The sequence below is a fragment of the Oncorhynchus mykiss genome, chromosome 29, assembly GCF_057628025.1.
Source record: "Oncorhynchus mykiss isolate SJ-2025 chromosome 29, ASM5762802v1, whole genome shotgun sequence".
NCBI lineage: Eukaryota > Metazoa > Chordata > Actinopteri > Salmoniformes > Salmonidae > Oncorhynchus > Oncorhynchus mykiss.
The window spans coordinates 10,864,105-10,936,193 of NC_143050.1; the positions used below are offsets into that span (position 1 = coordinate 10,864,105).

Here is a 72,089-nt window from a genome sequence, read left to right on the forward strand (position 1 = left end):
AATCCACCTGTGTGTAATCAAGTCTCCGTATGAATGCACCTGCACTGTGATAGTCTCAGAGGTCCGTTAAAAGCGCAGAGAGCATCATGAAGAACAAGGAACACACCAGGCAGGTCCGAGATACTGTTGTGAAGAAGTTTAAAGCCGGATTTGGATACAAAAAGATTTCCCAAGCTTTAAACATCCCAAGGAGCACTGTGCAAGCGATAATATTGAAATGGAAGGAGTATCAGACCACTGCAAATCTACCAAGACCTGGCCGTCCCTCTAAACTTTCAGCTCATACAAGGAGAAGACTGATCAGAGATGCAGCCAAGAGGCCCATGATCACTCTGGATGAACTGCAGAGATCTACAGCTGAGGTGGGAGACTCTGTCCATAGGACAACAATATATGCACAAATCTGGCCTTTATGGAAAAGTGGCAAGAAGAAAGCCATTTCTTAAAGATATCCATAAAAAGTGTTGTTTAAAGTTTGCCACAAACCACCTGGGAGACACACCAAACATGTGGAAGAAGGTTCTCTGGTCAGATGAAACCAAAATTGAACTTTTTGGCAACAATGCAAAACGTTATGTTTGGCGTAAAAGCAACACAGCTCATCACCTTGAACACATCATCCCCACTGTCAAACATGGTGGTGGCAGCATCATGGTTTGGGCCTGCTTTTCTTCAGCAGGGACAGGGAAGATGGTTAAAATTGATGGGAAGATGGATGGAGCCAAATACAGGACCATTCTGGAAGAAAACCTGATGGAGTCTGCAAAAGACCTGAGACTGGGACGGAGATTTGTCTTCCAACAAGACAATGATCCAAAACATAAAGCAAAATCTACAATGGAATGGTTCAAAAATAAACATATCCAGGTGTTAGAATGGCCAAGTCAAAGTCTAGACCTGAATCCAATCGAGAATCTGTGGAAAGAACTGAAAACTGCTGTTCACAAATGCTCTCCATCCAACCTCACTGAGCTCGAGCTGTTTTGCAAGGAGGAATGGGAAAAAATGTCAGTCTCTCGATGTGCAAAACTGATAGAGACATACCCCAAGCGACTTACAGCTGTAATCGCAGCAAAAGGTGGCACTACAAAGTATTAACTTAAGGGGGCTGAATAATTTTGCACGCCCAATTTTTCAGTTTTTGATTTGTTAAAAAAGTTTGAAATATCCAATAAATGTCGTTCCACTTCATGATTGTGTCCCACTTGTTGTTGATTCTTCACAAAAAAATACAGTTTTATATCTTTATGTTTGAAGCCTGAAATGTGGCAAAAGGTCGCAAAGTTCAAGGGGGCCGAATACTTTCGCAAGGCACTGTATGTACAGTATATCACAAATTGAGTACACCTCTTACATTTTGTAAATATTTGAGTGTATCTTTTCATGTGACAACACTGAAGAAATGACACTTTGCTACAATGTAAAGTAGTGAGTGTGCAGCTTGTATAACAGTGTAAATTTGCTGTCCCGTCAAAATAACTCAACACACAGCCATTAATGTCTAAACCGCTGGCAACAAAAATGAGTACACCCCTAAGTGAAAATGTCCAAATTGGGCCCAAAGTGTCAATATTTTGTGTGGCCAACATTTTCCAGCACAGCCTTAACCCTCCTGGGCATGGAGTTCACCAGAGCTTCACAGGTTGCCACTGGAGTCCTCTTTCACTCCTCCATGACAACATCACGGAGCTGGTGGATGTTAGAGAACTCCTCCACCTTCGTTTGAGGATGCCCCACAGATGCTCAATAGGGTTTAGGTCTGGAGACATGCTTGGCCAGTCCATCACCTTTATTCTCAGCTTCTTTAGCAAGGCAGTGGTCGTCTTGGAGGTGTGTTTGGGGTCGTTATCATGTTGGAATACTGCCCTGGGGCCCAGTCTCCGAAGGGAGGGGATCATGCTCTGCTTCAGTATGTCACAGTACATGTTGGCATTCATGGTTCCCTCAAGGAACTGTAGCTCCCCAGTACCGGCAGCACTCATGCAGTCCCAGACCATGACACTCCCACCACCATGCTTGACTGTAGGCAAGACACACTTGTCTTTGTACTCCTCACCTGGTTGCCGCCACACACGCTTGACACCATCTGAACCAAATAAGTTTATCTTGGTCTCATCAGACCACAGGACATGGTTCCAGTAATCCATGTCCTTAGTCTGCTTGTCTTCAGCAAACTGTTTGCGGGCTTTCTTGCGCATCATCTTTAGAAGAGGCTTCCTTCTGGGACAACAGCCATGCAGACCAATTTGATGCAGTGTACGGCGTATGGTCTTAGCACTGACAGGCTGACCCTCCACCCCTTCAACCTCTGCTGCAATGCTGGCATCACTCATACGTCTATTTCCCAAAGACAACCTCTGGATATGACGCTGAGCATGTGCACTCAACTTCAAAGTCCTCTCTCTACACAATTTTACTGACTCCATCACGTTTGTATTTTATTTAACATGATTCCATCACATTTTTGTATTTTATTTAACATGATTCCATCACATTTGTATTTTATTTAACATGATTCCATCACATTTGTATTTTATTTAACATGATTCCATCACATTTTTGTATTTTATTTAACATGATTCCATCACATTTTTGTATTTTATTTAACATGATTCCATCACGTTTGTATTTTATTTAACATGATTCCATCACGTTTGTATTTTATTTAACATGATTCCATCACGTTTGTATTTTATTTAACATGATTCCATCACATTTGTATTTTATTTAACATGATTCCATCACATTTTTGTATTTTATTTAACATGATTCCATCACGTTTGTATTTTATTTAACATGATTCCATCACGTTTGTATTTTATTTAACATGATTCCATCACATTTTTGTATTTTATTTAACATGATTCCATCACGTTTGTATTTTATTTAACATGATTCCATCACATTTTTGTATTTTATTTAACATGATTCCATCACATTTTTGTATTTTATTTAACATGATTCCATCACGTTTGTATTTTATTTAACATGATTCCATCACGTTTGTATTTTATTTAACATGATTCCATCACGTTTGTATTTTATTTAACATGATTCCATCACATTTTTGTATTTTATTTAACATGATTCCATCACGTTTGTATTTTATTTAACATGATTCCATCACATTTTTGTATTTTATTTAACATGATTCCATCACATTTTTGTATTTTATTTAACATGATTCCATCACATTTTTGTATTTTATTTAACATGATTCCATCACATTTTTGTATTTTATTTAACATGATTCCATCACGTTTGTATTTTATTTAACATGATTCCATCACGTTTGTATTTTATTTAACATGATTCCATCACGTTTGTATTTTATTTAACATGATTCCATCACATTTTTGTATTTTATTTAACATGATTCCATCACGTTTGTATTTTATTTAACATGATTCCATCACATTTTTGTATTTTATTTAACATGATTCCATCACATTTTTGTATTTTATTTAACATGATTCCATCACGTTTGTATTTTATTTAACATGATTCCATCACGTTTGTATTTTATTTAACATGATTCCATCACATTTTTGTATTTTATTTAACATGATTCCATCACGTTTGTATTTTATTTAACATGATTCCATCACATTTTTGTATTTTATTTAACATGATTCCATCACATTTTTGTATTTTATTTAACATGATTCCATCACGTTTGTATTTTATTTAACATGATTCCATCACGTTTGTATTTTATTTAACATGATTCCATCACGTTTGTATTTTATTTAACATGATTCCATCACATTTTTGTATTTTATTTAACATGATTCCATCACGTTTGTATTTTATTTAACATGATTCCATCACATTTTTGTATTTTATTTAACATGATTCCATCACATTTTTGTATTTTATTTAACATGATTCCATCACATTTTTGTATTTGATTTAACATGATTCCATCACGTTTGTATTTGATTTAACATGATTCCATCACGTTTTTGTATTTTATTTAACATGATTCCATCACGTTTGTATTTTATTTAACATGATTCCATCACGTTTGTATTTTATTTAACATGATTCCATCACGTTTGTATTTTATTTAACATGATTCCATCACATTTGTATTTGATTTAACATGATTCCATCACGTTTGTATTTTATTTAACATGATTCCATCACGTTTGTATTTTATTTAACATGATTCCATCACATTTGTATTTTATTTAACATGATTCCATCACATTTGTATTTTATTTAACATGATTCCATCACATTTTTGTATTTTATTTAACATGATTCCATCACGTTTGTATTTTATTTAACATGATTCCATCACGTTTGTATTTTATTTAACATGATTCCATCACATTTTTGTATTTTATTTAACATGATTCCATCACATTTTTGTATTTTATTTAACATGATTCCATCACGTTTGTATTTTATTTAACATGATTCCATCACGTTTGTATTTTATTTAACATGATTCCATCACATTTTTGTATTTTATTTAACATGATTCCATCACATTTTTGTATTTTATTTAACATGATTCCATCACATTTGTATTTTATTTAACATGATTCCATCACGTTTGTATTTTATTTAACATGATTCCATCACATTTTTGTATTTTATTTAACATGATTCCATCACGTTTGTATTTTATTTAACATGATTCCATCACATTTGTATTTTATTTAACATGATTCCATCACGTTTGTATTTTATTTAACATGATTCCATCACATTTGTATTTTATTTAACATGATTCCATCATGTGAAAAGGAGGTCACACTGAGCACCAACTCCTCCTTCACAGTGGTCTGTTCTGGTTGGAGCAAGGTGACCTGGAAGTCTGCTCACGAGCCCAGCCTGGAGGGACTGTCTGTGGAGGACAGAGGAACCACCAGTGTGCTGGTCCTCCACCAGTGAAGCCCTCGACAGAGGAGACCAAGGACATGGCAGTCTTTGTACTGAGTAAGCGGTCTGGTTGGCTGTTAAGAGTGTTAATCCGACTGGATAACAAACAAACTAATTCTAAAACCAAAGTTGTGCCCCTGATCATATGTGACACATATTACCAAGCATAATCAACTCCTTTTTTTGGACAATTATGCTGTTGTTAAAAGCTGTTGTTACTTCTGTTATATTGTGTTTCCATCTGAAGATGATTGAGGCAGTGACAGACTTTCTACCAGGGAACCGGGAGCTCAGAATCCGCTCCTTCTTGAACATCTCCAGAGCTACTTTGGAGGACTCGGGCCAGTACACCTGCTGGGGGCAGGACACTTTGTCAGGACAGTCAGCCATGGTTAATCTCACTGTCACTGTTCTGGGTGAGCAAACACCCTCAAAGCTTTTCCAAACTCACATTGGCCTAGTAACACTTTTTAATTCATCAACTGAAAAAGTGGAAATACTAAGCACATTGCAATGGGGGCTAAATGGGCTTTGTGTGCTTCCGCTTTGGAAAGTCACTAACTGATTGAGGTTCTTGCCTTTCACCTATAAGGCAGTATTCTTCTATTCCAATGCCATGTTACAGAACAATGCTTAGTGAATTTGGAACCTTCCGTCAGCACCAATGTTTCAGCGACGAAGGAACGAGAGCATTGAGCTCACAGTGCAGATCGAAGCGTATCCCAAACCTCAGGTGTTATGGACCAGAGACAACACCACCCTTGCTGGGGACACGGTACCCTTGACACCAAACACCAGGTACCCATCATACATGTCATTGACATCCCAACATAATCAAATATGTGATTATGATGACAATCAATGCATAAGCCCCATGACAAATACCTAGAAGCAGACACATTTCTGTTGTTCTATAACATGGACAATAAAGTTGTATTGATATTGATTGTGTTATTTTCCTTTTGACCTTTGACTTCCAATTACCTCGGTACTCCTATCTTGGTAAGGGTCAGGATGGACAGATGGGTCTCTACACCGTCCAGGTGGCCAATGGAGATGACGTCAAAGAGATCACCTTTGACCTGCAGGTCAAGGGTAAGATAGATAAATACACAGCTGAGATATAATTATCCGCTCTGGAGCATTAGACGTGTCTACATTACAGACAGGGTCACTATTCAGTCATACATTTTCCTTGATTAAGTTATCACATTGGAATATAAAGGATGGTGAATAGTTTCTTTCTAGTGATAAAACAATGGCCTACCTATGTTTCCATACTTACTTTTCACATTCTCATGGGATATTTCCTCTCCCTGCAGGTCCCCCGAAGATAGTAGATCTGTCTAACCAGCACATGGACCAGGGCCACGGTGTGCTCTGTGTCACAGATGGGGCCCCCACACCCACTGTTCACTGGTACAGCTGTGAAACCTTGGGAAAGTAAGAGGGAAAAACCCTGGAAATAAATACTGACCAACACAATGAAGCATATTCAGCCTCTTCAGTTGTGTTGCGACTTTCTCCTCTCAAACTGTAGAGGGTAGTGCAGCGCTAGGGCCACATTCGTAAATATTAGTCATAATTGTTAGACCTGTTGCTTATTTTAGACACTCAATAGTATATAGTTGTTTTTTCAGTCACCCAATATTTCACTGAGATAGAAAGTCTCATAAACTGAACAATAATATTTTCCAGGGTTGGGGTCAATTACATTTCAGTTCCAGTTGATTCAAGAAGTAGAATTCCAATTCTCTTCAATGATTTTCAATGAAGAAAACTTGGAAGGGGAATTGGTATTTGGTCTGCTTTCTGAATTGACTGGAATTTAAATGGAATTGACCCCAACTCTGATATTTTTATATCATCACCAAGAGAATCCACAATTATGACCTCATCACCCAGATGCAGTCGTAAGACCACAGCATGGAATCACTCTTCTGGCTGATCCAGACAACGGCAGCATCCAGATGAGCGTGAGATACATTGAGACCTCAGGAGTCTACCAGGTCCGCAGCCTGTTGACCTTTCAGGCCATGAACAGTGTTATGTCACTACGCAACGACAGAAGTCACAGGGCCTGGGACATCAAACTCGTCTCCAACTGTAAGCACTGACTCAGCATGGATTGAAGTCAAGGACTATGACACAATGAAAATAAGTATTTACAGTAACTATCAACAACTGATGTCAAATCATTTTTGATTAACTGATGAAAATACTCTGTGACTAACAGAGTACATAACATGCCATTTAGCAGATGCTTTTATCCAAATACATATTTTACAAATCAAAATCCACTACCCTGGTATTGCAAGAGCCATGTTCTACCAACTGAGCCACAGAGGACCACCTGTTGTATGAGCTCCTATCTCTGTGTGTGTGTCTGCAGCTCTGTTCTCCCAGGTGGCTGTGCTGGCTGCAGTGTTAGTCCTCGTAGTCATCACTGTCATCTTCCTCATTGCCCTCTGGAGAAAGGTGACACGCACACAGAAACCTATCTCCATCTCCTAATACTAACATATGGGCCCTACCGTATATAGTGCTTTTCAAGGACCCATCACATTTGTGTTGATAGTGATGCTACTGTTGAAGATGAGACTGTAACATTAGGGATGATGACGATAACGGACTGGAGCCTAGCTAGCAGGTCTAAAGAGCCTTCATGTGGAACTGAACTGCCACCTAAGTCACAGCCTTGATGTCATAACAAACATTTGTGTGGGTGTAGGATGGCCATGTTATTCTAGGTACGTTGAATCAATCTGATTCTATGTATTTACGTGGAAACAACAGCACTCTTTAATTGTCCAAGACATATCTCCCGTCGGGGACAGTTAAGTATATCATATATATATATAATGATTTATAAAACTCTGACAGGCTTTTGTTCTCTGTCTTCAGAAGCCCAGCTATGAGATTTGATGGAAGGTGATGGAGTCAGCAAGCTCAGACAGCCATGAGTGCACCTACATCGACCCTATGCACCTGCCCTATGACTGTGAGTGGGAGGTGCCCCGAGACAGCATGGTCCTGAGTGAGGGAATATTACAACTCAGTAAGTCAGTGAATATGTTTTAGCATAATTATGTGAATAGCGTAGCCTATATACTGTATAAATCATACTTTATTGATAGATTTGGCGTTGGCTAAGCTAACAGTGCACCTCATTTTCTGTCACACTAGGTCACACGTTCAGGAGGGTCGTGGAGGCAACAGCATACGGATTTGGTCACACCCAGTCCACCACCAAAGTGGCTGTGAAGATGCTCAAGTGTAAGTGCTTTATGCGTCACCAACAACTTCAAAACAAAACAAAATCCTAAAATGTACACGCAAACCACAGACCTATGTCCTCTTTCTCTACCACGGAATAATATTGCAATGCTGTGTGTTCTCCTATTGCATTTGACGGACAACCACAGCAAGAAGAAGTGAGACTCAGCCTCTGATATCTGAGCTGAAAATAATGAGTCCCCTCGGGTCCCATGTAAACATTGTCAACCTACTCGGGACCTGTACCAAATGAGGTGGGAACTGGGAAGCATACCACTACTTTAACGACTTCGGGTTAGATTCAATCCAATCGTCTGTGCACCTTTTACAGGCAATGTTTTTGTGTTGGTGGAGACCGTATTCATGATAAACGCTGCATGTGTCAGCTCAAATGGAAATGTTATTTAAATGTCAATCAATCGCACCGTAATGCAGATCTTCCACAGTTCAGGTTTGAATCTAGGCCTTAACATATTTACCACGTCAGTCAAAGTGTGTGTATTAACAACTGTCCTATATACCTAATAACTGAGTACTGTTGCTACGGCGACTTGGTTGACTACCTCCACCGCAAAAGGCACACCTTCTTGCAGTACTACACAGATTTAAAAAATGCAGGGATGCTGATATGTGCAGCACTTCACAATCAAAGACATACTGGCACTTACTGTTGTGCCCCTTCGTGTTTGTCAGAGAGAGCAATGGGGGTTACATGGACATGACTAAGGAGGATTCTTTAAATTATGTCCCCGTGCAAGAGCTGAGCGATAACGTCAAGTATGCAGGCATTGAGCTGTCGGCCTATGAGACAACCTACCATCAGGACAGCAAACAAGGACAAGGTAGAGATAGTGGAAACAATGCTAACCCTCAGCATGATATAGTGGAAACCATGCTAACCCTCAGCCTGATACATTGGGAAACATACTAACCCTCAGCCTGTTATAGTGTGGGCGATACTAACCCTCAGCCTGATATAGTGGAAACCATGCTAACCCTCAGCCTGATATGGTGGAAACCATGCTAACCCTCAGCCTGATACATTGGGAAACATACTAACCCTCAGCCTGTTATAGTGGAAACCATGCTAACCCTCAGCCTGATATAGTGGAAACCATGCTAACCCTCAGCCTGATATGGTGGAAACCATGCTAACCCTCAGCCTGATACATTGGGAAACATACTAACCCTCAGCCTGTTATAGTGTGGGCGATACTAACCCTCAGCCTGATATAGTGGAAACCATGCAAACGCTCAGCCTGATACATTGGGAAACATACTAACCCTCAGCTTGTTATAGTGGAAACAACACTAATCCTCAGCCTGATATGGAGTGAACCATACTAACCCTCAGCCTGTTATAGTGGAAACAACACTAATCCTCAGCCTGATATGGAGTGAACCATACTAACCCTCAGCCTGATATAGTGGAAACAATACTTACTGTCACAACTTCTGCCGAAGTTGGTCCCTCTCCTTCTTCGGGCAGTGTTCGGTGGTCGACTTTCTAGACACCACCAATCTATGTTTCATTTTCGTTTTGTTTTGTCTTGATCATACACACCTGGTTTCTATTCCATTAATTATGTTCCTTATTTAACCCTCTGATTTCCCTCTCTGTTTTGTGCGTTATTGTTTGTCATGTGGGTTCTCGTTGTTCGTGCTTGGGATTATTGTATTACACACCTCACCCAGAGCTCCCGTTGCACATATGTGCAAGTTTTCCCAGCATTCCCAGCATATGACGACAGTAGATTCAGGCGCAGCTGGGAACTTTATTGACCGTACCTTTGCACTTAGTTTAGTGATTCCTATTGTTCCTGTTGATGTCCCCTTCCCTGTACATGCCTTAGATAGTTGTCCGTTGGGGTCAGGGCTAATCAGGGAGGTCAAAGCTCCACTCCGTATAATAACACAGGAGAATCATGAGGAGAGAATTAGTCTCTTTCTGATCGACTCTCGTGCGTTTCCTGTTGTGTTGGGCCTTCCCTGGTTGGCCTCTCATGATCCTATTATTTTGTGGCAACAGAGGGCTCTCAAGGGATGGTCTCGTCAGTGCCAAGGGAGGTGTGTAGGTGTTTCCTTAGGTGCCACTACGATGGAGAGTCCAATCCAGGTATCCACCATGCACATTCGCCCCGAATATGCCGATTTGGCACTCGCCTTCTGTAAAAAGAAAAAAAACTCAATTACCACCACATCGACCGGGGGATTGTGCGATAAATCTTCTGGTAGATGCTGCGCTTCCCAGGAGTCACGTGTATCCTCTGTCACGGGAGGAGACGGTGGCAATGGAAACATATGTCACCGAATCTCTGGGACAGGGATACATTCGGCCTTCCATTTCACCGGTCTCCTCGAATTTCTTTTTTGTGAAGGATGGAGGTTTGCGCCCGTGTATTGACTATCGAGGTTTGAATCAGATCACGATAAAATACAGTTACCCACTACCTCTCATAGCCAGTATGACAGAGTCATTGCACGGGGCGCACTTTTTCCCAAAATTGGACCTCAGGAGTGCTTACAACCTGGTGCGTATCAAGGGAGGGGATGAGTGGAAGACTACATCTGGGCAGTATGAATATCTAGTCATGCCTTACAGGTTGATGAATGCTCCATCAGTTTTCCAATCCTTTGTAGACGAGATTTTCAGGGACCTGCACGGGCAGGGTGTAGTGGTGTATATAGATTACATTCTAATATACTCTGCTACACGCGCCGAGCATGTGTCTTTGGTGTGCAAGGTGCTTGGTCGACTGTTGGAGCATGACCTGTACGTCAAGGGTGAGAAATGTCTGTTCTTCCAACAGTCCATCTCCTTCCCAGGGTACCGCTTTTCCGAGTCAGGGGTGGAGATGGAGAATGACCACATTTCAGCCGTGCCTAATTGGCCGACTCCAACCACGGTAAAGGAGGTGCAGCGGTTCTTAGGGTTTGCCAACTACTACCTGAGATTTATCCGGGGTTTCGGTCAGGTAGCGGCTCCCATTACCTCCTTGCTGAGGGGAGGACGGGTGCAACTGCAGTGGTCAGCGGAGGCGGACAGGGATTTTTGTCAACTGAAGGCTCTGTTTACCTCGGCTCCCGTGCTGGCTCATCCTGATCACTCCTTAGCGTTCATAGTTGAGGTGGATGCATCCGAGGCTGGGATAGGGGCTGTAATGTCTCAGTGCTCGGGTACACCACTAAAGCTCCGCCCCTACGCTTTCTTCTCGAAGAGGCTCAGCCCAGCGGAGCGAAACTATGATGTGGGGGACCGGGAGCTGTTGGCTGTTGTCAGGGCTCTGAAAGCGTGGAGACATTGGCTTGAGGGGGCTAAACACCCTTTCCTCATTTGGACTGACCACTGCAATCTGGAGTACATTCGGGCAGCTAGGAGATTGAACCCTCGCCAGGCGAGGTGGGCCATGTTTTTTTCACCCGCTTTGTTTTCACTCTATCCTACAGACCAGGTTCCCAGAATGTTAAGGCAGACACACTGTCCAGGATGTATGACACGGAGGAGCGGTCCGCAGAGCCCACTCCCATAATTCCAGCTTCTTGCCTGGTGGTTCAGTGGTATGGGAGGTGGACGCGGACATCGAGCGGGCGTCACGTGCAGAGCCCACTCCCCCACAGTGTCCAGTTGGGTGTCTGTACGTTCCATTTGATGTCCGCGATCTATTGGGCTCACACGTCACCCTCCTCGGGTCATCCTGGCATCGGTCGGACAGTGCGCTGTCTTGCTGGGAAGTACTGGTCCCCAATTCACGTCTAAAGTCTGGAGGGCGTTTATGGAACGCCTGGGGGTCTCGGTTAGCCTCACCTCAGGTTTTCACCCCGAGAGTAACGGGCAGGTAGAGAGAGTAAACCAGGATGTGGGTAGTTTTCTGCGGTCCTATTGCCAGGACCGGCCAGGTGAGTGGTCGTTTTTCATGGCCCAAAACTCCCTTCGCCAATCTTCCACTAACCTATCCCCTTTCCAGTGTGTGCTAGGTTATCACCCGGTCCTGGAACCTTGGCATCAGAGCCAGATCGAGGCTCCTGCAGTGGATGAATGGTTTCGGCACTCGCGCGTCAAGAGGGGGGTACTGTCACGACTTCGACCGAAGTTGGTCCCTCTCCTTCTTCGGGCTGTGTTCGGCGGTAGACGTTGGTCTACCGGCTTTCTAGACACCACCAATCTATGTTTCATTTTCATTTTTGTCTTGATCATGCACACCTGGTTTCTATGTTCCTTATTTAACCCTCTGATTTCCCTCTGTTTTGTGCATTATTGTTTGTCATGCGGGTTCTCGTTGTTCGTGCTTGGGATTATTGTATTTGTCCTTGTTGGAATCTCACTTATTTTGGAGAAAATTTTGGATGATTACTCAGAACTGTGTCCTGCACCTGACTCTGCATTTTTACATGTTACCAACGTCCTCACACTTACCCTTAGCCTGATATAGAGTGGACCAAACTAACCCTCAGCCTTTTATAGTGGAAACCACACTAACCCTCAACCTGTTATAATGGAAACAGACTAACCCTCAACCTGTTTTAATGAAAACAGACTAACCCTCAGCCTGATATAGTGTGAACCATACTAACCCTCAGTCTGATATAGTGTGAACCATACTAACCCTCAGCCTGTTATAATGGAAACAGACTAACCCTCAACCTGTTTTAATGGAAACAGACTAATCCTCAGCCTGATATAGTGTGAACCATACTAACCCCCAGCCTGTTATAATGGAAACAGACTAACCCTCACCCTGTTATAATGAAAACAGACTAACCCCCAGCCTGATATAGTGGAAACAGACTAACCCTCAGCCTGATATAGTGGAAACAGACTAACCCTCAGCCTGATATAGTGGAAACAGACTAACCCTCAGCCTGATATCGTGTTGGAAACATTTAAACTTCCCTGTCAGACAGATGGTGGGTAGACATTGTCTCTGATGTTGAAATGCTGCTGAAGAGACCAAAATAGGGAAGCCTCTCACTCCACCTTGATGTTTGACATGCAAGCGGCTTCCATAAAATGATTGTTAATGTTTCAACCTCTTGTGTAACCAGACATTGCCTTTAAATAGTACTTTGATCAAAACCATCAGGTTGTCTCAGAGTTTGTGACTATTGTTTGTTCTCTGTTAGTTTGCTCAGGCCAAGAGAGAGCAGACATGGCGTTATCAGTGACTCCCCTATTCTGAGATACACTGTGGCTAAGGGCATGGACTTCCTGTCATCCAAGAACATATGACTCATTACAGCTGGCTTATATCCGCTTTAACAGATTGATTCACAGTCCGATCTTATTAATACCGGATCATGTAATAACATTTCATGCCATGTCACATCAAACATTCATTCATTACTGATGCCGCGAGGAAATAATCTTAGTGAACCCACAAGACACTTCAATAACAGCTTGTTTGAACTGTTGTCCCTGTCCTCACGCTCTCGTCTGTGAGGAAAAGCTGGTTAAGATCTGTGACTTTGGCTTGGCCCATGACGTCATGAACAACTCCAACTACATAGCCAAACGCAGAATGAGTTCTTTAATATATATATATATATATAAGGTATTTTACTTTATTGAACAGAGATAGAGAGGATGAGAGTGAGGAAAGAGGTTGTGTCGAAGGGCAGTAGTGTCACGGCTGGCTGAAGGACTGGACCAAGGTGCAGCATGGTAAGCGTACATTTGAACTTTATTTAAAAATGACGTCGACAAAACGAAGAACAAAAAAACAACCGTGAAGCTTTGGGCTATGTGCCCTGAACAAAGACAAAGTTAACTTCCCACAAAACAGGTGGGGGGAAAAGGGTACCTAAGTATGGTTCTCAATCAGAGACAACGATAGACAGCTGCCTCTGAGAACCACACCCGGCCAACCACCTAGAAATAGAAAATCATAGAACATAGAACATAGACTGCCCACCCAAATCACACCCTGACCAAACCAAAATAGAGACAAAAAAAGCTCTATACGGTCAGGGCGTGACAAGTAGGCTGGATTTGAACCTATGCCAACAGTGTAGACCAGCTACCGTAGCCTACAAGGTAGGTTGACTTCATTTGTTTAGCTTTTATTGTAGTGTATTTGTATACAGGCCATTTAAAGAAGTATAGTGTGTGTCGCAGGGGCACAACTTTAACTGGGGAATGTGATACAAAACAAGGAAACGGTGTGCTTTAGGACCATGCGGATGCCTCCGAGGGGTCGGATTGACTGTTTGGAGTGTTTATCCGACTGGATAAAAAAAATACAGTACCAGTCAAAAGTTTGGACACACCTACTCATTACAGGGTTTTTCTTTATTTCTACAATTTTCTACATTGTAGAATAATAGTGAAGACATTAAAACTATGAAATAACACATATGGAATCATGTAGTAACCAAAAAAGTGTTAAACAAATCAAAATATATTTGATATTTGATATTATTCAAGTTAACCACCCTTTGCCTTGATGACAGCTTTGCACATCCTTGGAAGTTTGTAAAAATTAAGAAAAACCCTTGAATGAGTATGTCTGTCCAAACTTTTGACTTGTACTGTATATATTATGTCTCTCCCATCCTGGTCTGTACTAAGTAATGGAGGGGAAGAAACCATCAAACAGCCATTATGTTCTGAGGTGAAAGTGATTGAAACTGAAACACTGTTTTTATAAGGAACTTCCAGAAGTGGGTTAATACTTTGCGCAAACTATTTTTTTTTGTCTTGATGGTTAATTCTGTACATCCTGAATGTGAAATATGTTTTAGGTAAAAAAGCTGGCATCAAATGTTCTGAGGGTTTTTAAACACTAAAACTTCCCACTGTATTGAAGTTGTTGTTGCCAGAATATGTTTGAGTTATGGGAAATCTGGGCTGCGGTTCAACTGAGGTTTTTTTCTTGGCTTTTTTTTTTGGGGCGGTAGATCAGGAGAGGATGTGAAACAGCTTTCCCAGAGTCTTTATGGTATAGAAGGTACAAGACTTTGGTCAGACTACCAAAACAATGTCAATTTGCGTCACTGTACCACAAACAGAAGGCCATTTGCCACAAATACATCTGTAATTCTATATTACACCTGTCTTGACCTAAATTGGGTTACCTAATGTCCTCTTTAGCTCAATATGTTACCCAATTTCCTCTGTAGCTCAATGGGTTACCTAATGTCTTCTATAGCTCAATAGGTTACCTAATGTCCTCTTTAGCTCAATATGTTACCCAATTTCCTCTGTAGCTCAATGGATTACCTAATGTCCTCTGTAGCTCAATAGGTTACCTAATGTCCTCTGTAGCTCAATAGGTTACCTAATGTCCTCTGTAGCTCAATAGGTTACCTAATGTCCTCTGTAGCTCAATAGGTTACCTAATGTCCTCTGTAGCTCAATAGGTTACCTAATGTCCTCTGTAGCTCAATAGGTTACCTAATGTCCTCTGTAGCTCAATAGTTAACCTAATGTCCTCTGTAGCTCAATAGGTCACCTAATGTCCTCTGTAGTTCAATAGTTAACCTAATGTCTGCTGCAGCTCAGTGGATTACCTAATGTCCTCTGTAGTTCAATAGTTAACCTAATGTCCTCTATAGCTCAATAGTTAACCTAATGTCCTCTGTAGTTCAATAGTTAACCTAATGTCTGCTGCAGCTCAGTGGATTACCTAATGTCCTCTGTAGCTCAATAGGTTACCTAATGTCCTCTGTAGCTCAATAGGTTACCTAATGTCCTCTGTAGCTCAATAGTTAACCTAATGTCCTCTGTAGTTCAATAGTTAACCTAATGTCTGCTGCAGCTCAGTGGATTACCTAACAGCACGCACGTCGCTTTGGATAAAAGCATCTGCTAAATGGCATATACAGTGGGGCAAAAAAGTATTTTGTCAGCCACCAATTGTGCAAGTTCTCCCACTTAAAAATATGAGAGGCTTGTCATAGGTACACTTCAACTATGACAGACAAAATTAGAGAGAAAAAAATCCAGAAAATCACATTGTAGGATTTTTTCTGAATTTATTTGCAAATTGTGTTGGAAAATAAGTATTTGGTCACCTACAAACAATCAAGATTTCTGGCTCTCACAGACCTGTAACTTCGTCTTTAAGAGGCTCCTCTGTCCTCCACTCGTTACCTGTATTAATGGCAACTGTTTGAACTTGTTATCAGTATAAAAGACACCTGTCCACAACCTCAAACAGTCACACTCCAAACTCCACTATGGCCAAGACCAAAGAGCTGTCAAAGGACACCGGAAACAAAATTGTAGACCTGCACCAGGCTGGGAAGACTGAATCTGCAATAGGTAAGCAGCTTGGTTTGAAGAAATCAACTGTGGGAGCAATTATTAGGAAATGGAAGACATACAAGACCACTGATAATCTCCCTCGATCTGGGGCTCCACGCAAGATCTCACCCCGTGGGGTCAAAATGATCACAATAATGGTGAGCAAAAATCCCAGAACCACACGGTGGGACCTAGTGAATGACCTGCAGAGAGCTGGGACCAATGTAACAAAGCCTACCATCAGTAACACACTACGCCGCCAGGGACTCAAATCCTGCAGTGCCAGACGTGTCCCCCTGCTTAAGCCAGTACATGTCCAGGCCCATCTGAAGTTTGCTAGAGAGCATTTGGATGATCCAGAAGAAGATTGGGAGAATGTCATATGGTCAGATGAAACCAAAATATAACTTTTTGGTAAAAACTCAACTCATCGTGTTTGGAGGACAAAGAATGCTGAGTTGTATCCAAAGAACACCATACCTACTGTGAAGCATGGGGGTGGAAACATCATGCTTTGGGGCTGTTTTTCTGCAAAGGGACCAGGACGACTGATCCGTGTAAAGGAAAGAATGAATGGGGCCATGTATCATGAGATTTTGAGTGAAAACCTCCTTCCATCAGCAAGGGCATTGAAGATGAAACGTGGCTGGGTCTTTCAGCATGACAATGATCCCAAACACATCGCCCAGGCAACGAAGGAGTGGCTTCGTAAGAAGCATTTCAAGGTCCTGGAGTGGCCTAGCCAGTCTCCAGATCTCAACCCCATAGAAAATCTTTGGAGGGAGTTGAAAGTCCATGTTGCCCAGCAACAGCCCCAAAACATCACCGCTCTAGAGGAGATCTGCATGGAGGAATGGGCCAAAATACCAGCAACAGTGTGTGAAAACCTTGTGAAGACTTACAGAAAACGTTTGACCTCTGTCATTGCCAACAAAGGGTATATAACAAAGTATTGAGATAAACTTTTGTTATTGACCAAATACTTATTTTCCACCATAATTTGCAAATAAATTCTTTAAAAATCCTACAATGTGATTTTCTGGATTTTTTTTTCTAATTTTGTCTGTCATAGTTGAAGTGTACCTATGATGAAAATTACAGGCCTCTCTCATCTTTTTAAGTGGGGGAACTTGCACAATTGGTGGCTGACTAAATACTTTTTTGCCCCACTGTATTAATGTTTGTCTCTGATATTGTACACATTCTTGCCACTGAAGTGGATGGCTCCAGAGAGTATCTTCCAGAACCTCTACAGAACATTGAGTGATGTTTGGTCTTTTGGCATTCTGCTTTGGGAGATCAAATCAAATCAAATGTTATTAGTCACATGCGCCAAATACAACAGGTTTAGACCTTACAGTGAAATGCTTACTTGCAAACCCCTAACCAACAATGCAGTTAAAAAAATATTCAACACATACAAATAAGAATAAGAAATAAAAGTAACAAGTAATTAAAGAGCAGCAGTAAAATGACAATAGCAAGACAATATACAGGGGGGTACCGGTACAGAGTCAATGTGTGGGGGCACCGGTTAGTCGAGGTAATTGAGGTAACATGTACATATACAGTGCCTTGCGAAAGTATTCGGCCCCCTTGAACTTTGCGACCTTTTGCCACATTTCAGGCTTCAAACATAAAGATATAAAACTGTATTTTTTTGTGAAGAATCAACAACAAGTGGGACACAATCATGAAGTGGAACGACATTTATTGGATATTTCAAACTTTTTAACAAATCAAAAACTGAAAAAATGGGCGTGCAAAATTATTCAGCCCCCTTAAGTTAATACTTTGTAGCGCCACCTTTTGCTGCGATTACAGCTGTAAGTCGCTTGGGGTATGTCTCTATCAGTTTTGCACATCGAGAGACTGAAATTTTTTCCCATTCCTCCTTGCAAAACAGCTCGAGCTCAGTGAGGTTGGATGGAGAGCATTTGTGAACAGCAGTTTTCAGTTCTTTCCACAGATTCTCGATTGGATTCAGGTCTGGACTTTGACTTGGCCATTCTAACACCTGGATATGTTTATTTTTGAACCATTCCATTGTAGATTTTGCTTTATGTTTTGGATCATTGTCTTGTTGGAAGACAAATCTCCGTCCCAGTCTCAGGTCTTTTGCAGACTCCATCAGGTTTTCTTCCAGAATGGTCCTGTATTTGGCTCCATCCATCTTCCCATCAATTTTAACCATCTTCCCTGTCCCTGCTGAAGAAAAGCAGGCCCAAACCATGATGCTGCCACCACCATGTTTGACAGTGGGGATGGTGTGTTCAGGGTGATGAGCTGTGTTGCTTTTACGCCAAACATAACGTTTTGCATTGTTGCCAAAAAGTTCCATTTTGGTTTCATCTGACCAGAGCACCTTCTTCCACATGTTTGGTGTGTCTCCCAGGTGGCTTGTGGCAAACTTTAAACAACACTTTTTATGGATATCTTTAAGAAATGGCTTTCTTCTTGCCACTCTTCCATAAAGGCCAGATTTGTGCAATATACGACTGATTGTTGTCCTATGGACAGAGTCTCCCACCTCAGCTGTAGATCTCTGCAGTTCATCCAGAGTGATCATGGGCCTCTTGGCTGCATCTCTGATCAGTCTTCTCCTTGTATGAGCTGAAAGTTTAGAGGGACGGCCAGGTCTTGGTAGATTTGCAGTGGTCTGATACTCCTTCCATTTCAATATTATTGCTTGCACAGTGCTTCCTTGGGATGTTTAAAGCTTGGGAAATCTTTTTGTATCCAAATCCGGCTTTAAACTTCTTCACAACAGTATCTCGGACCTGCCTGGTGTGTTCCTTTTTCTTCATGATGCTCTCTGCGCTTTTAACAGACCTCTGAGACTATCACAGTGCAGGTACATTTATACGGAGACTTGATTACACACAGGTGGATTGTATTTATCATCATTAGTCATTTAGGTCAACATTGGATCATTCAGAGATCCTCACTGCACTTCTGGAGAGAGTTTGCTGCACTGAAAGTAAAGGGGCTGAATAATTTTGCACGCCCAATTTTTCAGTTTTTGATTTGTTAAAAAAGTTTGAAATATCCAATAAACGTCGTTCCACTTCATGATTGTGTCCCACTTGTTGTTGATTCTTCACAAAAAAAATACAGTTTTATATCTTTATGTTTGAAGCCTGAAATGTGGCAAAAGGTCGCAAAGTTCAAGGGGGCCGAATTCTTTCGCAAGGCACTATAGGTAGAGTTATTAAAGTGACTATGCATGGATGATAACAACAGAGTAGCAGATGTGTGAAGGAGGGGGGAATGCAAATAGTCTGGGGAGCCATTTGATTAGATCTTCAGGAGTCTTATGGCTTGGGGGTAGAAACTATTCAGAAGCCTCTTGGACCTAGACTTGGCACTCTGGTACCGCTTCCCATGCGGTAGCAGAGAGAACAGTTTATGACTAGGGTGGCTGGAGTCTTTGACAATTTTTAGGGCCTTCCTCTGACACCGCCTGGTATAGAGGTCCTAGATGGCAGGAAGCTTTGCCCCAGTGATGTACTGGGTCGTATGCACTACTCTCTGTAGTGCCTTGCGGTCGGAGGCCCGAGCAGTTGCCATACCAGGCAGTGATGCAACCATTCAGGATGCTCTCGATGGTGCAGCTGTAGAACCTTTTGAGGATCTGAGGCCCCATGCCAAATCTTTGCAGTCTCCTGAGGGGGAATAGGTTTTGATGTGCCCTCTTCACGACTGTCTTGGTATGCTTGGACCATGTTAGTTTGTTGGTGATGTGGACACCAAAGAACTTGAAGCTCTCAACCTGCTCCACTACAGCCCAGTCGATGAAAATGGGGCCGTGCTCTGTCCTCTTTTTCCTGTAGTCCACAATCATCTCCTTTGTCTTGATCACATTGAGGGAGAGGTTGTTGTCCTGGCACCACACGGCCAGGTCTCGAACCTCCTCCCTACAGGCTGTCTTGTCGTTGTCGGTGATCAGGCCTACCACTGATGTGTCATTGGCAAACTTAATGATGGTGTTGGAGTTGTGCCTGGCATGCAGTCATGAGTGAACAGGGAGTACAGGAGGGGACTGAGCAGGCACCCCTGAGGGCCCCCTGTGTTGAGGATCAACGTGGTGAATGTGTTGTTACCTACCCTTATCACCTGGGGGCGACCCTTTTTACCCTAGGTAAATAGAACATTCTCTGCATATTACGGATGTATTTTAATTGTTTATTTATTGCAACTAGATATCATTTATGAATACATGTCTTGATATTAGGTATGTGCTCTGTTTTTGCCTAACTTCAGGAGGAACGCCCTATCCTGACATTCCCGTGAATCAACAGTTCTACACTGCATTGAAGAGAGAATATAGGATGCCCAAACCCACTCATTCTACAGACAAGATCTGAGGCCTCATCCGTCTCTCTTTGTCTGTAGGAATGTTTGTGGTTGTAAGTAAAACATAGGACAAAGTGACATTAACTCTGAGTTTGATTTGGTTCTTTCAGCTATGATGCCATGTGCAAGTGTTGATGAGAAACTGGAGAAGAGGCCACAGTTCTCCTCTCTAGCTCATTCGATGGGAAACCAGCTGACTAAGACTTACAGAAAGGTAAAGACAACCATGATAGATCATCCTTAACACTATGGCGTTTTAATATGTTGATTTCTCATGTATATCTACAATTAGTAGATACATATAATTTCCAAACCGTCAAAGAAATAGACCCAGGTGAATGAGAGCTTTCCCGAAGAGCGACCACCCAGCTGTAGTCAAAACCAAACCTAGACCAGCAGGGAACCAGTCTCCTCGGGGGATCTAGGAGGGCAGAAGACAGGAGAGACCTGGGAGGAGGCTGGCCCCTCCCAGACTGAATACATCATCAACATCCCAGATATCCATGCAGTCATAGAGGCAGAAGCAGGAGGTGGTGAGGTGCTGAACATCGCCACACAGAGTACATCAAGGCAACATAGGACGTTCTCTCCACAGAGTGTGTGTCTAATCTGTAAACCCTGTGGCTGCCAGTTTGCCACAGGAAGTGTGACTGTGTGAGACAGGGGCAGCATTTGACGATTGCCCAATTCTGCACTGCATTTTCCTCTGAGAGTAATAAAGTAAAACCACTGTTTTTTTTCTACCTTCCATTAATAGCATGACTGACCATTATAATACTGATACAGCCTCCCTAGTTGAGCCAGAAACCTTCCTAGAAGAGCCAGTAGACAGCACAGAGGAAGAGGTACAGTTGAAGTCGGATGTTTACATACACTTCATTAAAACTCGTTTTTCAATCACACCACAAATTACTTGTCGGGTAGGACATCTACTTTGTGCATGACACAAGTATTTTTTCCAATAACGTTTACAGACAGATTATTTCACCTATAATTCACTGAACCCCGTTACCCATTGGGTCAGAAGTTTACATATACTAAGTTGACTGCCTTTAAACAGCTTGGAAAATTCCAGAAAATGATGTCATGGCTTTAGAAGCTTCTGATAGGCTAATTGACATAATTTGAGTCAATTGGAGGCCTACCTTCAAACTCAGTGCCTCTTTGCTTGACATCATGGGAAAATCAAAAGAAGTCAGCCAAGACCTCAGAAAAAAATTGTAGACCTCCACAAGTCTGGTTCATCCTTGGGAGCAGTTTCCAAACGCCTGAAGGTACCACGTACAAACAATAGTATGCAAGTATAAACATCATGAGACCACGGAGCCGTCATATCGCTCAGGAAGGAGACGCATTCTGTCTCCCAGAGATGTATGTCCTTTGGTGCGAAAAGTGCAAATCAGTCCAAGAACAACAGCAAAGGACCTTGTGAAGATGCTTGAGGAAACAGGTACAAAAGTATCTATATCCACAGTAAAACGAGTCCTATATCGACATAACCTGAAAGGCCGCTCAGCAAGGAAGAAGTCACTGCTCCAAAACCACCCAAAAAAGCCAGACTAAGGTTTGCAACTGCACATGGGGACAAAGATCGTACTTTTTGGAGAACTTTCCTCTGGTCTGATGAAACAAAAATATAACTGTTTGGCCATAATGACCATCGTTATGTTTGGAGGAAAAAAGGGGAGGCTTGCAAGCCGAAGAACACCATCCCAACCGTGAAGCATGGGGGTGGCAGCATCATGTTGTGGGGGTGCTTTGCTGCAGGAGGGACTGGTGCATTTCACAAAATAGATGGCATCATGAGGCAGGAAAATTATGTGGATATATTGAAGCAACATCTCAAGGCATCAGTCAGGAAGTTGAAGCTTGGTCGCAAATGGGTCTTCCAAATGGACAATGACCCCAAGCATACTCCCAAAGTTGTGGCAAAATGGCTTAAGAACAACAAAGTCAAGGTATTGGAGTGGCCATCACAAAGCCCTGACCTCAATCCTATAGAAAATGTATAAGAAGAACTGAAAAAGTGTGTGCGAGCAAGGAGGCCTACAAACCTGACTCAGTTACACCAGCTCTGCCAGGAGGAATGGGCCAAAATTCACCCAACTTATTGTGGGAAGCTTGTGGAAGGCTACCCGAAACGTTTTACCCTAGTTAAACAATTTAAAGGCAATGCTACCAAATACTAACTGAGTGTATGTAAACGTCTGACCCACTGGGAACGTGATGAAAGAAATAAAAGCTGAAATAAATAATTCTCTCTTCTATTATTCTGACATTTCATATTCTTAAAATAAAGTGGTGATCCTAACTGACCTAATACAGGGAATTTTTACTAGGATTAAATGTCAGGAATTGTGAAAAACTGAGTTTAAATGTATTTGGCGAAGGTGTATGTAAACTTCTGACTTCAACTGTATCTGCCCTCACACAAGAAGGTTGTCTCCTCCAGTCTCCATGCATCCCTGAAGTGGAGGAGAGTTTCCTGTAGCCTCATTAGGGTGCTGATGTTAGAGGAGTCTATTATACAGAACAATGTTGCAGATGACAATGTGTGTTAGTTAAACACCAATGTTGCAGGCCCTTTTAGGAAACATTATCTGGTTATTATTTTTTCTCATCATTATTTTTGTATATTAGGGATATATACCTGCTTTCCCCAGTAACTATTCCCCAGGTCATTGCTGTAAATGAGAATGTGTTCTCAGTCAAGTTACCTGGTAAAATAAGGGTAAAATAAATGAATTAAAATGTAAAAAGGTACTTTTTCTATTTTCATTTTATGATTTACAAAAACAGGGTAGCCTAGTGGTTAGAGAGTTGGACTAGTAACCGGAAAGTTGCAAGTTCAAACCCCTGAGCTGACAAGGTACAAATCTGTTGTTCTGCCACTGAACAAGCAGTTAACCCACTGTTCCTAGGCTGTAATTGTAAATAAGAATTTGTTCTTAACTGACTTGCCTAGTTAAATAAAAAAAATGTACATGGAAATTGTCATTATTATATGCAATTGTTATCTAATCGAAGTTGTCAAATTGTAAAGAAAAGTATATTTGAAGAGAGAATACATAATTTATATAGAATGTACAGATGTAGGATCTTAAGTTGATCATCCTGTTGCAGGAGAACTTGTAGTGTATTTGAGGTTTATCTGAGTTTTTTTATTTCCACTTCAAATTTCAGACTTGATTTTCCCATACAAAAAAATGTATCAACCCTTACAAAAATGTCCATTAATTATAATCCACATAATAATTCACATTTCCTGTTGCTAATAATTCACATTTCCTGTTCACATTTTCTGTAAGTTTGCAGTAATGTAACTCTTATATTTGCCCCTCTCATTCTTATCAAATGCCTTACCAATTTAAAACTAAATTAAGTTTTGAATTATTGATTAAAAACATTAAGCACTACATTTTTATTTTAACGTTTATTTTGACAAGGAGTCGATGTTGAGACCAAGGTCTATTTAACAGATGAGCCTTGTTTAGCACAACAATACACATCAAAATACAATATGCACCTTAAATGACACATTCATATACACATTAAAATAGACGTTATTATACACAACAATACACGTTAAGCAAACACAATCATAAACAGACACATTCTTCAGTGAAAAGGTCCCCTAACAGCCTAGAGGCACCAGTTCCTCCCATTCTAAAGTGTATTCTAGATCATTCCACACGTAAGGTGCAACAAAACTAGAAGCAGGTCTACCCAATCCAAAGGTTCTCATGCTATTTGTTGGTCAGGGATGTTCCATCAGCTTTCAGTAGCATATTAAAGACACTGATTGTAAATGTCAGAATTCATTTGTTTCATAAATAGTACAAAATATCTTTGTTGTGCCTAATCTGTTTGCCTGGCTAGAGCATTGTCTTATACAGAATACTGTTGAACTTCCAGCTCTGTACTGAAAGCTCTATGGTTTGTGTCCTTGAGTGTCAACTCAAAGACATTGAAAGGCATTTGATACTTCACATGCAATTTCTTGAGATGTATTAAATGACATAGTTTTCATGATGTTTAAGTGATTTTTCATATGTCTTTTAAAATCAAATGAAGTGCCTTTTTTGTTCAGGATTGTGTCCTCTTTCAATTTGTGCTCTCTGTATTGTATAAATGGTATAAATCATATATATATATATATATATATATATATATATATATAGTTTGTACTGTACCTATATAACAAAGCAATGAAAGGTATATATGCACTTTGCAATACTGTAACCGTTGTTTTCCCTGTTCTGTTCGGTATCCTACGTAATAGTAAGATGGAATAACACGCGGTGAGGGACGATTCTGAATAAGCTGAAGAATGCTGTCGATATATCTAAGCTTCTTAGATGGGAAGAAAAAAAAAAGTACACATATCTATTTTTAATGAACTCCCTATATTAATTGACATGCCTACATTGCTACACAACAAATGTACTGCAAGGTGTTTCAGTGGAATTTGACTTATTTATATTTCAAATACATGTCATAAAAATGTTTACTCTTATTTCCACTCATGTCTAACTTAACTGGCCGTCTGTAAATACGTTGTATAAACATTGTTATACTTCACTAAAAGACACCGACTCATCCATCAAAAGAATTCAGAACACACAAACTACTTTAATATGTACTGGCTGTAAGCACTGTGGGAGGTGAGTTAGGGGAAGTTGTAATGATATCAAGACTGACAAGCCACCCCAGTCAACCAGTTCCTTAACAACCCTTGAGTAGAGCGGACAGACATATAGACAGAGACCAACAGAGACAGTGAGAGGGACAGGATATGCTCTTCCTAGCCCTTTTCCTGGGCATCATGCTCTGCACAGCACAAGGTAAGCACATTAATCAATGTGAGACTGTAGGAAGTGTTTTAAAATCAGCTCCTTTGTTCTCTGAATATTGTTCAGAGGATGTGTCATGATTATTTTTAACCAACGAGACCTCATTTAAATCTCATGGTGCTGTCAATATTCACACAAATGTATCATATGTTCATGAGTTGTTTTGATTTTTTTGTTAAATACCAACTTTTTTTGTATTTTGCATGGATAAAATTGCCATCAAAACAGTCAAATATATTTGTTTAAAATATTTAACAGAATAGATACATGCAATTTAATCTTAATTACATTTTTATGACAATTCATCTTTTTTTCCCAAAAAATGTAACCATGGATGTAACAGAATTTGGACTCAAATGGATAAAATGTTACAGTGAGAGGCAGGTGTTTAGCTTTGTGGGTTCTGGCATCTGAGAGCAGGGGGGACAGGGGGGGGTCACAGGGGGTGGGGGGTAGACACAGAGCTAACAGAACATGTCCAGCTCCTGGTGGTTCCCCCCACTCCGCCGCCTCCCCAGAAAAAGCAGAAGTGAGAGTGGGATTGGGAAACAGGCACCCCGATGACCTGGATCCGTCCAGCAAGTCCCGAGCACAATGTGTTTCCTGGAGCTAGACGCTATCGGGGGTTCCGTTAAAAAATATTCCACATACAAAAAGACACATGCTTCAACCCTTCTTAGGAACACTCTCATTTCCCCTTTCTCCCTGAAAAAAAACACTCAAATATGAAATAGACAGAAAACCCTTTATTGCAAAAATAATTATCTCTGGTGACGTTGATGTGTACCAAGAAAATTATTTTTACTACCACCTTTCTATGGATGATACCTAAGGCATTGAAATTGAAATAACTCATAATTCACCATATGATAAAATGATATGTCAGTAACAGCAAATTACATAACTCTGGTACTGAAGTGTTGGCATCATGCCTGACAGAGGAGAAATTCAAGACGATGCGCTTCACTGATTCAAAGTAAGTGGATTGTTTGATGTCCATTTTAGTATTTTATACAATACAAGTGAAATACTGTGTTGTACAGTCAAATAAAATGTATTTTTTCTTGCAGGTTTGTTGCTTTGTATTAAAATGGGAAGTCTTCACTCAACAATGAGACAATGTGTTTTCACCCTCTTTCAGGTGACAAAGAACCCCCTGCCAGTGAACCAGTTGGCATGACCATGGGGGACCTTAAACCAGTCTTCCTCCCAGCCAACCCAGAGTTCAGTCAGGCTCCCCCAGACCCGGTGGTAGCCCCTACGTCTCTATGCTGTGGAGTGGATGAGCTGAAACAGTTACTCTCCCAACATACCCAGGACCAGCGAGAAGCTGCTAGCTGGAAAGGAGAGGTGGTCAAGGCGCTGTCTCAGCTGGTCCAGGAGCACAGAGAGGTGTCCAGCGGCCAGAGGGAGGTCATCAACCTTCTGAAAGCCATGAAGGACCAGGGAGCTCAGCACCTGAATAACCTGCAGAACCTGGGCAGACACCAGAGTCTTCTGGTGGAGAACCACCAGGCCCTGCTGCTGCAGGTGTCCCGCATCTCCACCCACCTCCAGGACCTGGCCAAGAAACCCAACGCTGCCAGCCAATGAGACGCTAAAATCTTAACCTGCATGAGACAGGCTGTCCAATCAGGAGGAATAAGCTTCATAACAAACTAAGCAGCAGTTCAATCCAGTTTCAGATTGTGGGCAATAACATGCTACTAAACCAAATTTGGTCAATAAGGCATACAATAGATAATGCATTGATCAAGTCAATTTGCTTGTATGGATTTAACAATTAACTGATGAACCAATCACAGTCTGATATCCCAATACTAAATCACATTAACTGATTTGTTTATTTTTTACTGTTTTAGATTATAACATCCATGATTGATTACCAATGTATAGTATCACTCTCTGAATTGCCTAAAAACCAAATAAACAGATTCAAAAAAGCAGTTATTTTACAAGTCTTCTTTGTGATGCGCCGCCATTTCCTGGTTGCTAAAATTCGAATACTTTACCTAATTTCAGTTAATGTGGCAAAACAAACAATGTAGAGAATCATGGTACAATCCAAACTGCAGTGAAATACAAACTAGAAAGTAAAAGACGCAAAAACTCAACTTAAGAATGGGAGGCATAGAAATAGAGCACATAGAACAGATATACTGCTTCTTAGACTTGCTTTCAACTGGAATTACAGATCTATAACTCACATTTCTTTGTGAGTTTGGTGGGGTCGCCCCAAAAAAGTTACATATCGTAGCTTTAAATTGTTCTTCCTCTTCTGTCCAAGGTAGATCCTGTTCTATCTATCTGTCCGGCTCTGCATTTGCTGCTGATGACTCAATTCCGTCTGACTATTACTCCACCCTCCTTATGCAAGGATGGATCAGTGTTATATTTTTCAGTGGAGGTCTTTAAAATGTTCAAAACATGTTCAACCCCCACCCTGAAAAACAACAATCTGTACAATAAACTGTTCACATATTTAGAAAAAATGTAATGATTGAAGTTGAAGATGAAGATGAAATATATAAACTGAATAAATACAAATCAGTGAGGCATCCACTTGGATATGTTCATCCCTGAGAAGATAGGTTTTAGAGTTACAGTGTAGTTCATGTCGAGGGGTGTTGGGTCTCCGTTTTAGAGTTACACATGTGATAATTCATTGAAATCTATTATTACCTTAGTCTATGTCTATATTCCATGAAACATGTGAGGAACATGTGATGGACATGTGAGGAAACATGTGATGGACATGTGAGGAAACATGTGATGGACATGTGAGGGATTGTTAATATTGATTGTTTATTCCTGGTTCTGTCTTTGGTTTGTTGACAGAGCGAAGTCCTCCAGTAATCAGGCTGAACTCTGTGTTGCTGAGGGAGGCTGAGAGGACTTTGCTTTTAGGAACGTCATTCACCTTGACCTGTGAGGGGGACAGCACAGCCACCTGGTCTACCACAGCGTTCAAAAGGAGGAACTCTAAACAGGGGAGTGTGATTACCACCAGGTACCTTACAGCAGACTACACTGGCACATACATGTGTGTGTATGACAACCAACCAGACCTGTTCTCAGAGGTCCACATCTATGTGAAAGGTAAGTGTTTTCATGACATGACATCTTTTATGGACGTTGAGAGTGGGAAACGCGCTCTAGAAATGATAAATTATTATTATCTGTCCAGATGCCAAAGTCACACACAACATTGTATGTTTATCAGCTAATATGTCACAAATTAAGTCAACATTGCTCAACCTGTTATGTTCCTTATAGATCCCAATAACGTCCTGGTAACCCCCCGCAACATGAGAGATGTTGAGGAGGGCGGGGATCTTCTCCTCTGTCAGCTGACAGACCCCAGTGCCACAGACATGTCCCTCCATATGGCCAACGGAGACCCAACACCCCCCGACATGAACTACACTGTCAATCCCAGGAGAGGGATCCTCATCAGACACCTTCTGACCAGCCACAGTGCAAACTACATCTGCAGCGCAAAGATCAATGGGGTCACAACACGCTCCAAAGACATCACTATCAATGTCGTTCAAAGTAAGATGAAGTAGATGTCTGTGCATTTTCTATTTTTTGGGACATTGCATTGAGGTTATTAGTCCCAAAGCATCTAAACACATCTACTTCTATGTGTCTGTTCCAGGGTTGCGTTGGCCACCGTCTGTGTTAATTGAGGTAGATGGGTATGTTAGTATTGTTGGAGAGGAGCTCCGCATCCCCTGCATCACCAGTAACCCTAACCACTTCTACAACGTCACCTGGAAACACTCCTCCCTCAAAGTAAGTTAAACAGTAACCTGTCCTCAATTTCTATCATTAAATCATATGTTTCCCATTTGCTTGTATGATACAGTATATGTCTGAAGATCTGAACTGATATGTTGTTTTTTATATTTTTTTTATATATGCAGGCATTGAACTTCTTTCAAACAGTAATAAAGGACAAGCAGGTCCACATCACCAGTACTGTGACTATCCCGGCTGTGACCATGTCTGACACAGGAAACTTCACCTGTACAGCCATGAATGAGGCTGGGGCCAGCAGGTCCACCATTTACCTGGAGGTCGTAGGTAAGCATTAGGGAAAGGGGGTGTTGATCTACCATCTAATATGTTTGGCTAGCATCTAATATGTTTGGCTAGCATCTAATATGTTTAGCTAGCATCTAATGTGTTTAGCTAGCATCTAATATGTTTGGCTAGCATCTAATATGTTTGGCTAGCATCTAATATGTTTGGCTAGCATCTAATATGTTTGGCTAACATCTAATATGTTTAGCTAGCATCTAATGTGTTTAGCTAGCATCTAATGTGTTTAGCTAGCATCTAATGTGTTTAGCTAGCATCTAATATGTTTGGCTAGCATCTAATATGTTTGGCTAACATGTAATATGTTTGGCTAACATGTAATATGTTTGGCTAACATGTAATATGTTTGGCTAGCATCTAATATGTTTGGCTAGCATCTAATATGTTTGGCTAACATGTAATATGTTTGGCTAACATGTAATGTGTTTGGCTAACATGTAATGTGTTTGGCTAGCATCTAATATGTTTGGCTAGCATCTAATATGTTTCGCTACATGGAAACATGTTTATGTAAGCCCGCGAGATCAGGATGGTAGTACAAGGCTAGTGTTGATCTCCACAAACACCAAACATGGAAACCTGTTTTAAAAGTGAAACTCAGCTCAACATCCTCAAAGGAAATTGTGGTGTGATAATTTAAAATGTTAAGTTTTGTTGAAATTTGTGATCAAAATAATGTTATCTTTAATGTTCTCTCTGTTTGTCTTTCTCCCTTCTTCAGATGAGCCTTACATTAGGTTTATACCCCGCCTGTCACCCAATCTATACCAGAATGGCTCCTTAGTCAATGTGAAAGAAGGGGAGAACCTTGAGATAAGCATTCTGATCGAGGCCTATCCCCAAATCAAGAAGCATTGGTGGGACGTGCCCATGTCTCACAGTCACAACATCTCCACTCATGGCGACACATGGACCACCCAAGACAATAACAGGTCATTATTTTCCCAATAATTACCCTGCTTCTGAATGTGTATACCACATCATTTCTAAAAGATGCTGAATAAATACAGGAGCCGGTGCTGTTATTTGATCCTGTCCTGTCATCCTGTAGGTACGAGAGCAGCCTGCTGCTACACAGAGTCAGGTCTGAGGAGAGGGGCCAGTACACCCTCCACACCAGGAGCACGCGCCTCAACAGCTCCATCACCTTCAATATCCAAGTCTACCGTAAGATCTCTTATTCCAATGTGACCGGTCACACCGACTATCAAACTAGAGAGAAAATATGGAGCAAAACTGTTCCGTGTATTGTGAGAGTGACGTGATGATGACTTACACAGTGTGATGCTGTCTGTCCTCTCTGACTGAGTAGAGAAACCCAGTGCGATGCTCAGACTGAAGAATTCTACCACCCTGATCTGCACCTCCTCTGGATACCCAGCTCCCACAATCCTCTGGTACCAGTGCCCAGGAATACAAAGCACGTAGGTGTAAAAACTGCTGATGTAAAAAAGGACTCTATATACTCAATTTGATTGATTGTAGGTTCTCTAACTGGATAACAATAAGCCAAGAGTTTTGCACAGTAAAATATGCAGAGAGAGCTGTTTCACTCTTAAATGAAATAGGCCTACTGTCTCTGCTCATCATGACGTTCCTCTGTGTTCAGGTGTGATGCGGACAATGACACCGTGGAGGTGCAGCCTCTCTTCACCAGCACCATGGAGGTGCAGAGTGAGCTGACCCTCAGTCCCTCAACTGAGGAGTTCACAGTGGAGTGTGTCACCTTTAACTTTGCTGGCAAAAATCGGGACATCTTCATATCGCGTAAGACGGCCATTACAGCTATATAGTATACTGCACAAACAAACGTTTTGTGAGATTCTCACATGGCGCCGGTGGTCTCTTACTATGACTAGTACTGAAACAGCCACCGGTAGTGTTATTTCTCATTTTCCTGTTCAGTATTGAATAATGTCATGAGCTGACTTCAAGGGCATTCAAATGTACTGTGTTGTTTGCTATGTTTTAGATGTTGTTGCTGCCACTTCAAAAACATTTGTAACGTCCGAGCTGTTCACCCCCACTCTCATTGGAGCCACCAGCACATCAGCCCTTCTGTTCCTTCTGCTTGTCATCGTTCTGTACAAATACAAGCAGGTGAGCTGCATTTACTGACTCGTTCATTGGCTTTCACTGCTCAAATACATTGGCAGTTAGACCATTACACAACATATGTTTTCTCCCATAGAAACCCAAATATGAAGTCCGGTGGAAGATCATGGAGGCCAACGATGGGAATAACTACACCTTTATTGACCCGACTCAACTTCCTTATAACAAGAAGTGGGAGTTCCCTCGTGATAAGCTGAGGCTTGGTATGTTTTATTGTCGTTTTGGGGGTTGAAACAGACATCAGTACATGAAACAGTAATGCCCGACTCTTCCAGGCCAGATTCTGGGAGCAGGGGCTTTTGGGAAAGTTGTGGAGGCCACTGCCTATGGTCTGGGGACCGATGACAACATGACCACCCGTGTGGCAGTAAAGATGCTCAAGCGTGAGTTAGCCTCCTCATACTGTTCGTAAACATCTTTAACCCTGCAGCATTGCTTTTAATTTACAGAAGGAAGTCAAAATGATTGTACAATACATAACTGCTATTGGATACATGCTGGCATGAAAGTAGTTCCCATCATAGATGAAGCAGTATCTCAGTAAATGCAATAATGAAAGAGCTGCTACTCCTCCTCAGCAAGCGCCCACTCAGAGGAGAGAGAAGCTCTGATGTCAGAACTGAAGATCCTCAGTCACCTGGGATGTCATGACAACATTGTTAACCTGTTGGGGGCGTGTACTCAAGGAGGTGCGACAAACTCTTTTCTGTACTTGCATTTCCATAGAAGAAGGTAACATGACTTGTTGGGTGAGTTTCATTAGTTAACCAAATAGGTCATCTCATTGTTGTGTTCGACCACAGGCCCAATGCTGATGATCACAGAGTACTGTAGCCATGGCGACCTGCTGAACTTCCTGCGTGGCAAGGCCAAGCTGTTCCTGGACTCCATCCTGAGTGGACCTGGGATTCCAGAGGTTCCAGGGAATAGTGATCACTACAAGAACACATGTAGCCAGGAGTCTCGTGTCAGGAGGTGGGCTGAACGATCACTAACACGCCTCTAGTCTCAACTCACTCTCCTTTCTCCATTCTCCCACCAGACATGGTTTCTGGGTTAGTGAAAGTGCACCAAAACGAGAAATGAGAAATAGATGTGAGGCACAAGTTTCAGTCTCCACACATGTTTTATATACCGTCAACCAGGTGACAACGCTTTGTATTCATCTAGCCAGTGACCTCTCCTGCCCTCATTTTATGCATTGCTCTCTGTGGTGCCGTATCAAAATCTACATTCTATACTAACAAGGCATTCATGCCTCTTGACGCACGTTATCACTGACCGTAAATTTTAATTTCTAAACAGAATACACTGAGTGTACAAAACATTAGAAACACCAGAACAGCCTCAATTGGTCGGGGTATGGACTCTACAAGGTGTTGAAAGCATTCCAAAGGGTTGCCTGGCCCACGTCGACTCCAATGCTTCCCACAGTTGTGTCAAGTTGGCTGGATGTCCTTTTGGTGGTGGACCATTCTTGATACACACGGGAAACTGTTGAGCGTGAAAAACACAGCAGCGTTGCAGTTCTTGACACAAACCGGTGCACCTGGCACCTACTACCACACCCTGTTCAAAGGCGCTTCATCGCCTGAATGGCACACATACACAATCCATGTCTCAAGGCTTAAAAATCCTTCTTTAACCTGTCTCCTCCCCTTCATCTACACTGATGTAAGTATATTTAAGAAGTGACATCACTAAGGGATCATAGCGTTCACCTGGATTCACCTGGTCAGTCTATGTCATGGTAAGAGCAGGTGTTCTTAATGTTTAGTCCACTCAGTGTACCTGTCCAGTGTAGACCGTAGAGTAACCTCTCAGTCCTTTATGTGTCTGCAGTGACAGTGGGATCTCCTGCTCCAGCTCAGACAACTACCAGGACATGCATCCAGCGCGGAGGCCCAAATACTGCCCTATGGGTAATTAACATCCATCTACACACGGCAGTAACACGGAGAGGGTTGTGGAGTGGAAGGGCGTTATACACCCTTCCTCGATCTTTCTCTCTGTCTCTCTGCTAGGTTATGGAGTGAAGGGTGGTAAATATACACTGTTAAGTGTCATATAGTCTCTCTCTTCCTCTCTCTCTCTCCGTCACAGGTTCTTTATGTAAGGATCCAGAGACAGACACCTGGTTGCTGGACATAGAAGACTTGTTGAGGGTCTCCTATCAGGTGGCTCAGGGAATGGACTTCCTTGCATCCAAAAACGTAATAGAAAAATGGAATTGTAATTTAAAGTCAACTCATGTAGTGTAACATGCAGACTGACACATGACTATATGAGTGAAACCAATGTTGTCTTTGCAGTGCATTCACAGGGACGTGGCTGCTAGGAACGTCCTATTGACCGATGGCCACGTGGCTAAGATCTGCGACTTTGGGCTCGCTCGAGACATCGAGAATGACTCCAACTATGTGGTGAAAGGAAATGTGAGTTAATAAAACAATATAAATAAATCACTTTAGTTAAGGAATCTCAGATTCTCCAATGATTGTGAACTATGTTTCTCCCCAGGCCCGTCTGCCAGTGAAGTGGATGTCCCCCGAGAGCATCTTTGACTGTGTGTACACAGTGCAGAGTGATGTCTGGTCCTATGGGATACTGCTGTGGGAGGTCTTCTCTCTGGGTGGGTCTTTCTGGCACTTAGCATGGGTGCCAGTCTGTCTGTTCGCTTGCCAATGAAAATGAAGTCGGCAAAAGCACAAACAGATCTGGGATCAGGCTAGGTCACTCTGGCACGTGATGACAAAAATGATGTCTTATGTTGAATCAAAGTCTTTTAGAAAAAAAAAATATATATTTTTTCATAAATGTTTTGTTGTTATTTCTAGGTAAGAGCCCATACCCTAATATTGTGGTGGACACCCGGTTTTACAAGATGATCAAAGATGGATGCCACATGTCACAGCCGGACTTTGCCCCTCCAGAGATGTGAGTATTATACCTCAAGATCGGCGAAAATAGATGATGTAACCTGACAACCTGCTGCAGTATCTGAAACTGAGAGTTCTCCTCAGATACACCATCATGAAGATGTGTTGGAACATGGAACCAACAGTGCGTCCAACCTTCAGTACCATTGGTCAGCTTATCCAGAGTCTACTGCCTGACCAGCCTGACCAGGTCAGATGGACTTAAGTGACCCACTGTAGAGTCTTTTTACATTTTACATTTACAGTCTCTCACTTAGCATTCCGCTAACCTCTTCTTATTTCCTAAAGCAGGATTTTCTGTACTCCTAAAATGTATTTAGAAGTAAGAATAATATCATTTTGTGGATGAAATTTTTTTGGGGACATCAACACTTTTAATTTGACACAAAGTATCCTTTCTTCTGCCAGACCTACAGGAATGTCCAGGATAAGACGCCACAGCAGGAGTCAGGAGAGCAGAGTGGCCAAGCTAAGATTAGTGAGGATTGTGATCAGACACTGAACCACGAAGAAGAGGAACAGCCCCTGATGATGAGGAATAACAACTACCAGATCTGCTGAGAGCACATCAGGCCATCCTCCATTACCATACGTTCATAGATGACTGTCTGCCGGTCATAGCCAAGAGTTGGATGGACCAGACACACCAAATGATCCAAATGTCTTGACTCTCACTGTACAGAACATGGTTTTAGTGTCATACAGTACCTTTTTTTTTTACGAAGTACAAAGTCAAGTTCCAGTCAGCAACAACCGTTTTAAAAGGAACTAAGCATGTATGCCTTGAACATTTTATGTACAGAAAATGACCATAACCCCGGACATTATTCTACCCATTTAACTTTTATATTTACACAGATCAAGATATTTTACAAACTCTGATCGGACTGTGACAACTTAATGCCAGTAGCTATGCATGGGTAAAAAAATCCCTAGGGGAACCCAAGTCGGGGAGAAAAAAACAACATATTACAACCTGTGTGTTGTGATAATTGCATTATTTGCTCTATAACCTGTTAGTTCATATGCCTTGACACCGTGATATATAGGTCTGAGGCCGAGACGATAAGAAAATACAGTGGAAGAATAAATTCAACCACACTTTTGTTTAATCACAAAACCTCTGTTTATGCAACTAGAAAAAAACATGTTGACTCACCCTACTTGTAGAGAAACACCAACGCCATCCTCCTCTTTTCCATGTTGAGGAAACGGTCTATGACTCCGTCATACAGTACACGCTTTTAGTTGTCCTAGGCTACCTGGCTAAAACGTTTGCTCGCTAGCCTAACAATGACAATGTGGTGCAACAATTCAAGTTGTTTCTGTCAAGGACGTTTTGCTTTTGCTGTGATGTTATTTGTGTAAAGCAAATCCAAGCTGGCTTCCATTGATGCTTTTTTTTGTGCGCCAGGACCATTCACAGTTGAGCTCACTCAGTTTAGCTCACCGTTGATTGTCTATTATTTCATTTTAATTTTTATCAAGAGAGGTCGAATGCTGTATTCCCTTGCATTCAATGCAACGTCATAGTCTTTTTGACCAGACAGCATCGGATAGATGAGCTACACATAGAGACAGAGGGGCGCTGTTTGGCTCGCTCGGATGCTTTCTCTGGCGGGACACACTCAGCCTCTCGCGACTGGAAAGAAAACGATGAAACACAGACAGATGAAAGGAAATTGTTTTAGGTTTTTTTCTTGGTACGTTTTTGTTGGTGAAGCCTGCCATGAAAACTGCTTAGTGAGCCACTGCTTTAATGCATCTCTTTAAAAAGGATTGGAGAATGGAGGCACTTACATATGCTGTTTCATTTGTTTCCCAATACTCCCAAGTTCTCAACATCAGGTCTACTGAACTGAGATCAACGTTTCAGCCTAAGAAACACAAGTTACTGCGAAAACGTTTTTATATTATGTTTTGTGTTTAGCCGGTGTGTAGCCTTGGCTTCACAATTCATTTTGAACACGTTTTGCTGTTTTGGAGATTAGTTTTGTTTTGGTTTGGCTCGTTCCAAAGGGATGAGAGTTAAAGAAATGTACAGTACCAGTCAAAAGTTTGGACACACCTACTCATTCAAGGGTTTTTCTTTATTTTTACTATTTTCTACATTGTATAATAGTAGTGAAGACATGAAAACTAGGAAATAACACATGGAATCATGTAGTATCCAAAAAAAGTGTTTCATATTTCAGATTCTTTAAAGTAGCCAATCTTTGCCTTGGTGACAGCTTTGCACAATGTTGGCATTTTCTCAACCAGCTTCATGAGGTAGTCACCTGGAATGCATTTCAATTAACAATTGTGCCTTGTTAAAAGTTAATTTGTGGAATTTCTTTCCTTCTTAATTTGTTTGAGCCAATCAGTTGTGTTGTGACAAGGTAGTACACAGAAGATAGCCCTATTTTGTAAAGGACCAAGTCCATATTATGGCAAGAACAGCTCAAATAATCAAAGAGAAACGACAGTCCATCATTGCTTTAAGACATGAAGGTCAGTCAATCCAGAACATTTCAAGAACTTGATTTGTTTAACACTTTCTTGGTTACTACATGATTCCATATGTGTTATTGCATAGTTTTGATATCTTTTGATATCTTCACTACTATTCTACAATGTAGAAAATAAAGAAAGAAAAACCCTTGAATGAGTAGGTTTGTCCAAACTTTTGACCGGTATTGTACGTCTATTATTATGAATTGTAGCAACATATTTTCCCTATTAAAAGTGCTTGTAACAATGAAACAAAACCATTACTGCATTTTTGGTCTTGCCTTGAGTGTAAGAACATTTTACCAATGCATGGAAATGTACTGTAACTATGTAATCAAATAAAAAGGTTTTCAAAGAGCAATAAGCTCAAATTAATTTCCTGCCTTCTATGAATTCCTTATACCAGGTCATAATACCTGGAGTATCATATATTCCCTGCAAAGTTATTCTAGGCTACTATACATTTCTTTGACCCCATAGCCACTCATGGTAAAGGGTATGTTTTCCATGCACACCTACCCAAAATATTCTTACATATATATACAATTTCGGAGAAGCAAACCCATTTATTTTTACTATCAGGAAGTGCTGAGTTTGCCCTCATTTCTTGAAAAACAAGAACCTAGACATTGCATAAACATTCAAGTTACTTCTCCTGCTAAACTATTTTGCAATTCTGGAAGATGACACATACCCCTTCATAACCACAAAAACAAACCATAAAAAGTAAAAATGCACAAGAGAGATTGGATGTAAAAAGAGTACAAATGATTGATGACAAACCACAGACGAACAACTGTAATTTATGCTGATCTTTTATGAACAGTTGCCCTACTATAACCATTAACGGTATGTGACTGTGTATACCACTAGGGAGCAGCACCATTGCACACAATTTAACAAAGCTCTAAGAAACTAGCCACCCAGCTACATCTCAATATGTTGCCTAAGGTGACGTAGCCTCATAATTACCAGACTGATGCCCGTTAGCCATTCAGCGAACATTCATGTAAGCTCGCGTGATCAGGCTGCTTGCGAGGCTAAAGGTTACATGCAACTTCTCACAGATTGATCCTCACCAACATCCTCTCACTGTGAGATATCACTCTTATTTCTCATTCTATTACATCCTTAACTTTAGACTAACTTGATAACAACTTTAGACTAACCTGATAACAACTTTAGACTAACTTTAGACGAACTTTAGAGTAACGTTGGACTATATTGAGACTAACCTGGGACTAACATGAGACTAACCTGGGACTAACTTGAGACTAAAATTAGACTAAACTGAGACTACCCTGATAATAACTTTAGATTAATCTGAGACTGACCTGATAATGATTTGAGACTAACCTGAGACTAACGTTAGACTAACCTGATAATAGCTTAAAACTAACTTCAAACTAACCTGAGACTACTTTTAGACTAACCTGATAATAACTTTAGACTAATGTTATGTTCCCCAGCAAGAGAACCAAATAATGTCACTCGAAGAGAAGGGGGAACTAACAAAGAGTCAGTAACCACAACCAAAACGAAACAGATGGCGTTTTAGGAGGGGTTCTGGAAGACACTCGTAGGAGTGTCCACAGAAAGTTGACTAGCAAAAGCAACTAGGGCCTAAAATACACCCACCATGAGCACCCACAAAATTTGCCCAAGAACAGGCAAACAAAATTAAAACCCACACCAAACTTAAAGACAGGAAGTAAAAGAAATAGTGGAGCAAAATCGAAAATAGAATAAGGGTTGTTTGTCTAGAAATCAAATAGGGAGAGCCAACTAAAGGTGAAACACATTCTGACTAAATAGATGACAAGCCAGCACAGGTGTAACCCATACTGACTAAAGAGGTGACAAGCCAGCACAGGTGTAACCCATACTGACTAAAGAGGTGACAGCAATTGGTGCGACCCACAACCAACAGAAAACAACTTCCATTTCAGAATATTATCAATTTAAATGTGTCGCCATTTCCAGCATAAACGTGGTGTCTACTGTCTGTCAACACTTAAATACCAGACAAACAGCCACATTTGTATTTATATATATAAATAGTACCAGTCAAAAGTTTGGACACACCTACTCATTCAATGGTTTTTCTTTATTTGTACTATTTTCTACATTGTAGAAAAGTAGTGAAGATATCAAAACTATGCAATAACACACTTGATAACAAGTTCAAACAGGTGCCATTAATACAGGTAACAAATGGAGGACAGAGGAGCCTCTTAAAGAATAAGTTACAGATCTGTGAGAGACAGAAATCTTGCTTGTTTGTAGGTGACCAAATACTTATTTTCCACCATAATTTGCAAATTAATTCATTAAAAATCCTACAATGTGATTTTCTGGATTTTTTTTCCTCATTTTGTCTGTCATAGTTGAAGTGTACCTATGATGAAAATTACAGGCCTCTCTCATCTTTTTAAGTGGGAGAACTTGCACAATTGGTGGCTGACTAAATACTTTTTTGCCCCACTGTAAGGCTGTAACTTAACAAAATGTGGAAAAAGTCAAGTGGTCTGAATACTTTCCAAATGCACTCTACATGGATGAACGCTTCACAGCAGACTGGAACCATTTAACTCCGTTTTGTTTGTAGCTACGTCTTGTTTGGCCAGCGTTGTGTCAAGTCACTCCAGTTAACACTGACCGTGGCGTGTGCAGAAAGTAACCCAACAACTTTTTCCAACTGATCTGTCGATAGCGCCTGCTAAATTCAGGGCATCAATGTTGTTGACCAAAGTAGAAACACCTTTGTAGTTATTGATGGCTAACGTTATATCTTTCATAAACGCTGTGTCAGAAAGGAATATCAACACATACAGTACTGAACAGCTCACGTTATAGACAGGGGCATGCTATATGGCAGACCAATACAAACTCATCTCGCAGCATGTCCAGCCCATCCATTAACTCATGGCTACCTGGAAGGTTCCTGTATTTTTCCATGGCTAAACCAACTAGGCTCATAATTGAACTATTTTTATTTCATATTTACAGATGGAATACAACTTTATTTTTAAGGCACATGAAAGTTCACATGTTCCAGAAGGCATTTCTGCCAAAAAATTAAATAATAATAATATATATATTTTTAAATATATATTAAAATGCCTCTTCTGTGAAGAAGTGACGTGCGGCATACGCCTAGCTTCCTGTGACGGGTCGCATTTAAAAATAAAGCCAAATCATGGCTTCCCTTTCAGAATTTCCATCTGAAATCTGAATCATCCATCTCTAATGAGTACATACGGGAACATGGATCCGTACTACTCTAGGTCCTATTGCATTGGTGGTGTGTGGGTTTACGTTAATGTTTTTCTATGAACACATTGAGGGCCCCAGGCCATGGTCTACAGTGTATGTGGAAGAAACACAACATTCCACTGAGTTTCCTGCCAGTAAATCCAGAGCCGGAGGAGGTTCCTGGGAGATGTCTGCCTGTCTCATCACAGAGATTTACTGGATCTTAGCATAGATCTGAATAGCTTCCTTCCGCCTTGTTCTCATGTCTCACCTGCAGCCTTTGTCTGTCTACACAGCCTGGTCTCATAAACTAGACATGACATAGTAAATGTATAGCTAGCTAGCTGACACCTAGCTGACGTTAGCCACAACAAATTGGGATTTGTAACATATCATACATTTTACAAATTCTTAACATATTATACAAATTGTAATTTGTAACATATCACACGACATAGATGATGGACATCCACAAATGAATACATACTATACGAAATGTAACATATAATACTAATCGGAGTGGCTGTATTTACATGTACAATGTTACATCTACCCCTGAGTCCAAGTTGGTCTGTACGAACTGAGATGACACTTAGTTATCTTTGTCTTCTATTTGGCAGAATAAAACTGGCGCTTCTCCATCTGTTGACTGTCAACACTTTGTTGTCATCAGATCACATCTGTTAAGAGAATCTACAAAGATCTGTTGCATCTATCAATGTGTAGTTTATAAAACAGGTAAATCGACATTATGCTTTGGAACATCCTTTAAAATGGATTCATCCATCTCTCCATTTGAAATCTCTTGTTCGTTCTCAAGACTCTAACGTTAGCAGTGTAGATTTTATTACCTATTTTATGGTTATTGTCTACCATTTCAGCCATATTGGAATTCCCCTTCCTTCACACCTTAGTCTTTGTCTCATAGGAGAGTTCACATTTCTGAGTTGCGTTAGGTGCAAGCTCCAACACGTCCCCGATTGTAAGAGATTTACTGCACACAGATATCTAAGATATGCACTGACAAGACCTGCTACTGTGCACTGGAAAATCCACCTACAGCACTCTGCGCCACATTAAAAACAGGATTTGTATTCATCTAATTTTACATTCACCATACCATGTGGTGTTCAACGTGTGGAGAAAAGAGAGGTAGGTGGCTGAGGGAAGAGCACATCATCAATATTTGCCATATTGTCAATTCTACAAACTGGACAAATCTTCATTGTCCCAATAGAGCTGCTGAGCTTACAGTATACAATGACCAGCTGCTGACTTTATTTGATTTTTTACCTTTATTTAACTGGCTGGTCAGAGGTGAGCTGTGCTCGCTGCCTGGCTGCCTTGGTGGCTGGCAGCCTGACTGGCTGTCCCTGCGCCAGCAGCATGACGCATGATGACGGATGTACAGCAGTTGTACACTAGGGGGACTCAAGCGTTCAACAAGTATGATGTGAGATTGCATCAACTCTTACATTGCATTGAGAAATTGATTAAAGAGCATTGCGTTAATACCAGAGGACCAAACATTTTGAAAATCGTTTCATACAGCATACTAACTCATAAACAGCCCTATTACTGTTCAACTATTTCTGTAGCTCAATCATCCAAAAGAGACGTTGTTGTAGGAATATTCACTCCACAGATCACCGTGACAACACTGACACCCAAGGAAATGCTGAAATAGGGTGAAAGGTACAGATCAAGGGTAAAACCTAATAGGGTGATGTCGAAACATCAGTGATTTACGAAGACAGGCAAGACATATCTCAAGTTTACTGTGCCCTGTTGGCGATGGGAGCGTTGAGGAGGATAGTAGACGATCATACAGCTTATAGCCATAGGGACATCATGCAGTTAAGTATGTGCTGTTTTTTATAGCATTGAATCACAGAATGAGGGCTTCTGCTTCTCCCCTCTATACAGAGCAGTACACTAGACCAGCCTGAGAGGCAGGAGGCTAGGTGGTCTATACAGAGCAGTACAGTAGACCGGCCTGAGAGGCAGGAGGCCAGGTGCTCTATACAGTAGACCAGCCTGAGAGGCAGGAGGCTAGGTGATCTATACAGAGCAGTACAGTAGACCGGCCTGAGAGGCAGGAGGCCAGGTGCTCTATACAGTAGACCAGCCTGAGAGGCAGGAGGCTAGGTGATCTATACAGAGCAGTACAGTAGACCAGCCTGAGAGGCAGGAGGCTAGGTGATCTATACAGAGCAGTACAGTAGACCCGCCTGAGAGGCAGGAGGCCAGGTGTTAAGAGAGGACGACATTGCCTCAGCATGTTATAGGGAAATATACAGAGTGGGTGTTCAAACATATAGAGATTACAGATATGGAAAATATAGCACCTTAAAAAGCGTACTCAAGGCACACACCCACACACGCACGAACACACAAACACTAACTCCCAGTCTGGAGAGGCGGTGGCAGCTCCTCCCAAAATAGAGAGAGTGGGAGAGAGAGAGAGAGAGAGAGAGAGAGAGAGAGAGAGAGAGACAGAGAGAGACAGAGAGAGACAGAGAGAGACAGAGAGAGAGACCGAGAGAAAGAGAGAGAGACAGAGAGAGAGAGAGAGAGAGAGAGAGAGAGAGAGGGGAGTACACTGCTGAGGGAGCCTGTCTGCTGTCACACGTGTCTGCCCTCACCTCCTCTGTACTCTAGCTTCACAGGAGACATACTGCACTCACCACATCTGGACCTACAGGACGTCAATGAGATCTGGCCTCTCAACCTCTACACCTCTTTTCTGATTAACCTAATCTACAAAGAATCTGATCCAAATACAAAGCCTTCCGAGGGAAACTCGATGGCAGAGGTTGTGGAAACACTTGGAAAGAACACAATGATACATGCTGTATGAAGTGAAAGAAAATCCTTCCTGGGGGGGGGGGAAATGGTGTGTTTGAAAGGCACTCTACGGGGCTCATCGTATCCACACTCAAGGTCAGTTCCTGGCTAAGGAAAGAGGAAATCCTTGTGCTCTGTGGGATGAGAGTTCAACTGTGGTGCATTAGCTGATCCTTCATCATCTCCCCCTCCACCTGCTCCCCCTTTCATCATCGACACACTATGTGGATGTTGTTATCTTTAGCCGTATGGATTCTCAATGTCACAAATCTCACTCATGGATATTACTATGATGAGTATTACCCAGGCGAGGAGGAAACCAAGGTGAGTAACTAACAACAGGTTTCTGCTCTAGGATTATGTGTGTCATATTGTACAGTAACGGGACAGATAACAATTCCCCAGATAAATGCTTTTTCTGCATGGTTGAACCTTTATAATGCACAGAACTCTGATTTCAGTTCAGAAATAGGCCTGTGAAAGTATTAGACTAGTGTTGTTGACTACATTAGTTTGTTGACTAATTCAGTTTGTTGACTACATTAGTTTGTTGACTAATTCAGTTTGTTGACTAATTCAGTTTGTTGACTAATTCAGTTTGTTGACTACATCAGTTTGTTGACTAATTCAGTTTGTTGACTAATTCAGTTTGTTGACTAATTCAGTTTGTTGACTACATCAGTTTGTTGACTAATTCAGTTTGTTGACTAATTCAGTTTGTTGACTAATTCAGTTTGTTGACTACATCAGTTTGTTGACTAATTCAGTTTGTTGACTACATCAGTTTGTTGACTAATTCAGTTTGTTGACTACATCAGTTTGTTGACTAAATCTGTTTGTTAACAATCAGTTTGTTGACTAAATCTGTTTGTTGACTAAATCTGTTTGTTAACAATCAGTTTGTTGACTAAATCTGTTTGTTAACAATCAGTTTGTTGACTAAATCTGTTTGTTAACAATCAGTTTGTTGACTAAATCAGTTTGTTGACTAAATCTGTTTGTTAACAATCAGTTTGTTGACTAAATCTGTTTGTTAACAATCAGTTTGTTGACTAAATCTGTTTGTTAACAATCAGTTTGTTGACTAAATCTGTTTGTTAACAATCAGTTTGTTGACTAAATCTGTTTGTTAACAATCAGTTTGTTGACTAAATCAGTTTGTTGACTAAATCTGTTTGTTAACAATCAGTTTGTTGACTAAATCAGTTTGTTGACTAAATCTGTTTGTTAACAATCAGTTTGTTGACTAAATCAGTTTGTTGACTAAATCTGTTTGTTAACAATCAGTTTGTTGACTAAATCAGTTTGTTGACTAAATCTGTTTGTTAACAATCAGTTTGTTGACTAATTCAGTTTGTTGACTAAATCTGTTTGTTAACAATCAGTTTGTTGACTAAATCTGTTTGTTAACAATCAGTTTGTTGACTAAATCTGTTTGTTAACAATCAGTTTGTTGACTAAATCTGTTTGTTGACTAAATCTGTTTGTTGACTAAATCTGTTTGTTGACTAAATCCGTTTGTTGACTAAATCTGTTTGTTAACAATCAGTTTGTTGACTAAAGCAATCTCTATCGTTCAATAAACAGACAAGACAGGCAGTTTCCCACACTCGTTACTCAGGGCGTAGTTGTTGGTTTCACTACAGTGGGTGTGTCTTTATTTGGCAATACAATCCCCTCCTCTGTGGCTACATTGTGTGTCATTGAAGGTGAATGAATGAATAAATCTTAATGTGCATGTCTATTTCCCCTGTTGAGGGTGGTAGGCCACACCTTTAGACAGACATGTCTACCATTGAAAAGGTTGAATGGAGAGAGGGATTGAGGGATTGTCAATTTGGATAATAGAGGATTTGTTTGAAACACAAGCAAAGTGACTTTTGATGGTTACATTCCACTCAAGAGCCATTCAGAGCTGTGGCTACGTTATAACAATAGTGAGGTAAACTGACAATAGGTTGGGTGTGATGATAAACATTCACTCTGAAGACTATGTCAGATCATGTAGGTTGCAGTGCCTTGTGTGTCATGGTGAGACGCGGTGTGGGTGAAGGGATGATCTCCGCATGTGTATTTCCCACCGTAAAGCATGGAGGAGGAGGTGTGATGGTGCTTTGCTGGTGACAATGTCTGTGATTTATTTAGAATTCAAGGCACACTTAACCAGCATGGCTACCACAGCATTCTGCAGCGATACACCATCCCATCTGGTTTGCGCTTAGTGGTACTATCATTTATTTTCCAACAAGACAATGACCCAAAACACACCACCAGGCTGTGTAAGGGATGTTTGACCAAAGGAAGGAAAAGGAAAAGCAGCCAACAAGTGCTCAGCATATGTGGGAACTCCTTCAAGACTGTTGGAAAAGCATTCCTTATGAAGTTGGTTGAATGCGAATGAGAATGCGTGCAAGAGTGTGTAAAGCTGTCATCAAGGCAAAGGGTGGCTGTTTGAAGAATCTCAAATATAAAATATACACTTTTTTGGTTACTACATGATTCCATATGTGTTATTTTATAGTTTTGATGTCTTCACTCTTATTCTACAATGTAGAAAATAGTAACAATAAAGAAAACCCCTGGAATGAGTAGGTGTGTCCACATGTTTTAATGTACTGTATAAATACTTACATACATATATTGACCAATAGTGAACTCAAGGCATCCATCGGAATACGCAGAACTTTGATTATAACAGACATAATAACCTTGTTCCTTATCTCTAAGAAAGAACTTGGCTAATCTCATTGGAAAAAATGTGATCTTGCATTGCTTAGTTTCCCCATACTGGCTCAGTTTCCATGGTGTCGCTGCCAAAGTGCCAGTCTAGCTTTACCAACTCGGATAGATACAACAACAGCATTTGTTTCCAGAATGACAAGGTAGCACCCAGGCTGCTTGGTGGGTGTTGATCTCTGAGGCAGACAGTGATAATGTTACAGTGATGCCCTAGGGATGGATTACAACTTAGTTATAGACATTTCTGATTCTGACTTAATAAATTGTATTCTCCTAATCAAACTCATGTGTATACTACCGTTCAAAAATTTGGGGTCACTTAGAAATGTCCTTGTTTTTGAAAGAAAAGCTATTTTTTTTGCCCATTAAAATAACATCAAATTGATCCGAAGTACAGTCTAGACATTGTTAATGTTGTAAATGACTATTGTAGCTGGAGGCCCATTATCAGCCACCATCACTCCTGTTGTTCCAATGGCACATTGTGTTAGCTAATCCAAGTTAATAATTTTAAAAGGCTAATTGATCATTAGAAAACCCTTTTGCAATTATGTTAGCACAGCTGAAAACTGTTGTGCTGATTTAAAGTAGCAATAAAACTGGCCTTCTTTAGACTAGGTGAGTATCTGAAGCCAAGTTGCCAAGAAACTGAAGATCTCATACAATGCTGTGTACTACTCCCTTCACAGAACAGAGCAAACTGGCCCTAACCAGAATAGAAAGAGGAGTGGGAGGCCCCGGGGCACAACTGAGCAAGGGGACAAGTGCATTAGAGTGTCTAGTTTGAGAAACCGACGCCTCACAAGTCCTCAACTGGCAGCTTCATTAAATAGTACACGCAAAACACCAGTCTCAACGTCAACAGTGAAGAGACGACTCCGGGATGCTGGCCTTCTAGGAAGAGTTCCTCTGTCCAGTGTCTGTGTTCTTTTGCTCATCTTAATATTTTCTTATTATTGGCCAGTCTGAAATATGGCTTTTTCTTTGCAACTCTGCCTAGAAAACTAGCATCACTGTTGACGTTGAGACTGGTGTTTTGCGGGTACTATTAAATGAAGCTGTCAATCACACTTCAGTGAAATCAAACTGTCCACTTAGGAAGCAACACTGATTGACAATAAATGTCACATGCTGTTGTGCAAATGGAATCAACAACAGGTGGAAATTATAGGCAATTAGCAAGACACCCCCAATAAAGGAGTGGTTCTGCAGGTGGGGACCACAGACCACTTCTCAGTTCCTATGCTTCCTGGCTGATGTTTTGGTCACTTTTGAATGCTGGCGATGCTTTCACTCTAGTGGTAGCATGAGACGGAGTCTACAACCCACACAAGTGTCTCAGGTAGTGCAGCTCATCCAGGATGGTACATCAATGCGAGTTGTGGCAAGAAGGTTTGCTGTGTCTGTCAGCGTAGTGTCCAGAGCATGGAGGCGCTACCAGGAGACAGGCCAGTACATCAGGAGACGTGGAGGAGGCCGTAGGAGGGCACTGCCAGAGCCCTGCCAAATATTCTATAGCAGAACACAAATGTGCATGTGTCTGCTCAAACGGTCAGAAACAGACTCCATGAGGGTGGTATGAGGGCCCGACGTCCACAGGTGGGGGTTGTGCTTACAGCCCAACACCGTGCAGGACGTTTTGCATTTGCCAGAGAACACCAAGATTGGCAAATTCGCCACTGGCGCCCTGTGCTCTTCACAGATGAAAGCAGGTTCACACTGAGCATGTGACAGACGTGACAGTCTGGAGACGCCATGGAGAACGTTTTGCTGCCTGCAACATTCTCCAGCATCACCGGTTTGGCGGTGGGTCAGTCATGGTGTGGGGTGGCATTTCCATGTGCTCGCCAGAGGTTAGCCTGACTGCCATTAGGTACCGAGATGAGATCCTCAGACCCCTTGTGAGACCATATGCTGGTGCGGTTGGCCCTGGGTTCCTCCTAATGCAAGACAATGCTAGACCTCATGTGGCTGGAGTGTGTCAGCAGTTCCTGCAAGAGGAAGACATTGATGCTATGGACTGGCCCGCCCGTTCCCCAGACCTGAATCCAATTGAGCACATCTGGGACATCATGTCTCGCTCCATCCACCAACCCCACGTTGCACCACAGACTGTCCAGGAGTTGGCGGATGCTTTAGTCCAGGTCTGGGAGGAGATCCCTCAGGAGACCATCCGCCACCTCATCAGGAGCATGCCCAGCCGTTGTAGGGAGGGTATACAGGCACGTGGAGGCCACACACACTACTGAGCCTCATTTGGACTTGTTTTAAGGACATTACATCAAAGTTGGATCAGCCTGTAGTGTGGTTTTCCACTTTAATTTGGAGTGTGACTCCAAATCCAGACCTCCATGGGATGATCAATTTGATTTCCATTGATAATTTTTGTGTGATTTTGTTGTCAGCACATTCAACTATTCAAATAAAAAAGTATTTAATAAGAATATTTCATTCATTCAGATCTAGGATATGTTATTTTAGTGTTCCCTTTATTTTTTGAGCAGTGTATATTTATTGATTATATATACATATACATATATATGTAACCTTTATTTGTAAATTCTTATTTACAATGATGGCCTACCAGGGAACAGTGGGTTAACTACCTTGTTCAGGGGCAGAATGACAGATTTTTACCTTGTCAGCTCGGGGATTCAATCCAGCAACTTTTCGGTAACTGGCCCAACACTAACCACTAGGCTACCTGCCTCTAACCACTAGGCTACCTGCTGGTTACTGGCCCAACGCTCTAACCACTAGACTACCTGCTGGTTACTGGCCCAACGCTCCTAACCACTAGGCTACCTGCTGGTTACTGGCCCAACGCTCCTAACCACTAGGCTACCTGCTGGTTACTGGCCCAACGCTCCTAACCACTAGACTACCTGCTGGTTACTGGCCCAACGCTCCTAACCACTAGGCTACCTGCTGGTTACTGGCCCAATGCTCCTAACCACTAGGCTACCTGCTGGTTACTGGCCCAACGCTCTAACCACTAGGCTACCTGCCGCCCCGATAAACTCTGTTGAGATACTCAATGAACTCTGTTGAGATACTCAATGAACTCTGTTGAGACACTCAATAAATTCTGTTGAGACACTCAATAAACTCTGTTGAGACACTCAATAAACTCTGTTGAGACACTCAATAAACTCTGTTGAGACACTCAATAAACTCTGTTGAGATACTCAATGAACTCTGTTGAGACACTCAATGAACTCTGTTGAGACACTCAATGAACTCTGTTGAGACACTCAATGAACTCTGTTGAGACACTCAATAAACTCTGTTGAGACACTCAATAAACTCTGTTGAGACACTCAATAAACTCTGTTGAGACACTCAATAAACTCTGTTGAGACACTCAATAAACTCTGTTGAGACACTCAATAAACTCTGTTGAGACACTCAATAAACTCTGTTGAGACACTCAATAAACTCTGTTGAGACACTCAATAAACTCTGTTGAGATACTCAATAAACTCTGTTGAGATACTCAATAAACTCTGTTGAGACACTCAATAAATGTGTACATAGTATATTGCAGTGCATAATCAACTGAATTGATTTTGATTGAATTTTGTTAGATCAAATATATAAATCTGTTCATTTTGTTCGTCGATAGGCCCCGCTGGTTGGGGAGGGACTCAGTGATTTAGACACAGTGTCTAATGTGGACGAGCTGGTGGAGCTGTTGTACCCAGAGTACAGTCTGGTGCAGAATTGCCTACGTAGGAAAACCCAGCGCACCTCCACTCCTCTCCATGCTGAAGACGACGTCTGGGCCTGGGGCAAGCCCAGGGAGGGGGCACTGTACAAGTCTGACGACGGCACCTTTGACGGTAAGGCTCTTCAGTTAATTGGCCCTAATAACAGCCTACACCGATAGAGAAAGAAAGTTGTCTTCCCATCCCACAGGGTGCAGAATTTTGTGTGATAACCCCATTTCTCTTTCCCCAAACCCACAAATGGGTGTCTTTGTTAAAAGGAGAAAGAAAGGACTTTGTTCATTTTCCTAACAGTTAAAGAGGCCCCTCACTCCCCCCCCCCCCCCTTCCCCACTCATTAGAGACTGAGTGCTCCAGTTTAAAGCAGAGATTCAGGCTGTCAGCATAGACTAGCTGTGTCTGCTTCCTGATCACAGAAGCTCATCCCAGAAGATGTAGGTCCTACTGGAGAGCTGAGGTGACCACTACCACGTAAGCGACAATGACATGAGGTGACCTGACCTGACCTCAGTTCCCTCCAGATGCTATTGAGAGAAAGTGGTAGAAATGGCACATGACACAACAGTTGAACTTGCTCCATTGCCTTTCATTGATCATCCCCAACCTCTATGAAATGACCCCAGAAACAATTCAAAGAAACCAATCAGATCCAGTGACTAGAACTCTTCTAAAGAAATCAATCAGACCTAGTGACTAAAGCGTTTCTAAAGAAACCACTCATGCTGGAAAATTGACCACGACCAGTGCCAGTCAGGAGGAGGCCATATTGAATTAGTTACCGAGACAAATTGCACATAATTATGGTGGTCATCTGACAACAGAGATTGCACTAAAAAGGAAATGATTTGTTGAATTCAATCCTTCATCAAATGACATCTCTCATAATGTGGCTTAGTTTGTGGCAGTGTGGCTCTGTGATTATTGGAATGGGCTTTCCAAAAGGAAATGAACCATTACAAAAATCTAACTAGGTGTGGGTACAATGTCGTTGGATGTTGCAACCAACCAAGCAACATAACCTAATCCTAATGCAGCAGCATTATTAGCAGGGTGACTTAAGATGGTCAAGAACAGAATGTTCCGGATGTTCTATTGTATTCCATATCACTCAGGATATTCTTTATATCCCTGATAACCTCTGTTGCTGTTCCTCCATTCATCCCTGATAATCTGTCTGTTAATGTTCCTCCATTCATCCCTGATAACCTGTCTGTTGCTGTTCCTCCATTCATCCCTGATAACCTGTCTGTTGCTGTTCCTCCATTCATCCCTGATAACCTGTCTGTTGCTGTTCCTCCATTCATCCCTGATAACCTGTCTGTTGCTGTTCCTCCATTCATCCCTGATAACCTGTCTGTTGCTGTTCCTCCATTCATCCCTGATAACCTGTCTGTTGCTGTTCCTCCATTCATCCCTGATAACCTGTCTGTTGATGTTCCTCCATTCATCCCCAGTTATTCTGGAGGAGATCCAGCGTACCATGTGCAGTCCTCGGGAGGTGTGTCTGGAGGTGTCTAAAGAGTACCCAGAGAGCACCCGTCACTTCTACATGCCTCGCTGTGTGTCTGTGCACCGCTGTGGGGGCTGCTGTACCCACGAGGGTCTGTACTGCACCAACACCAGCCATACTTACAGCAACAAGACGGTGAGCAACAGAGGACAAACTAGATATCATTCAAAATGTTCAACAATGCTGACACTCAAGTAAAGTTGCTCTTAAACTGTAATAACATTAGTAAGGACAGTCTATTAACATGTTTCAACATATGTGAGTTGTCGTTTCATAGTATACAGTAAGAAAGGATATAAGGTAGAGCCCAAATCTGAACGCCAGTCATTGACACGGTGTTGTTTCTCCTGTGGACTCAGCTGCTGGAGATGACTCACCGTGAACACTCTGTGGTGATGGTGGCGTTCGTCAACCACACATCCTGTGAGTGTCTGTCCAAGAGGCCCCAGCACTCCGTCATCAGGAGGGCTGCTGCAGCCCACCTCACCGTGTGAGTGAGTAGTGAGGAGTAGTCACCTTCAAGACGCAACATCTGCCCCTGCCGATCGAGATACAATGTGGACACACACACACACAATTATTATTAAGCAATACCGTTTTCAATAGCAATAGCGTTTTCAATAGCAATACCGTTTGGTTCATGTTGAACAACATCTTTTAGGTAGGTAGCCTAGCGGCTAAGTGCTTTGGGCCAGTAACCAAAAGGTCGCTGGTTCGAATCCCCAAGCAAACTAGGTGAAAATTCTGTCCATATGCCCTTGAGCAAGGCACTTAACTCTCTATGCTCCTGTAAGTTGCTCTGGATAAGAGCGTCTGCTAAATGAAAAAAAATGAAAAAAAAATGTGAGAAGGTACAATGTAACAATATAGCTGTCTGACTTTAGACAAGGATACTGAAACATTCCATCTGATCCTATCAGATGTGGACAACAACAAGGGTGTGACGATGCAAGGGAATGAGCTAGATCATCAGATATTTGGTCAAAAGTGCTTTGAGTGTGCATTTGCCTTTGAACTGAAGCCATGTGGAAGAGGCCATGTTTCCCCCTACTCTCCTCTCCCTGTGTCCAGCCTAACTGCTCTCGACTGCTGTGTGTAGGCTATCTGCCAGGCCAAGGCCAGCAGGGAGGAGAGCCAGATTCAGTTCCCTCTCACAGGGAGGAGCCACATGCCGCCCATGGTGTCCAGCCCCTTCACAGGAATGCTTTGTGAGAGTAGCCAAGCAGTCCCCCTAAGCCAAGAAAAGACCTCTGATCTGATCCTGGCCTGTGTGTCCCTGCTTGCCTCTGCAGGTGTTCTCCGCCAGATGTTCCCTGCAGTACAGGACTGGTCTGGGACCCCACCAGCTGCCTGTGTGTTCCCATGGACACAAGCTTCTTCTCCGAGAGAGAGCTGGGTAAGTTAAACTAACTCCATACCCATACAACCCCAGTACAGTCGTTTCTGTTCGCCAACACCCAGAGATACCTCATAGGTCAGAGAGTTGGCAAATTGGGACGATATACATTGAAGTGACATGTACTAAACCACATGACGTCTGTCAATAAGGGACACTCAATAGCATCTCTCCTCTCCACCATCTGGTGCAGAACCCCTGGAGTCGGCCTTGCTGGCGCTGTGTGGCCCCAACAAAATCCTGGACGAGGACAGCTGTGAGTGTGTGTGTGAGAACGGTCTGACAGAGGCCAGCTGTGGGCTGGGCTGGCGTCTAGACCAGGCGTCCTGTGAGTGTCTCTGTGAGGACCAGCCCGCCCCGGGGACCTGCCCTCCCAACCAACGCTGGGACCCAGAGCTGTGTGGCTGTGTGTGCCGGGCAGAGTGCCCCCGTAGCCAGCCTCTCAACCCAGAGACGTGCCTGTGCCAGTGCAGGGATAGCCCTCAGACCTGCCTGCTAGAGGGCAAGAGGTTCAACGCACACAACTGCAGGTAAGAAATAGAATCTAACACAGAATACATTTCATATGATGCAGGATGTCCCCATAGACCTTTATAGAACTATTCCCAGAACTATGATGCTGTCACAGTGACCTAAGTTGGATCGGACAGCGTGGGAACAAAAAGCTATTACTGTTATAGGTACAGTTATTTTTATTTGAAAAGAGCAAAACACAACATCTAAACCGCTGTTCTATTTTTTATTTTTATTTCACCTTTATTTAACCAGGTAGGCTAGTTGAGAACAAGTTCTCATTTACAATTGCGACCTGGACTAATAGTATATGGACATCTGCTCGTCGAATATCTCATTCCAAAATCATGGGCATTAATATGGGGTTAGTTTGCTGCTATTACAGCCTCCACTTTTCTGGGAAGACTTTCCACTAGATGTTGGAACATTGCAGCCATAACAGCCTCCACTCTTCTGGGAAGGCTTTCCACTAGATGTAGGAACATTGCTGCGGGGACTTCCATTCAGCCACAGGAGAATTAGTGAGGTCAGGGCTCTGATGTTGAGTGATTAGGCCTGGCTCGAGGTTGGCATTCTAATTCATTCCAAAGGTGTTCGATGGTGTTGAGGTCAGGGCTCTGTGCAGGCCAGTCAAGTTCTTCCACACCGATCTAAACAAATAATTTCTGTATGGACCTCACCTCGTTCACATTGCATTGTAATGCTGAAACAGGAAAGGGTCTTCCCCAAACTGTTGTCACAAAGTTGGAAGCACAGAATCGTAAAGAATGTCCTTTTATGCTGTAGCGTTAAGATATCCCTTCACTGCAATTAAGGGGCCTAGCCTGAACCATGAAAAACAGCCACAGACCATTATTCCTCTTCCACCAAACTTTACAGTTGACACTATGCATTCGGGCAGAGAGCGTTCTCCTGGCATCTGCCAGATGGTGCAGCGTGATTCATCACTCCAGAGAACGCGCTTCCACTGCTCCAGAGTCCAATGCCGGCGAGCTTTACACCATTCCAGCCAACACTTAGCATTGCACATGGTGATCTTAGGCTTGTCTGCAGCTGCTCGGCCATGGAAACCCATTTCATGAAGCTCCCGACGGACAGTTCTTGTGCTGACATTGCTTCCAGAGGCAGTTTGGAACTCGTAGTGAGTGTTGCAACCAAGGACAGTGTATTTTGAAAAACCAAAAATATAGTATTTTCAGCTATTTGAAGCTGGTGTACAAAACCGAAAGTAAAAGACACAAAAACTCAACTTAATAATGGGATGCATAGAAATAGAGCACATAGAACAGATCTACTGCTTCTTAGACTTGCTTTCAATAAGAATTACAGATCTATAACTCACATTTCTTTGTAAATTTGGTCAGGTTGCCCAGAAAGTTACATATTGCAGCTTTAAATACTGAATGGTATGATGTTAAATACTGTATGGTATAATTAAGCAATAAGACCTGCGGTGGTGTGGTATATCGCCAATATACCACGGCTAAGGGCTGTTCTTAGGCACGACGCAACGCTATTATAAACTGGTTACCAATGTAATTAGAACAGCAAAAAGTTTTTTTTTTTGTCATACCCACATGGTCTGATATACCACGTCTTTCAGCCAATCAGCAGTGAGGGCTCGAACCATCCCCGTTATAATCTTAAATACTGAATGTTATCATGTTAAATACTCTGTATGCTATTATAATGTTAAATACTGTATGGTATAATGTTAAATACTGAATGGGTATAATGAGCAATACACATTTCAGTGGAACGTAGTTCACAGTTCTACACATCTGTTAAACGTAACCATAACTACAGAAATATTATAAACACTTCCCGATAGTAACAAGAATTACATAAGAAGTACAACTCTAGCGTGAGAATTCATATCCTGCTTCCATCCCTTAACATGAAGCTGAGGCAAGGCACCTGACACATTTCTTTGGAATGGAGAAACAAGATTTTCCAGTAAGCACAGAATTCCCCTCTCCAGCAAGAGATTTTTTTTGAACACTGGAAAGAATCATTAAGGCTATGGGAATTGGTCCCAGATTACACGCACACGCATAAGTAGCCTACACACGCAGGGTCATGCACGCAGCCCACAGTTATATTGAAACTACATTACATTGCGTAAAACCAACAGTTCTGTCTGTTTCTCTTCCCCTACACCAAGCTGTTACCGGCTGCCCTGCAGAAAGCCACACAACAGCTGTCCAACAGGCTTCTACTACAGCCACTACGTCTGCCAGTGCATACCCAACCACATGAGGTCAGGGGAGTGGAACTGACAAAGCTGGCGTTACCAGCACCGGTGTTACCAGTACCGGTGTTACCAGCACCGGTGTTACCAGCACTGGTGCCAAACTCTAGGGTCAATGTACTGTAACTGTATGGTGGAAACGAGGCGGTGTGTTTGCAATGTAGAGCCGGTAGATGGAGGCTAGAATAGGGGAATGTTTATTTAATGAATTCTCCTGATAGGCTGCGAGGCTCTCCATCGTCAGACCAGGGAACATACAATGAAGCACACAACGATGCAGTCGTCTAGATACTGCAGGTCATGGTCTGAATCATGGACATTATTGACATTGCCTCAGATTCATTATGTGTGGCTGTTCAAATGAGAAAAAAAATATTCATTCCATAAAATGAAATAATTTTCAATTATCTGACATTGATATTTATTGCAAGTGACCCTGCAGCTCTCCGAGATGACGATGACGTAACTGGGAAGAAACGCCCTGACATGAGAAGGAAGACAAAAGACTGAAATGTAAAGCCCATGCATATACTGTATTGTACAAAACGTGTGACTGTAGTCAGTGGTGGCTGTGAATGAAAAGTGTGTTTTTAATGTCATATCCTATTTGTATTGTATTTAAAATACACGCTATTGATAAAATAAAATACAAACTTGATTGGCTTTGGTAAATGTGTACGGTGTGTGTTTGATAAGAGTTTTGTGACAAGAAGTTTGGCAACAGACTATGGGAACCAGACCAGACTGGCACCATGGAGAGTGTGATGTGATGTCTCCAATCACAAAACAAAGGCATCGAAAAACACACACTCCTGCAGTGAAAATGGATCCAAGACCTTTGTCTCAAATTCCTCATACCAGCCGTATGTGTTTGGAACAATAAACACTATCTCGAGGTTAATTGCAGAGAGATCTAATTCCCGTCTGGCTTGTGTCTTTAGAAACTGCCATCCACAGTTGGTACTCTAAACCAGCGCAGCCCTCTGTACAGAAACAGGACTGCATAGCTAAACTCTGTGATAGTAGCAGTAGTTAGTTTGGTTTATAAGTAGGCCTACAGAGTAGAGACAGTACTTTAGACGGTTGACTTATGGTCAAGGATGATATATGTTTTGTTAGCGGAAAGGTCACTTTTTTTGTTTTTACAAAGTTCAATATTGTGAATCTCAATTTCAAGGCTACACCACCGTCTCAAAGTGTCAATTAAAGTGTCAATTCATCTCATGAAATGTATTTTTCTCAGTTACTATGATTGAAGGGGAGGAATGGGAAGACACACAGTTCTCTTTGATGCTCTTCCTAAATCCTGTTAGTATAAATTGTGGAAAAGATACCATGTAATGCCTATGGCCAGAATAGTCAAGTCTGAATCTGCCCTGTGAAGAGTCTCTTCCAGCTTTGTGTTGTTCCTAAACCTGGAGCAACAACTCTTACTTTCAATCAACAGTTACTATGATTGAGAGGAAGGAATGGGAAGACACACAGCTCTCATTGATGCTCTTCCTAAATCTTCCTGGTATAAATTATGGAAAACATACTATGTTATGCCTGTGGCCAGGACAGTCAAGTCTGAATCTGCCCTGTGAAGTCTTAATAACCATCATGAATTATTCTGAATAAACAACTCATTGCAGCAACCTGTAGATTTGGCACACATTATGAGACGCTGGACAAGTTAATTTACTAGTTCTCACCTCTGTAAAAAAAATAACTGACAGAGAGAAGTACAGAGTGGCAGTATAAGATTGAAACCAGCTGTCTACATTCAAATGGAGAGGTAGCAATACAACTGTTGTAAGTGTATTAGTGCTGCTAGGGATGTATGAGTGCTGCTAGGGATGTATGAGTGCCTATTGCTAGGGGTGTATGCGTGCTGCTAGGGGTGTATGAGTGCCTATCGCTAGGGGCGTTTGAGTGCCTGCTGCTAGGGGCGTATGAGTGCCTATTGCTAGGGGCGTGTGAGTGCCTATCGCTAGGGGCGTGTGAGTGCCTATCGCTAGGGGCGTGTGAGTGCCTATCGCTAGGGGCGTATGAGTGGCTATCGCTGCTAGGGGTGTATGAGTGCTACTATGGGTGTATAAGTGCTGCTATGGGTGTATGAGTGCTGCTATGGGTGTATGAGTGCCTGCTGCTAGTGGTGTATGAGTGCTGCTAGGGGTGTATGAGTGCTGCTAGGGGTGTATGAGTGCTGCTAGGGGTGTATGACTGCTGCTAGGGGTGTATGAATGCTGCTAGGGGTGTATGACTGCTGCTAGGGGTGTATGACTGCTGCTAGGGGTGTATGAATGCTGCTAGGGGTGTATGAATGCTGCTAGGGATGTATGAGTGCTGCTAGGGGTGTATGAGTGCTGCTAGGGGTGTATGAGTGCTGCTAGGGGTGTATGAGTGCTGCTAGGGATGTATGAGTGCTTCTAGGGGTGTATGAATGCTGCTAGGGGTGTATGAATGCTGCTAGGGATGTATGAATGCTGCTAGGGATGTATGAATGCTGCTAGGGGTGTATGAATGCTGCTAGGGGTGTATGAGTGCTGCTAGGGGTGTATGAATGCTGCTAGGGATGTATGAATGCTGCTAGGGGTGTATGAATGCTGCTAGGGGTGTATGAATGCTGCTAGGGGTGTATGAATGCTGCTAGGGGTGTATGAATGCTGCTAGGGGTATATGAGTGCCTGCTGCTAGGGGTGTATGAGTGCTGCTAGGGGTGTATGAATGCTGCTAGGGGTGTATGACTGCTGCTAGGGGTGTATGAATGCTGCTAGGGGTGTATGAATGCTGCTAGGGATGTATGAATGCTGCTAGGGGTGTATGAGTGCTGCTAGGGGTGTATGAGTGCTGCTAGGGGTGTATGAGTGCTGCTAGGGATGTATGAGTGCTTCTAGGGGTGTATGAATGCTGCTAGGGGTGTATGAATGCTGCTAGGGATGTATGAATGCTGCTAGGGATGTATGAATGCTGCTAGGGGTGTATGAATGCTGCTAGGGGTGTATGAGTGCTGCTAGGGGTGTATGAATGCTGCTAGGGATGTATGAATGCTGCTAGGGGTGTATGAATGCTGCTAGGGGTGTATGAATGCTGCTAGGGGTGTATGAATGCTGCTAGGGGTGTATGAATGCTGCTAGGGGTATATGAGTGCCTGCTGCTAGGGGTGTATGAGTGCCTATGGTCTCAGCAATCACCACCACAGCAGGAGAAAATGATTGACTTGCTTTGCCCCTCATCTGGAGAGAGGGAGGTTAACAACCCAGCAGGAATACTGTAATTGGGTGTTAGTTCTTTACAGCGGCAACAGCATGGACAACTCAGTCTCACAGTATCTTCACATATACAACCAAATATAAGTATGGATATCCTGTCAATTTCTTTTCCTGCATCACCTGTTCAAAACATAGAGGTCTCCTGAGACAGACACTCCCCACAGACATCAACATCTAGTTTTGATTTACGTTTGGTTGAGTTGTCAACTAACATGAATTCAATGTGAAATCTTTTTTTTTTTTTTTTTTTAATGGCACCATGTCATTTGATTTAGGTTAAAAGTTGGGTGGAAAAAAATATGAAATTCCCTTAAGTTGATTACTTTTTGCAAATCGAATCAGTTTTCCACGTTGATTTAAAGTCATCACATTAAATTATTTTGTTGAAATGACGTGGAAACAATGTTGATTTAACTAGTTTTTGCCCAGTGGGCTACATTTGAAGAAATAACTGATTTCTGTCAAACTAGCCTCTGGAGCTCTGTCTAAAGGTAGTGTTTAGGGATGGGGGGAAAGAGTGACACCAATCAACCCCCATCGAGGACTGGAACTGCCCAGGCCTGGTCTAAAGGAAGTGTTTAGTTCCCACCCCTTCTGCTTAAAGCTATTTGTCAGAGAAGAAGACCATATACTGGCTGCGACTGTGAGGTTGATTTACAGTGCCTTGCGAAAGTATTCGGCCCCCTTGAACTTTGCGACCTTTTGCCACATTTCAGGCTTCAAACATAAAGATATAAAACTGTATTTTTTTGTGAAGAATCAACAACAAGTGGGACACAAATCATGAAGTGGAACGACATTTATTGGATATTTCAAACTTTTTTAACAAATATAAAACTGAAAAATTGGATGTGCAAAATTATTCAGCCTCCTTAAGTTAATACTTTGTAGCGCCACCTTTTGCTGCGATTACAGCTGTAAGTCGCTTGGGGTATGTCTCTATCAGTTTTGCACATCGAGAGACTGAAATTTTTTCCCCATTCCTCCTTGCAAAACAGCTTGAGCTCAGTGAGGTTGGATGGAGAGCATTTGTGAACAGCAGTTTTCAGTTCTTTCCACAGATTCTCGATTGGATTCAGGTCTGGACTTTGACTTGGCCATTCTAACACCTGGATATGTTTATTTTTGAACCATTCCATTGTAGATTTTGCTTTATGTTTTGGATCATTGTCTTGTTGGAAGACAAATCTCCGTCCCAGACTCCATCAGGTTTTCTTCCAGAATGGTCCTGTATTTGGCTCCATCCATCTTCCCATCAATTTTAACCATCATCCCTGTCCCTGCTGAAGAAAAGCAGGCCCAAACCATGATGCTGCCACCACCATGTTTGACAGTGGGGATGGTGTGTTCAGCTGTGTTGCTTTTACGCCAAACATAACGTTTTGCATTGTTGCCAAAAAGTTCAATTTTGGTTTCATCTGACCAGAGCACCTTCTTCCACATGTTTGGTGTGTCTCCCAGGTGGCTTGTGGCAAACTTTAAACAACACTTTTTATGGATATCTTTAAGAAATGGCTTTCTTCTTGCCACTCTTCCATAAAGGCCAGATTTGTGCAATATACGACTGATTGTTGTCCTATGGACAGAGTCTCCCACCTCAGCTGTAGATCTCTGCAGTTCATCCAGAGTGATCATGGGCCTCTTGGCTGCATCTCTGATCAGACTTCTCCTTGTATGAGCTGAAAGTTTAGAGGGACGGCCAGGTCTTGGTAGATTTGCAGTGGTCTGATACTCCTTCCATTTCAATATTTTCACTTGCACAGTGCTCCTTGGGATGTTTAAAGCTTGGGAAATCTTTTTGTATCCAAATCCGGCTTTAAACTTCTTCACAACAGTTCCTTGTTCTTCATGATGCTATCTGCGCTTTTAACGGACCTCTGAGACTATCACAGTGCAGGTGCATTTATACGGAGACTTGATTACACACAGGTGGATTGTATTTATCATCATTAGTCATTTAGGTCAACATTGGATCATTCAGAGATCCTCACTGAACTTCTGGAGAGAGTTTGCTGCACTGAAAGTAAAGGGGCTGAATAATTTTGCACGCCCAATTTTTCAGTTTTTGATTTGTTAAAAAAGTTTGAAATATCCAATAAATGTCGTTCCACTTCATGATTGTGTCCCACTTGTTGTTGATTCTTCACAAAAAAATACAGTTTTATATCTTTATGTTTGAAGCCTGAAATGTGGCAAAAGGTCGCAAAGTTCAAGGGGGCCGAATACTTTCGCAAGGCACTGTAGCTGTGTTATGAATGACGTGCCTTCGAAAGTATTCAGACCCTTTGACTTTTTCTACATTTTGTTAGGTTATAGCCTTATTCTAAACTTGATAAAATAGTTTTTCCCCTCATCAACCTACACACAATACCCCATAATGACAAACATTTTTAACTAAAATATCACATTTACATACACTGTCATTCAAAAGTTTGGGGTCACTTAGAAATGTCCTTTTTCAAAGAAAAGCTCATTTTTTGTCCATTAAAATAACATCAAATTGATCAGAAATACAGTGTAGACATTGTTAATGTTGTAAATGACTATTGTAGCTGGAAACGGCAGATTTTTAATGGAATATCTACATAGGCCCATTATCAGCAACCATCACTCCTGTGTTCCAATGGCACGTTGTGTTAGCTAATTCAACTTGATCATTTTAAAAAGTCTAATTGATCATTAGAAAACCCTTTTGCAATTATGTTAGCACAGCTGAAAACTGTTGTCTGATTTAAAGAAGCAATAAAACTGTCCTTCTTTAGACTAGTTGAGTATCTGGAGCATCAGCATTTGTGGGTTTGATTACAGGCTCAAAATGTCCAGAAACAAAGTACTTTCTTCTGAAACGCATCAGTCTATTCTTGTTCTGAGAAATGAAGGCTATTCCATGCAAGAAATTGCCAAGAAACTGTAGATCTCGTACACTGCTGTGTACTACTCCCTTCACAGAACAGACCAAACTGGCTCTAACCAGAATAGAAAGGAGTGGGAGGCCCTGGTGAAAAGTAAGAGGACAAGTACATTAGAGTGTCTAGTTTGAGAAACAGACAAGTCCTTAACTGGCAGCTTCCTTAAATATTACCCGCAAAACACCAGTCTCAACATCAACAGTAAAGAGGTGACTCATTGATGCTGGCCTTCTAGGCAGAGTTGCAAAGAAAAAGAGTTGCAAAGAAAAAGCCATATTTAGACTGGCCAATAAAAAGAAAAGATTAAGATGGGCAAAAGAACACAGACAGCGGACAGAGGAACTCTGCCTAGAAGCCCACATCCCAGAGTCACCTCTTCACTGTTGACGTTGACTGTATGCTTTTCTGTCAAAAACAAGGACATTTCTAAGTGACCCCAAACGTTTGAACGGTCGTGTAAGTATTCAGGCCCTTTACTCAGTACTTTGTTGAAGCACCATGGGAAACGCTTACAGCCTCGAGTCTTCTTGGGTATGACGCTACAAGCTTGGCACATCTGTATTTGGGGAGTTTCTCCCATTCCTCTCTGCAGAACCTCTCAAGCTCTGTCAGGTTGCAGGGTAGCGTTGCAGCACAGTTATTTTCAGGTCTCTCCAGAGATGTTTGATTGGGTTCAAGTCCAGGCTCTGGCTGGGCCACTCAAGGACATTCAGAGACTTGTCCCGAAGCCACTCCTGCATTGGCTTGGCTGCGTGCTTAGGGTCATTGTCCTGTTGGAAGGTGAACCTTTGACCTAGTCTAAGGTCCTGAGCAGGTTTTCATTAAGGACTTCTGTACTTTGCTCCGTTCATCTTTCCCTCGATCCTGACTAGTCTCCCAGTCTCTGCCGCTAAAAAACATCCCCACAGCATGATGCTGCCACCACCATAATTCACCATAGAGATGGTGCCAGGTTTCCTCCAGACGTGACGCTTGACATTCAGGCGAAAGAGTTTGGTCTTGGTTTCTTCAGACCAGAGAATCTTGCTTCTCATGGTCTGAGAGTCTTTAGGTGCCTTTTGGCAAACTCCAAGCAGGCTGTCATGTGCCTTTTACTGAGGAGTAGCCTCCGTCTGGCCACTCTACCATTAAGGCCTGATTGGTGGAATGCTGCAGAGATGGTTGTCCATCTGGAAGTTTCTTCACAGAGGAACTCAGGAGCTCTGCCAGTGTGACCATTGGGTTCTTGGTCACCTCCCTGACCAAGACCCTTCTCCCGATTTCTCAGTTTGGCAGAGCAGCCAGCTCTAGGAATAATTTTGGTGGCTCCAAACTTCTTCCATTTAAGAATGACTGTGTTCTTGAAGACCTTCAAATGTTTTGGTACCCTTCCCCAGATCACAATCTTGTCTTGGCGCTCTACAGACAATTCCCTCAATCTCATGGCTTGGTTTTTGCTCCGACATGCACTGTCAACAGTGGGACCTTATATATACAGGTGTGTGCCTTTCCAAATCATGTCCAATCAATTGAATTTATCACAAGTGGACTCCAATCAAGTTGTAGAAACATCAATGGAAACAGGATGACACCGGAGCTCAAATTTGAGTCTCATAGCAAAAGGGTCTGAATAATGTTTTACATTTTTTATAAATTATAAAAACTTTCTAAAAGGGGGTGTTTTCGCTTTGTCATTATGGGGTATTGTGTTGTCATTATGGGGTATTGTGATGTCATTATGGGGTATTGTGATGTCATTATGGGGTATTGTGATGTCATTATGGGGTATTGTTTGTAGATTGCTCAGGATTTTTTGCGAATAAGGCTGTAACATAACAAATGTGGGAAAATTCAAGGGTCTGAATACTTTCAGAATGCACTGTATGACCTACTGGACCTTCCTCTACAAGTAACGGTGCAAACAAAATGGTTGATAAACAAATTTAACAAAAATAACTGTTGTTGAACAAACAAAAAAGATGAGCCTTTTCTCAGGAGCTAACGGGGAAACTAAGATCTGGGCAAGATACAAAGAAATAGCATCAGTTAACTCTAACATGAAACTGTTTTTATAGGTGTAACTGTGTCAGATAATGTTAATGCTTTCACTTTGACCAGGATTTTGGAATGTTGACTTTGTGGAATGAAAACAACCACCTACCAGTAATCTGGAGATGAATCAGGTATTGTAAGAACTAATCCATGAAAGGCATTTCACAATTCAATACACCATTGCTTGGATGAGAAAACATCCGATACAACAGCCACTCAGGATTTAAGGAGTGCTGATGCCCTGGCATGGTGTGATGTGGGTAATAACACAAGATCATTTCTCAACCTCCACAGCGTGGCTGCTTGCACTGTAGACTATGCAGTAGGTGTTGAAATCAACACTATAAATGCACATTTCTTTCATTAAATTTAAGTTTGCTTCCCAATACTTTTTATGTCAATGTTCTCACCAAAGAAATAATGACAGGGGAGTGGTTTTGACACAAGGCCTTGTGACGACAGTGGCTGCCAGGGCTGTTGTATGTCCAACCTTCCATGATTAGCCTACAACAGAGTTTACTACAGTACACCAGACACCATTGTTTATTAGACTAGATGAGTTTAGTCATCACACGAACAGGGTCGCAGATTTAATAGCAGGATACAGTGAAATCCTTAAACTCCGAGCTCCAACAGTGCAGGTCAAAAAGCGAAGTGATTGAAGCAATAATTAAAAAAATACAATATGAATTATAATCGATCAAAATAAAATAAAATGCATTGGTCACATGCATTGAATACAACAGGTGTAGACTTTACAGTGAAATGCTTACTTACGAGTCCATTCCCAACAACGCAAAGTTAAAAAGACAAATATTTACTCAATTTAAAAAAAGGAAATAACACAATAACAAACAATTATTATTTAATAAATAATAAAGGGGGTCAATGTAAATTGTCCGGGTGGCCATTTGATCAACTGTTCAGCAGTCTTGAGGTCGGAAACTTTTCAGGTGCCTTTTGGTCCCTGACTCCGGTACCACTTGCCGTGTGGCAGCAGAGAGAACAGTCTTTGACTTGGGTGGCTGGAGACTTTGACAATTTTTAGGGCCTTCCTCTGACACCGCCTGATATAGAGGTCCTAGATGGCAGGGAGTTCGGCCCCAGTGTTGCGCCGTACGCACTACCCTCTGTATCACCTTGTGGTCAGATGCCAAGCCGTTGCCATACCAAGCAGTGATGAAGCCACTCTTGATGGTGCTTTTTCAGGATCTTAGGGTGCATGCCAAATCTTTTCAGTCTCCTGAGGGGGAAGAGGAGTTGTCTGTGTTGAGGTGTACATATTTACACCTGTAACAATGATAAATGTCCATTGGGGGGTGGGAGCAGGAGGGGAAGAGGGGGAGCAGGTAGGGGAGTGCAACTATACCTTTTCTTCACACAAAATAAATACATTAGTGCAACATATTTGGCAGAAAATCTTTTCATCAATGACAACAGAAGTGCAACGCTATTTGGCTGGCAACCACACAAGTAAATTAGCTTACAATGTTAAAAGCAAGATATGTTTTTCTAAATCGATGCTTGGCCATCATATTTCAAAATGTTTACCATAAAAAAAAAGAAGAAGAATGTAGCTAGCTACATTTCATAAAGGTTGAAGATGGTTGAAGATAATCTTGCATTTTAATTTGCTACAGGAGAAAAGCTACCCAGGAGGAACGCACGGTAGAAAAGTAGCCTACACATCAGTCAAAATGCTGCCTGATGGGTCGTTCGCGAACTAACGGCTCTTTTTGAACAGATCTTTTTGGTGAACGCCAGGAACCGAAACGCATCAGTGAAAGAACCGTTCATTTGGCTCCCTGATTTGCATATTGCTACTACTGCTTTTTAAAGATGAAAACAACGACTATCTGCAGACACGTTACAAAATGATTCTCTAAGAGGGTGAATCCGCACTGCAGAAACAATAATTTGTGGGGAGAGAGCATACATTCATTCTGGTTCACGCTCAGTTTTACAACGCGGTAAAGAAAGCAGGTGATCTAATAATTAGCCCAGGTAATAATGGATTTCATCGGACACAATGGGAGCCTACTTTTGGGGCATTTGTATTGGAGATGGGTTCTAGGTGGTTCTGCAAATCATGGTTCTAAGTCATTTTGTAAGGATTTTGAACCAAATAAGCCAACTTTTAAAAAAACATTTTTTTTTTTAAGTGAACGGACCCAAATGAGCTGGTTCACAGAAAAGATTCGGAATGCCCATCACTAGTGATCCAATGAGGAGAGCAAAGATATTTCATCCGAGTGGAGAAGTGCAACCGAAGCACAAAATTAGCCCTATTACATTCATAATTTGTAGCCTATCAGAATTTACAATAAGATTTTTTATTTTTAGTATCTGCATTTACAAAACGCTGATATTTTTTCTGTATTTTAGTAGAATCATGCGTTAACACGATCCCTGCTTCAAGACCACAGAGATAATGTATTAACCCCAAACCAGGCATCAGGTTCTTCAGTACCACAGAGAGATACAGTATTAGTCCCAACCCAGACATCAGGTTCTTCAGTACCACATAGATACAGTATTAGTCCCAAACCAGGCATCAGGTTATTCAGTACCACAGAGAGATACAGTATTAGCCCCAACCCAGACATCAGGTTATTCAGTACCACAGAGAGATACAGTATTAGTCCCAACCCAGGCATCAGGTTATTCAGTACCACAGAGATACAGTATTGGGAATCAGTAAACACAGATTGTACTGAACAAAACCTCGACCATGCCAACATGTAATCGCACTCTCTCCAATAAAGCACAGGAGATCTGAATCAGCAATCTCTCCTCCTTTAAGCTCCATTACCACTTGATTAAAACATTCAGACCTTACTCCAACATATTCTTTTCACAAACATGCGCCAAATCTTTCATATGTCGACTGGGGCAATTTTCAGATGTATGACATTATTCGTAATGAGTTCACATTAATTACTCTCACTTAGCAACAATAAACAACGTTGTTGTTGTCGTCATCACAGTTCTCACATGGTCAAAAAGAAGCCACACCTCATGTCTATAAAATGAAAACTGAAAATCTTGTTTCCACCCATCTCATAAAGTGCCCAAGTTTCTCTAGAAATCCTAGCTCCATTCAACACGGTCACCAGTGATAAATAGGCCTAAAACGCCACCTATTGGTGAGAGTTTGTGGCTTCTCCTGGCATCTGTCTCTATGGAGGAAGACCAACCCGTATGAAAAGCTGGAACATCCTCATTGTCTAACTACAGAACAGACAGAAATAACAGTCTGCGATCAAATTCATTAACTTACCTGATACATAACTAAATGTATAAAAACAAAACAGGGATTACTTTCACCACAAATCTGATTTATTTTGTCTTCTCATGTATGGTGTCCATCTTAAAGTGCAATGCCACTGCCAACATAAGCAGATGATGGCTTTTACATTGTTATTGTAGTTATTGCTCTTATGATTATGTACAGCACACAGGGGGATGAGAGGTCATTGAAAACTGTCAAGTGTTAAGCTTTCTCATGCATCAGGAATAATACATAGTACCGTGTACAATTGGGTGAATAAAGTGATCTTAGTCCCAGCTCCAGAAAAATAATTTTTTACAAGGCTGTCCAAGGGAGACTATACACCAGAGAATGGCCAAAATAAATATGGTATTACTGCCATCTTTGATATAAGCACCTTAAATCAAACAAGACACGACAAGGAAAGACTACCAAACGTAAACAGTGTCGCCATAAAAATGTTTTAGATAAAAGCTTTCTTTGTACTGTCTGAATGGGTGGATCTCGGTAATAGCAATGGACACTGCGATCAAATGCAATTCATAGAATGTTAAAAAATATATTTAAAAAAAAAAGATGCATATTGCATAACTACAGGAAACCCATGTCAAAATATTTGCAAAATCAAAAGACAGAGTTAGACTAAAAGTTAAGAATTTCAACGGTTTTCATAAGGACGACCGAGAGGCCTCAGGATGCCACAACCTAATAAAAAAGTTCCACAAGTGTAATTATTGATCTAGTTAGAGTTAGCGGTGCTGCTGGTGTCTAGACTCCGGTCTACCTCCTGTCTGTGCAGAAGATCTGAGTTCAGGTTGCGCGTTTCAGCGATGAGACGTTTGACCCCCACCATCCACTGACTGACCTCGTTAACATGGTCAACCATCAGAGCCCGATGGACTTCATCAGCAGCGTCCCAGTTCCAGCTCTTCAACTCTGACAGGAGCATAAAGACAGGAGCAGCACAGATGCGTTTTGGCTCATTTCAAAGTATTTCTTTCATTTAAATGGGTGAGCCGCTTATTGACCCATGTATATTTCCTCAGCAGAAACATGACATCTATCAAAGTGAACAGGTTCTCCTACCTTGCACCAGTCCATTCATTCTTCGTCTAACAGGAAGTGACAACTTCCCAGACCTCCACATGTCCTCAAAGAGCTTCAAGCGCTTCGCCACATCGTCACACACCTGTTTCTGCAAGGGGCACATGTCAAACATTCAGCATTTTGGTTGGTGAAGCAGTGAGTGTCATTTCACCCTGTACACAATAACAGAGCTACAAATTTCTCATGGCCAGATGACATCTGACAAAAATTACACTCGATTTTAGTTTTGGGTTAACCGAAATGACAGAACTACATACACAACGCTATTTGTAAATGGTGTCAACTGTGGCTGGGAATTCTAGAGATAGAGAAATCCTTCTTACTTTGACTGTGTGTCGACAAGCTGTCAGTGCCCAGTTGAGAAGAGTAACTACATCGTCGACATCTGGCTCACTTTCTGATTGGTCACTGGCAGACTCTGTGTGCGCTACCACATGGCAAGGTGGTGGAGATGTGGCCATCATCATCACCCCACCAACAGGAGGGGCTGCAACCTGACATGGCCGAGGGGGCGTGTTCATACTACATGGAGGAGGGGCCAGTGGGTTGGTAGGAGGAGTCATTGGAACTGTTGAGGTTGGAGAAGTTCCTGGGACCGGACCTGTGGATTAGTGATGCGTGGTGTGACTCAAGCCACAGTTATATCTGCGTTTTAATTCAATAAGACAAAAGTTGCAAAAGGAGAGTTGAAAATAAAGAGAAGGGAGGGACAGAAAAGTCATGTTTGGGAAAGATTTGGTGAAGGGAGGAAAGCGGATGATAGTAGTGACGGCTGTTATGTATGATGATTGTGAGGCACTATACAAATTTGACAGTTACAAGACGGGACTTCAAATAGGCCTATGGCATGTCAAGGAAACTGTAGCCTACTGTTTAGATGGGTTAAATGGAAAATTACATTTGTACATTGACTAACCAGAATAATCATCTGTTTTTTGGCAAACTCCAAAGACCTCTGATAATACTAGTCCTGTGTGAATCGACATCCCTGTGTTTTAAGAGAAATGTCTGGGTTTTACAGGTGTTGCTCACAGTTTAAGCAAGAAAACAATAACTGATTGGATAAATTGAACGAAGTGCCGCGCATAGCCATATGAAGGGCCTACATGTATCAACTTTCACAGGGAATGCTTTTCTTTCTTTCTTTTACCTTTATTTAACTAGGCAAGTCAGTTAAGAACAAATTCTTATTTTCAATGACGAACTAGGAACAGTGGGTTAACTGCCAGTTCAGGGGCAGAACGACAGATTTGTACCTTGTCAGCTTGGGGATTTGAACTTGCAACCTTCCGGTTACTAGTCCAACACCCTAACCACTAGGCTACCCTGTCGCCCCTATGCGTTTTGTTCGAAATGAATTGAACGTCGCCGAATGCATCATAAAACAACGATGCTACCCTTGATGTTAATAGATGGCAAAGCAGCATACAACTGAGCTAAACGTTTGGAACAAGTTCACTTTCTCCTCCATAGCCTAAAATATCATGACTACGATCACACTTCCTCAATTCAAATATTATGGCGACACTATACCAATGATGGTTTGGTATGGTTTAGAAACCAAGCTTGAGTTATCAGTGTAGCCTGTTATTGCCTGGACTTGTTCAAATAGCATCACAACTAGAAAAAAAAAACTTCCAGTCTTCCGTCAACTGTCATGAAAAAAAAAAATGAAAAAAAAAAAGTTGATTTAGAGGGCAGTTTGGAAAAAAACGTATCCCATCCGACTCATCCTCTGAAATAACAGACATTCTGGGAAATAAATACATAACCAACGTTCTGTAGTAATACTAGTCCCATGTGAGTAAGGCTACAGCCTTAATGATAACTCCTGCAGAATTATGCATTTATTGGTGTAAAATCATACACCAAATGTAGGCAAAATTTGGACTGATTGATTGTTATTGATTTATTTCTGCATCTTGAGAGAATGCAATGCTCAGAGATACAAACTGTAGAGGTGCTGTCTTCATCATCAAAGCATAATAATAGCTGATAGCATTTCAACCACATAAAACATGCAATATTCTGAAATCTTATCAGAAACACATTTGGGTGGTTTTCAGCTTTCTTTTTCCTTACAACCAGTCAAACTGATGTCATTTGGACATTTTGAACAGAAAATCTTTCCTGTTTGTTTTTGCTTTATTGTATTTTCTACCCAGTCCCTAAACATCTTTGCTCCGTGAAAGATGACAGAATTTTACCAATGTCAACTAGATCGAAGCATTCATTCTATCGATCTATTACATTATTCTGTTGAGCAAGGGTTTATTTAATCTTCTTGGGCAACATATGACAAAAGAGGAGCTACCTGCATCTAATTATAGAAAAATGGACTAACAAATGGCTACCAAAATGTCTGAAATTATAACCAGAAACGTATCTAAATCAGGCAAAACAAAATCCTGCACCCCATGTCAAAAAATTGTTCTGCAGTCTGACTGTAGCCTATAGCGCCTATTCTAGAGTTAGGGTTGGGATTTTCACTTTATCACATATAGTCAGTCGGTCGGTTGCGGATGGGTTGCTGGCAATTGCGGCCAGGTGAACAAACAGAGGACCCCGCACCACTACTGTGGATAAATAGAACCAGGATGATTCATCATCTCCTCTGACATTCTAGGGAAAGTCCAGACATCAGAAAGACAATCACACAGCCCCTGAGTAGACATAAAAGTACCAAGATACTCCCAAAGATTAATGGATTTCTAAACATGTTCACGGTGTGAATATATACATTTCTTTCCGACAGTCTAGAGAACGTACTGGGGGATCCAGTGAGTTGAGGTGGGGGCACTCTCTTGTTGAGAGGGGTCCTCTTGGGTGCACCTTGTGCTGCTGTCTGCAAACCGTAGGAAAACTGTGGAGGGTCATTCCAGCCTCGCTCCTGGTTACCTTGGGTAATAAAGCCAGTGAGTTTTATTTCAAAAGACCAATCAGAATATGATAAGAGATGGATGAAAAAACTATTAACCAGTTAGCTTGTAGTACACATTCAGTCATACACGTGATCAAAACTGCTTATAATCGTCACCAACATAATGTGATGTACCAGTAGTCATACTCAAACTAGATGCCATAAAGCACTGGGGAGACAACTAAGGTGAAGAGCATTAAGTAAATTAAGTAAAGGCAAAAGCATATTCAAAAAGTCATAACTTTGTTAGCTAGCTAGCTAACTAACTATCAAACTAGCTTGCTTCTGCTAGTATGTCTTCAAACTAAGTTCTCACCATAGTAGAGTTGCAGTAAACTAATACCACCAACATGTATGTAATTACATATTCTAGATAAATTAACACAGTAGAAGCATTCAATTGGACAGAAAATACCTGGTTTGATGTAAAGGTCCTCAGCCTCCATTGCTTATTTCACAAAATAAAATAAACTCTCCACTCGTTTTCCCGGACACGTGGACAGGATGTTAAACATTGACATAACTCATATCCGGTTGGTGAGTCGAACATAATACAACATATTTATAACTAACCCAAGGTAGTTAATCTGTGTCTGTGTGTGTTACAGTGGGAGCAAATGAAGCATAGTGAGCAGAACAAGCAATGATTTTGGCAACGGCTATTGGTGCGTTGTATCATTTATTTGCATATTTCCGTTAGGGAACGCCTCTTATGTGAAGTGCGCGTGGACACAGACTCAATTCCACCTTGCACTCCATCTAAACAACGCAATTTTTTTTACAACTTTGGCAAAACGTCAAGTCTATAAAACGTAATGCACTGTGTTTGTAACATATTCTAGTTTTGGGAACAGAAACATTTATTGAGAAAATTAGAATAATTCGGCCCAACCCATAATTAGATTTCCTCACGCTACAATATTTGATGGTGGGAAGACTTTCAGCAACTAGTGGTCAGCGGTTTGAATTTTGTCCAAGTTTTCAGAGATTTTTTGAGTGGGGGAGATATTTTCATTGTTGACGTAAGACTGTAAAAACACCAGGAAATCAGCTCCAAGATGTTTTAATTTCAGAAATCTGTCCC

At 41.7% G+C, this 72,089-nt stretch overlaps 3 protein-coding genes and 1 pseudogene across 6 annotated transcripts; 3 read left to right on the forward strand and 1 right to left on the reverse strand.

Annotated features, from left to right (window-relative positions):
• Positions 1–5,086: 5,086 nt before the first annotated feature.
• LOC110509442 (platelet-derived growth factor receptor beta-like) lies at positions 5,087–21,529 on the forward strand (annotated as a pseudogene).
• A 3,909-nt stretch (positions 21,530–25,438) lies between these two features.
• LOC100136950 (macrophage colony stimulating factor receptor-like) lies at positions 25,439–37,649 on the forward strand. Of its 2 annotated transcripts, none has more exons than XR_016493128.1 (21): positions 25,439–25,611; positions 28,459–28,719; positions 28,897–29,175; positions 29,282–29,418; positions 29,550–29,709; positions 30,449–30,659; positions 30,779–30,894; positions 31,040–31,151; positions 31,337–31,494; positions 31,700–31,827; positions 31,919–32,045; positions 32,118–32,225; positions 32,421–32,531; positions 32,646–32,817; positions 33,148–33,764; positions 33,946–34,055; positions 34,155–34,277; positions 34,363–34,474; positions 34,680–34,779; positions 34,866–34,971; positions 35,190–37,649. XR_016493128.1 is itself a non-coding variant. In NM_001124739.1 (21 exon segments), coding segments are annotated over 21 exon segments (2,913 nt in total). In that variant the 5' UTR covers positions 25,542–25,562; the 3' UTR covers positions 35,343–35,394.
• A 5,279-nt stretch (positions 37,650–42,928) lies between these two features.
• Positions 42,929–56,185, forward strand: LOC110510188 (vascular endothelial growth factor C). Of its 2 annotated transcripts, none has more exons than XM_036967496.2 (7): positions 42,929–43,700; positions 49,741–49,957; positions 51,298–51,488; positions 51,713–51,843; positions 52,646–52,749; positions 52,943–53,279; positions 55,427–56,185. In XM_036967496.2, the coding sequence occupies exons 1-7, from the start codon at positions 43,599–43,601 to the stop codon at positions 55,539–55,541; spliced, it is 1,197 nt and encodes a 398-aa protein (XP_036823391.2). In that variant the 5' UTR covers positions 42,929–43,598; the 3' UTR covers positions 55,542–56,185. The 2 variants fall into 2 exon arrangements, 1 of the variants encoding a protein (XP_036823391.2); XR_016493195.1 differs by having other exon boundaries at positions 43,028–43,700; positions 51,713–51,847.
• Positions 56,186–64,234: 8,049 nt separating this feature from the next.
• LOC110510189 (steroid receptor RNA activator 1) lies at positions 64,235–71,703 on the reverse strand. Of its 2 annotated transcripts, XM_090226489.1 has the most exons (6): positions 71,421–71,659; positions 70,855–70,983; positions 68,409–68,686; positions 68,065–68,173; positions 67,844–67,914; positions 64,235–64,950 (listed from the first exon to the last, which is right to left on the reverse strand). In XM_090226489.1, the coding sequence occupies exons 1-6, from the start codon at positions 71,449–71,451 to the stop codon at positions 64,921–64,923; spliced, it is 648 nt and encodes a 215-aa protein (XP_090082615.1). In that variant the 5' UTR covers positions 71,452–71,659; the 3' UTR covers positions 64,235–64,920. The 2 variants fall into 2 exon arrangements, with proteins under 2 accessions (XP_090082615.1, XP_021447236.2); XM_021591561.3 differs by lacking the exon at positions 64,235–64,950 and having other exon boundaries at positions 67,025–67,914; positions 71,421–71,703.
• Positions 71,704–72,089: the final 386 nt, after the last annotated feature.

Coding starts and splice junctions, on each gene's coding strand:
- LOC110510188 (XM_036967496.2), top strand. CDS start 43,599: ATGTGGATGTTGTTATCTTTAGCCGTATGGATTCTCAATGTCACAAAT. Junction 51,489..51,712: donor ATACTTACAGCAACAAGACG/GTGAGCAACAGA, acceptor CTGTGGACTCAG/CTGCTGGAGATGACTCACCG. Junction 51,844..52,645: donor GCTGCAGCCCACCTCACCGT/GTGAGTGAGTAG, acceptor TTGCCTCTGCAG/GTGTTCTCCGCCAGATGTTC.
- LOC110510189 (XM_021591561.3), bottom strand. CDS start 71,451: ATGGAGGCTGAGGACCTTTACATCAAACCAG. Junction 70,984..71,420: donor GGACCTTTACATCAAACCAG/GTATTTTCTGTC, acceptor TTATTACCCAAG/GTAACCAGGAGCGAGGCTGG. Junction 67,915..68,064: donor AATGAATGGACTGGTGCAAG/GTAGGAGAACCT, acceptor TGCTCCTGTCAG/AGTTGAAGAGCTGGAACTGG.